The following is a 56,735-nucleotide window of genomic DNA, read 5'->3' as shown; positions in this document are numbered from 1 at the left end:
AAGAAAAAAAGAAAAAGGCACAGCCCCTGCCATCAGTTTGCTCATAGTCCAATGCACAGACAGATAATTTCGAGGAAATAATTCATTTTGGGGGGGTTCAGAAGGAGCACAGAGTATAGGATGATTAATTACGTGAGAACATCAAGGATGACTTCTCAGAGGAGGTGAAACCTGAAGAAATTCTATATTGTAAGATGTTATTTATTTATTTTAGAGTGGGAGGGTAGTGGAGAGAGGAGCAGAGGGAGAGGGACAAGCAGACTGGATCCCATTACCCAGAGATCGCGACCAGAGCTAAAATCAAGAATCGGATGTCCAACCTACTGAGCCACTCAGATGCCCCATCTGAGGAGGTTTTAAAAGGATGGAAAAAGATGGACAATTTATCAGGCAGAGAAAAAGAGGGACAGAGTGCTTGGCAGACACTGACACACAAAGTGAAATGGTAAATTTGGGAAATTAACCAGACTATAGGAGCAAAAGAAACACAAACTGGGGCTCGTGGTGGGAAACCATATAACCTCTCTGAGCTTGGTTTCTCCATCTGTAAAGTGGAAATATTAATATTGCACACAGTTATATGAGTCAACTACAACAATGGAGGAAGAATGTTTAGGGCAAAGCACTCCAATCTTACTTCAAATAAACTCATCATAATCCCTTACATTCCAAATTCTACTCACCTCCCCCCAACTACCACCTGCAATCTTCATTTGGCATGGGCATCCATTAAATCAGGTCAGGCTTGATTTTTTTTTTAAAGATTTTATTTATTTATTTATTTATTTATTTATTTATTATTGGAGAGAGAGAGAGAGAGAGAGAGAGAGAATGAGGGTGGGAGAGAGCGGCAAGGGGAGAGGGAGAAGCAAGTTCCAGCTGAGCAGGGAGCCTGACATGAAGGTTGGTCCCAGGACCCTGAGATCATGACCTGAGCTGAAAGCAGGTGCCTGACTGAACCACCCTGGCGCCCAGGCCTGATTTTTTTTAAACAAAAAAATTTACTAAAAATTTAGAATAGATTTAGATTTACAGAAAAGTTGAAAAGACTGTACAGAGAGTTTCCATACACCCCCACCCAGTTTCCCCTGTTGTCCACATTTTACATTAATATGATACACTTGGTACCATGAAAGAACCAATACTGATACATTATTATTAACTGATGTCCATAGTTTATTCAGATTTCCTTAGTTTTTACCTAATGTCCTTCTGTTCCAGACTTCCAGTCCAAGAGACCACATTACATGTAGTCGTCATGTCTCGTTAGGCTCCCCTTGCCTGTGACAGTTCTGGCCTGATTCCTTTATTCCACACATATAATATTTGCTAAGAAAAGTACCAACGCACAGAAGTAGGGAGTGGGAGAAGGAGTTGGAGAGTTTTCTGAGAAAAAAAAAAAAAAGTCCTCTTTTTCAGTATTGTATCATTTGGTTTATCAGCAACAGACATTGGTTACAAATGAGACCTCTCTGTTCACTGAAGGAGCCCTAAGGAGCCCGTCTGCTGTATTCTCAGGTCATTTTATCCTTTGTGCCAACATATAATAAATAATTTATATTAGTAAATGCACACTTTTAGAATTCTCCCCCAGTGGCAGCCTGAGTCTTCTCCGCCTTCCCAGTAGCGCTTCTGTGATCCAGGTGTCCTGTGATCCTCAGACCACCTGAGCCCCTGGCCAGCACCTGATGGAGAGGCAAAGAGCTACCTCCCCTCCTGAGGCCCCAGTAGGCTGGAGGGACGGATGACAAGGGCCTTCCATGCATGCCCCATGGCATCTGTTCTCTCTGAGGACCTTCACTGTAGCCCCCCAGGGTGCACATCCAATGCCACATTGAATGAGATGCTTCCACCCTCAACCTACCCAAATGGCCTCCAGGGTGGAGTGGGCTGGGGTGGAACCGTTACTGGCTATTCCTCAGAAACAGGGTGGAGGACTGTCACTGCGAGTGAGGGTTTGCTACAAGAAGCGAGTCCCCAGACTGCCTACCAGAACGAAGATCAAAGGAAAGTGCCTCACTGGCTTGCCAGAACAGCCTCTCTGTCCAGAACACTAGGTGCTAGGACTCTGTCCATTCATCGGTCTCACATCAAGGCCCCATCACAATGACGAGGAACCAGAGAAGAACTTGCTGTAGAGGCAAAATTTTTGAGGCTGGAGCGTCAGAGAACACCAAACCCCACCTCCCGCCCCACTTGCACCAGGCTGGCTGCAAGGCCACCAGTAATCACATCATGCTCTCAGCTGGGGGCATTTTGTTTCATCTTGGTTGTTGTTGAAATTTAAAAAAAATTTTTTAAATGGCCTGAATTATTGTAAAAAGATTCAAACAAGCAGATGAAGTGAAAATGCCTTTTGAACTCTGTTCCATCTCTGTGCCCTCCCAAGGGTGGCTGATGCTATCAGCTGAGCACATGTCCTTACAGATCTTTTTCAAGGGATTTACATGCATGTATGAGTGCATTTAGAAATAGAGTATATTTCTAACATACTATACTAATATACTAGATATGCTATCCTAATATACTATTCCCAAAGTCTAGAAATACAAACTTTTGAATAGGATTTTTTCCCAAAGATTTCTTTATTTTAGAATGAGGTGAAAGGCAGAGGGAGAGGGAGAGAGAGAATCTTAAGCAGACTCCACACCCAGTGCAGGGCCTGATGCGGGGCTCCATCCAACAACCCTGATCATGACCTGAGCCGAAACCAAGAGTTGGACGCTTAACCGACTAAACCACCCAGACACACCTGCATAGGATTTCTAAAGTAAAAATGTTGTATGGCTTGTATAACTATTTGCCTATAGAAATTTGGGGGTTTTCCCCTCACTTTTCTTCTATAGAAACCATGCTGTAGTTAAAGTGTCCCTTTTTTTAATTTGTGGGCATGGCCGGTGGGTGTCCCTGTCCCCGCACAGATGACCATGTATCTTTCTTTTCATCCTGGGAACAGCAAGAGACCACCCCTTGCTATGCATATTTACCCAATGTGGCTCATGTAGGTGGCCAACAGCACCCAATGTTCTCCCCAAATTATGTGTACTTCCACTAATACAGCTGATGAATCATTTAAAAGATTGGTATTGTTGAATGGTATTCATAGTCCTAACTACTTAGGCTTCAGACTGTTTAGCCTGAGGATGATCATAGAGATAATATAGATAGACACTGAATTCCTGTGCTGTGACTGTCATAACAAATGATCGCAAACTTGGTGACTTAAACAACAGAAAATTATTCTCTCACAGTTATGAAGATCAGAGTCTGATGTCAAGATTTCTGCAGAGTTGTGCTGTCTTTGAAGGCTCTAGAAAAGAACCCCTCCTAGCTTCTTCCAGCTGCTGGTGGCTCTAGATGTTCCTTGGCTGGTGCCTGTATTACTCCACTTTCTGCTTCTGCCTCCATGTGGCTTTCTTCTCTGTGTGTCCGTGTCTTCTCTTCTGTCTTTAATAAGGACACTTGTCACCAGCTAATCCAGGATGACATCATCTCAAGATCCTTAACCTAAGTACATCTGCAAAGACCTTTTTTCCAAAGGAGGAAATTCATAGGTTCTGGGGGCTAAGACATGGACAGAACTTTTTGGGGCCACCATTCAACCCACCACTGATCATTGGCTCAGTCTTCCACTTCACAGATGAACGCACCCTTTCCTGCCAGAGGATGATAAATGCTCTGGAGAAAAATAAAGCAGAAGAGAGATACAGGGAGGTGCCAGGCTAAGGGTGGGTTTCCTCTTTCAAATAGGGTGGTCAGGGAAGGCCTCTCTGATAACATGACATTGACCAAAGAACTTGCAGAAGTGAGGATGTGAGTCATACAAGTGCCTAGGGGGAAAGCCTTCTAAGCAGACAGAACAGCAAGTGCAGATGTGGCCTGTGTTTTCCCTTAGCATGTTGTCCCTACTGTTATAATAATTTATCACATTACTTTTGCTTTAACCATTTACATATTGGTCTCCAGGATTAGACTGTGGGTTCTTTAAAACTGTATCCTTCTCCTAGTAGCATCCCGGGTACCTAGTGCATAATGCATGATACATGGTCAGTAAATATCTGATGAGAAAGCAAATAAGTGACAGAAAGTATAAAGAGATACGTGGTTTAAATGCCTGAGGTCACACAGCTGGTCAGGGGCAAGGCCAAACTAGAACACCAGAACTCTAGTTCTCATGAGAAAGCAAGGTGGTGCATTTTAATGGAAGCTATTTTTCTAGCTGATTTTCCTTGAAGAATCAATTGTATCAGTATGTATTGAGAGACAGAGTAGATGTGACCATATCATGGGCCAGAACCACAAGCCTCCTCAAGTTATGGGCTTTATTAAGTATCCCCACTGCTCTAATTCCAGGAATCATTTCATAAATGGCTAGGTATGGGGCCAAGAAAGAAGAATGGAAAAAAGTCAATAAATTGTCTCTCGGAAGTCTATCAGATGAATAGGCACCCAAGAAACCAAGTGGCTTTGTGAGGAGGTAGGGGATAGAAATGTGTGCAGTGCTGGGCAGGTGGGTCAGCTGATAATCAGCAGGGACAATGGTAGTTAAGAGTGACCCCTGGACTGGCTTGGAGGCTTGGAGTCAAGATTATCATGGACAGAGTCAGGTGAGCTCAGGTGAGCAGGGCCTAGAAAATAAGGGTAAGTTACACAGGAAAGGTTTTGTGAGGTCCAAAGCCAGGAAAGGGAAGAAGGGCAAGAACACAGGTAGAGAGATGGTTGATTAAACAGAGCACAGGTCAAAGCATTTGCAGGACCTTGGATAGCTCCACAGGAGTTTCTGCGGAGGGGCGTTGGATGACTGGACTTTCAGCCTCTGGAGTCCCAAGGGTGAACATTTGGAGCCTCCTCTCAGAGGGAACTCTGAGATTTAAAAGACCTTGTACAATCATGGTGGATCTAACACATTCATTTTGAAGAACAGAAGGGCTAGTACTCTCTGAACACATTTTCCAAAAGTAGTGGCTTTTTCACCATGGTGAGGATGCTGCATTGACATGACTGAGGATTGTGAAAACTGCAATGAAGCATCAGAGAAATCAGTGGTCAAAGGAGGGGCCTTAGCTAAGTTCCAGATCTCCCAATGGTGCAGACCCCACTGCTGGCCTGGCCTGCCTGGTCCAGTTGTTGGAACCTGGCTATGTCTTGAACAAGGGATAATCTTCACCTATGCAGGAACCCCCAGGCTTCCCTAGGCCATGCTAATACACCTTATAGTATGTCAGAATAAGCACGGACTTTGAAACCATCTCAAAGCAGAGCAAGTTATTTTGCATCTTTGGGCCTCTATTTTGAAACCTATAAAATGGGGTCAATAACATCTTGCAAAAAGAGTAGTAAAGCTATAGAAAGTGCCTGGCATGTAGCAGAGGTTCCACAAGCAATCACTATTAGTAGGATCAAGGCAACTCACCATCCTTCTTAGGGCTACACTAGGAGTCCAGTATGCACCTCTCAGAGGTAGCATGGTTTTTCTCCCCAGTCTTCATCTCTGTCACATCCCACCCAAGTTTGAAACCCAAGTCCAGACAGGATATTAAAACATGATAGAAACAGAGAGCCAGAAGTAGGATTTTCAAAAGCCAGTGGAGAAAGAACTCAGTTGCTTAAGAATTGCTTCTTACATTAATAAAACATAGCATTTGTGGAGAGCAACAGTGGCACAGCCTCTGAGGATGGCTGATGAGGAACTGAGTGACAGGATAGCCTGGCTAGACTTCTGCCTTCAAAGTCAGCCCAGGTCCAGTGGGATGTCTCCTTACCAACATAAAAATGCTGGGAGGGGGGCAGCCCCGGTGGCCTAGCAGTTTAGTGCCACCTTCAGCCCAGGATGTATCCTGGAGACCCGGGATCCAGTCCCACATTGGATTCCCTGCATGGAGCCTGCTCTCCCTCTGCCTGTGTCTTTGCCTCTCTCTCTCTCTCTCTGTGTGTCTGTCATAAATAAATAAATAAATAAATAAATAAATAAATAATAACAAATGCTGGGGGGACCATTTGTGACTAAAAACTTTATCCCCTGTGAGGAAGAGAATCCAGAGTGCTGGAATCAGACAGTTCTGAATCCAAACCCTACCTCTGATTCTTACTAACTCTGTGGACTTGAGCCAATTACATAGCCTCCCTGTGCCTTGGTTTCCCCAGTTGTGAAATGGAGGGCTAACCCGTATTTCAAAGAGCTATGGTGAATACTAAATGAGAGAACATGTGTACAGTTCCTGGCAGATAGTAAGCACTCAGCAGTTGTTAATTCCTTATCTTCCTTCTTTAAAAAAAAAAAAAGGATTTTATTTCTTCTCTTTTATTTAGTTTCAGACCAACTCCACACTGAGTGCAGAGCCCAACACAGGGCTTGATCTCAAGACCCTGAGATCACAACCTGAGCCGAGACCAGAGTCAGATGCCCAACCGACAACTCCACCAGGTACTCCTCAATACATTTATTTTAATGAATAAAATAGTCAGTGGAGTGCTAGAGGTGAGGTGGTCTTCTGTTTTGCAACTCCTTTAGCTGCATATGACCAAAATCCAACTCAGACAAGGTGAAGTAAAAGTGAAATGTTTGGGACATCAGACACTGCTGGACCTCATGTGGGGTTAAGGGGGCAGGGGCAGAGAACATCTCCATCCATTCTGTTTGCCAAGTCACCCAGCCAATTAGTGGGTAAGTGTTCTGGTTCCTCATCCAGTATTTTTTCCCCTCCATCAGCTCAGATTCCTGGACCCATTGATAGACTTTATTTACCCAGTGGTGGAATGATTTATTTCAATCCCTTAGGAGATGTGGGGGCCTGCAGCTCACATTTGAAGGCTAGTCAATGAGAATTCATGGTGAGATCAGCCTGCAGCCGTGGTCAAAATTATAATCTGGAGCTCCTTATTACTCGCCATGACCACCTGGTTAACCTGCGTCTCACATTCAAAGGTGTGCTGGGAGCAATGGTATCAACACTAAGCTATGTCTCCCATCAGAATTCCTGAGCTTCAAAATAGACACACTAAATGGGCACACTATACACTCACACTGTTAGGAAAGGATCCTTATCTGTCTATGAATCCAGCTGTGCCTCTCTAAAAAACATAGCAAAAACATAAGCAGGTTGGTTCTGAAAAGTGTTCATGCATCTGGTGCTATCTTCACAGTTTATGGACCTTCCAGCATGGTCATCCAATCTTCTGCTCCCATTGAAACAGCCAAACAAACCTCAGCACCAGGTAATGTTGACTTATAGCCAATCCACAAGGAGCTCTTGGACCACTGGTGTCATAGAATGTTAGAGTTGGAAGGAGCCATAGAGATTGTCCAGTCTTTCTTCCATCTTACAGATGAGGAAGTTGAGGCACAGAAAGAACCATATTACTTCAGGGGAGAGGTTTTCAACATTTGTACAACAAATATTGAGTCTGGCCATGACCAAGTAAGTGCTGGTCTAGGGGCAGGGTGGCCACCACAAACAGAACACTTGGGCTTTCCATGAACTCCCTCCATGACCATTCAAGTCCTGGAGGATGCCGGACCTGAAGTCCTTCTGTCTCACATGGACCAGCAGTGGGAGAGTTGGCTGGCTTGAATGGAGGCCTGAGCAGAGTCCTGGCATCTGGAGTCCCCAGATCCTCTGAGGCTACCCCCAGCACCCACCCAGAAAAAAGTGTTGCAGCACTTGGGAGACCTGGCTTGGCCAGCTGTTCCTTTTCTATCTGAAGAGTTGAAATTCTAAAGGGATGATTTATGAGTTTCTGAGCGAGGGGAATAGGAGCGGCACTTTCCCCTGACATAGAGCCTGGTCCCGCGGGTGCCGGGATGAGTAATGTTCTCTTGTGGGGCAAAGGGCTCTTGTCTGAGTCAAGAGATGATTTAACTAGTCAGGGAGCCAGAATTCCCTCCAATAACTCACCCTCCTTGAGAAAGGGAGTGGAGTCCCCCTGTGCTGTCGGCGTCTGTGCCCATTCAGGGCAGGAGGCGCCTCATGAGCAATCAGCGAGGAAACCCCATGGTTAGCATCCTTCAGAGCAAAGCCAGCAGGAAGCCGGTCAATGTGCTGACGGCTGGGCCAGTGGCTGATCCAGACCGCTGAAGGCAAATGCCTAGGGGAAGAAGGAGCAGCCTTAGACTGGCTGAGTCTCAGGGCCAGGCTAGGCCAGTTTTAAAGGACACAAGAGGATTTGAACTCTGGATAAAAGACCATTCACTCTGCACCCTAACCCCTCATAAAGAAAAACTGTCTTTTGAGGCAGTTGATGAGGATGTGAATATGCAGGAACCCTATGTGCTACTGGTAGAATGTGAAATCATGCAACCACTATGGAAAACAGTACGATGGTTCCTCAAAAAATTAAACATCAGGTTACCATTTGACCCAGAAACTCTACTTCTAGATATGTGCATAAGACCATTGAAAGCACAGATCTGAAAGGATATTTGTACACTATGTTCGTAGCAGCATTATTCATAATAGCAAAAGGTACAAACAACCCAAGGGTCCATGAACAGACGAATGGATAAACAAAGTGTGGTCTAGCCATACAATGGAATATTATTCAGCCCCAAAAAGGAAGGAAATCGGGCAGCCTGGGTGGCTCAGCGGTTTAGCGCCACCTTCAGCCCAGGGCATGATCCTGGAGCCCCGGGGTTGAGTCCCGCATCAGGCTCCCTGCATGGAGCCTGCATCTCCCTCTGCCTGTGTCTCTACCTCTCTGTCTCTCTGTTTCTCATGAATAAATAAATAAAATCTTAAAAAAAAAAAAAGGAAGGGAATCGTGACACATGCTACAACATGAAGGTTCCCTGTGGAATTTTATGCTGAGTGGCATATCCAGTCAGAAAAGGAAAAATCTTATATGAGTCCACTTATATGAGATACCCAGAGAAGTCAAGCTCAGAGAGGCAGAAAGCAGCATGGGGATTGCCAGGGGCTCTGTGAGAGAGGGAGAGTGGGCAGTTAGTGTTCAGTGGGGACAAAGTATCTGTTTGTGCTGCTGAAGAAGTTCTAGAGATGAACAGAAGTGATGGCTGCACAGTAATGTGAACGTACCTAATGCCACTGAACTGTACTTTAACTAAAACGGTGAGTTTCAGTTATGTATACTTCACTATGGTAAAAAAAAAAAAAAGGGCGGGGGTTCAATAATCACAAGAGAAGGGACTCAGGTTTAAGGACCCAGATGACTTTGTTTTTTTTATGACTTTGAAATTAACAGGTTTTTCGTTTGTTTGTTTGTTTGTTTTATCACTGGGGAGACTTACAGTAAACTTGAAAGAAAAATAGGAAGACAAATTCTGGATCCTACACAGTGCAGGTTCTCTTGCCTGAGATGATGATGCCCAGGGCAAGTGTTGCATGGTCTTTGAAAAACAGATGCAGAATTTATATCAACCCTGACAATCTGCCTCCTAAGTCACTCTCCTGTGAAACGTCACCCCCTAATAACTTTCCTGTAGTAGTAATAGTAATGACCAAAATGCTCATGGCTAATATTTATCTACTATATACTCTGTGCAGTCACTGTGTAAACACACTGTATGCACAGTTTCTTTAAAACCCACAATGAGGGGCACCTGAGTGGCTCAGTGGTTGAGCATCCGCTTTTGGCTCAGGGCATGATCCCAGGATCCTGGGATTGAGTTCTGCACCAGGCTCCCTGCATGGAGCCTGCTTCTCCCTCTGCCTATGTCTCTGCCTCTCTCTGTGTGTCTCTCATGAATAAATAAATAAAATCTTTAAAAAGAAATAAACCCCACAATGAACCTAGGAGAAGGTACTGTTAGTACCTTCCTTTACAGATGAGTAAAACAGAGACTCAGTGCTCTTAAACATCTTGAGCCAGAGAGAGATTTCTCCAGAGCTCACTCTCCCTCCCTGCGTGCTGGTGTGCTGTATAGACCAAGGGGCTTGAGAGTGGGGATGAAGCTGGTATTTGAACTGGGCCTTCGAAGGGAAAGGAGGCTCTAGCCATGACTGCAGGTGATGGACCCATTACCTCACTTCCTTAAACCTCAGCCTCTTGTCTGCAAATTGAGGATGATAATCACACCTGCTGCACGGGTTTGCCAGGAGGAGGAAAGAGGGGACTATGAAGTGCTTAGCAGTGGCTGGCGGCTGGCTGGGGCTGGGCTGGTGTGGAGAACGCTGATAAGCATCAGCTCCCCTTGTTAGCGTCCATCTCTCTCTCCTCGGAACTCTCAGAGCCTCTTGTGTTCACCCCCTCTTGTTGCACTTAGCAATCGCTACCACGCATTAGATAGAGCACTTTAACTCAGTCCAATGACCTCCCTACTCCCCACAAATTATAGGCTGTTTGAGGGCAGAGGTCGTATTTTGCTCATCTCTGGGTCTCCAGCAGCAGCGTAGGAAGTGCACGGTAAATGTCTGAGTGAATGGCGACATAATAAATGGATGCGTGATGCTCTTTGACCAAAAACACCCCCCTCACATGGCTATAATCAGAGCCACAGCCAGCCTGCTAATGAGCAAGGCCAGAGCACCGGCCCGCCCCACCGGCGCAGACAGCCAGACGACCAGCTGGGCAGGGCTGATCTCAAAAGGATAAAAGGGAGCAGGGGGCTTTGCAGAGGGGACAGCCTTGGGTCTACCGGTGCCGACCTCCTGGCAGACGGTCCCTGAGGAAGTGACAGCCCTGGGCTCAGGGGCCTCGGGGTGCAGGGGTTCCCGAGGTGGAAAAGTGGAGCCTGTGAAAAAATGAGAGTGGGAAATGGGAGTCAGGGAGCCAAGGGAAACGGCAGATCTGTTAACAGGCTGTTTTTGCTTTTGTCTCTGGAGAAGGAAGAGGATGGAGAGTAAAGAGAGGAGAGTCACAGGCCGGCTTCCTGCCCTGCCCGGCCAGGGTGGGAGAGCGCCAGATAATGGCTGATAGCGTGGAAACGGGGAGACAAGATAAAGGGGAGGCCGGCCACAGGCAGCAGACCCCCGGAGCCAGGGAGGAGCCCCGGAGGGACAGACGAGGAAGATGGTGCGGAAGCACAGAGGAAGTGCTAGCAGAGAGAGAAAGGCCTCTCTGGGACCCTAAGACAACTGGCTGGGGGTGTCAGCTGTCGCTCAGGCCTGGGGCAAACCCCACACTCTCCAGCAAGTTCTTAACCCACCCAGCGTGTCTGTCTCCTCTGCTGGGGGGGCGGGGAGGGGAATGGGGCTGTGGAGGTGGGTTATTTAGAAACTTAGCTTCCCCTACTTGAGTTTTGGTAAGAGAGCTGAGAGGTGCCAAGGTGAGCAGCTGGTACCCAGTGGGTGCTCAGGTTAAGGGTCTTTCCTCTCCTTCCTTAAAAGTGGCTTCAGGGATGCTCCCTCCTCAGCATCTCTTCTGGCTCCTGAGGAGGAGGCTGTGATATGGAAAGAAACCCGGCTGGCACCTGGCTGTGCAAACCCTCCCTGCTTGAGTTCATGCTCACTGGGTTTCCCCTAACAAAACCTCCTTGGAAATTCCAGACACAGGGGCCCCTAAGTGGCTCAGTGATTGAGCATCTGCCTTTGACTCAGGTTGTGATCTTGGGGTTCTGGGATCAAGTCCTGCACCAGGTCCTGCTTCTCCCTCTGCCTAGGTCTCTGGCCTCTGTGTGTCTCTCATAAATAAAATAAAAATTTTTTAAAATCCAGACACAGTTCATTCTCCCCCAGAATTGTTGGTCTTTGATGAGCACCCCAGTCTTCATCAGCTCAGACATTCATCCAGCCCATATTTGCTGAACACTCTCTGTGTGCCAGCCCTGTGCAAAGACCTGGGGATGGGCATGGACACACAGGTGACCTGTTCCTGCCCTGAGGGGGCTTGTGATCTAGAGGCAGACACAAGACCAAATGATAGTGACAAGCCCAAGAAGTGCTATTAAATGCTCTGTGAAAGTTAAAATTTGGTGTGTGTGGGGGGGTGCGTGATCAAGGAAGAATCCATCATTTCCTCTTCTAGGTTACAGACTTCTTGGGTGAGTGACGATTTCACCTGTAAACCCCCAGACCACAAGGAGAAAGGTGAAAGGTGAAGGACAGGCAGGAGGGAGAAAGGAGAAAGGGGATGAACCTGACTTTGTATGCTAAGCACTATTGGTAAAGCCCTGATAACTCTCTAAACTCCAGTTTATCTGGGAAGGGAGGGACACTTCAATGTATGTAAGAATTTTCAAAGAAACCCAGCTACACCCTCTAACCTCCCAAAAACCACACACTGAGACCATCAAAGCTCAGGAAGCCTAAATGGTGGGTTGAGCACAGGACACCCAGCAAATGCTCCCTTGAACCAAAGGAACTAAAGGAATCCATGTGCCACATGTGGAACAACTCATTAAAAAAAAAGTGACAAGTGGGGAAGAATGTCAAGTGGGTAGCAAGTCTTCTGTTTCTGTACCCCCTTCCTCTTGCGCCCTCTCCCCTCAGTACTTAGGGTCGCTACCTGCACTCTTAGAAGACAGCACGAAAGTTACTCATTCACACTAAGGTGTTCATGACAGTTGTGTGTTGGCCCACACGGAAATATTTGCCCTTAAAATGGGATCGATGGAATTTGGTGGAATTTCACCCAGTCCTTGGAGGACAGATTTGAGACACATAGGAGCCCTTTGAAGCCTCTGGGATGAGAAGACTTGCTTGGCTTAAAGCAGCCCTGGCAAATTTCCCATTCGCACAGCCTATTATTCCTGCCCCCTCTCCTCCTCAGCCTTCAGCCTTTGGAACTACCAAAGGAGAGGCCTGTCAGGAAAGAGAAGGAAGAAACCATGTGGTCTGGAATTGCAGTCAAGGAAGAGCACCCCTACCCTGGACCTCTGGTTCTCTTCATCCTGGTCTCCGGGCCAAGGTCCCCAAGGATGGCTGGCAGTGCATGTGAGAAACCCAGCAAGCTCCTTGCAAGCGAAGATCACACAGTAAACATGCGACAAAGTAGACCCCAATCTCTATGCATCTTTTGATCCCAGGAATATGTACTTAAGAGACAGAGCCACATGCTTTGTCTGCTGTCACTGGATGTTGTGGGAAAAGGCCTAGCTGTGGACTCAAAAGACCTACATTTGACTTCAGACTCTGTGAGCCCAGCTTCCTTAGTAGAACATCAGTATAGAACTCCCCCCTCGTGTACTTCACGGGGTCTGGCGAGAACCAGCCAAGTGGGAAGGTGTTCCCAAGTGGACCTCTTGACCTTTAGGATATTGGCCTGGGGGAGGGGGGAGTGGATGGGAAGGGTTTCAACAGCTGTGTTGGAAGCAGACTGAGGGAGCCGTGGGGAGGTGACTAGACTCTTGGTGGCCTGAGAGCTCTGCTGTGTTCTGGGTGTCATCAGGCAGGCCTTGAGCCCCACGCTTTTGCTTAGAGCAGCACCTGCTTGCAGGGTTTGTGTGTGTGTTCAGTTGGGTTTCTATGTTGAGGCCACTTGGCACAGGTCAAAACTACCTTCACCTGGAGCTTGCCAACCATATTCCAAATTCAATTTTCTCAGCAACACTTCAAGACAGACCCTTTATATATAAATGTTGACTCCACAGAGACTAGTCTCTGAATACTTACAGTATGCATTTAGTTTCTGTTGAAAGCTCAGGCAAGAACTTGAGGCCCTGTGGGCTCATTCTGCTCCTGGTAGCCCAACATGGGCTGAGCTAGCCTGCAGGAGCCACCGCCTCCTCTCTGCCCCGCTCTCCAAGAGAGAACTGGCTCCTCTCCTCTGCCCTGCTCACCAGTTTGTGCAAACCTAGGGCTTTGTGCAAAGCCCACAAATAGCTGTACTAACAGCAGCCACTATTTACTGTGTGCATATGTGTGCCAGGCACCCAGCTAAGCACCTAATGGTTGTAATTCCAGGACAATCCCTTGAGCAGCAACCTTACTGTACTGCTTAATGGATGAGGGGATGGAGTCTTGGAAAAGTTGTTTTTTGTTTTTTTTTTTTAATTTATGATAGTCACAGAGAGAGAGAGAGAGAGGCAGAGACATAGGCAGAGGGAGAAGCAAGCTCCATGCACCGGGAGCCCAATGTGGGATTTGATCCCGGGTCTCCAGGAAAAGTTAAGCAATGTGCCCAAGCATACTGCAGCAAGGGCCCACTCCATCCCAGAGCTCACCACCACTTTCTCTCTTAACCAGATTCTCAGAGGGGCTTTACAATAACCAAACACGCAGCGCGCACACACAAACACACACACACACACACACACGTAGTCTCCTATGTTTGGGCCTCCACAACCAACAAAGAGTATCAGAGAAGCCCTGCGGACAGTAGAGACAGCCCAGATCATATTTTTAAGACTTTCCTTAGGAGTTGGCACAATTTGGGGCAGCAGTTGTTGGAGATGAGGGGAGATGTAGTGGAGATGAAGTCCAGTCTCAGTTTTCCATCTGCTCTCAGACTGGACCTTCCCAGCCCACCGCCTTTTTGGTTTGATCCCCAGGCGGTTACCGAGATCCTACTGAGAACAGGCAGGGTGGGGCCTTTAGAGGCTGCAGGAGATTCCAAGAAGTGAGAGCCATGGCCCCTCCCCACCCAGAGCTCACCAGACGGGGGTCACAGCCCAAAGCAAAGAGGGACAAAAGCGGCCCACAGCATCCTGGCCACCCTCCTCAGCATTTTAACTTCGAGGGAGGCCAGCCGGGTGGAGACGCAGGGATGGAGAGAAAGGCCAGGGATTGTGGCTGGGAACCCACCCCACCGTGGCGCCCTCGGCGGCCCCACTGGAAGGAGGAAAGGGGTGAATTCTCATGAGAATTCTGATAAATGGGCTCCTCCACCCCTCCCCCTCCCCCCAATTAAAGCGAAGCTATCCCAGCGCCGCGATGCAGAAACCACTTCCAAGCCAGGCATGACATCAACATTTCAGTGATAAGGGGTGGACAATGGGGTGTTAGACTAATAGAAAAACACCGCTGGATAAGGCCGGCTCCTGATACCCAGGCTGATGGGAAATACCATTGTCTGTCCGCTGTCAGCTGAGTCCCGGGGCGACAGGGATTCCTGCGGCCGCGGGCAGCGGCGGGGAGGGCGGCCCGTGCGGGGCGGGGCGGGAGGGGAGGGCAGGGCGCCGCGGGAGGGGGCGGGGCCGGGCCGGGGCGGGGCCAGTGAGGGGCGGGGCGGGGCCGGGCGGGGCCAATGAGGGGCGGGGCCGGTCTGGGCGGGGCCAATGAGGGGCGGGGCTGGGGAGCGGGGCGGGACCGGGGGCGGGGCCATGGAGGGGCGGAGCCGGGGCGGGGCGGGGTAATCGGACCCGACTCGGCAGCTCAGCGCAGGTCCGGGACCGCACGCGCCGGGTCTTTGGGACCTCAGAGCAGCTGGCTGGGCACCAAGGGGAGACCGCTTAGCCCCCGCGGGGGTTCAAGCCTCCCCCCCGCCATCTCACGCTCCCGGACGCCTGCAGCCCCGCGGCCGGTCCTGCAGTTCAGCAGCCAAGGGAAGGCGGCCCACTCGTGTCTCCCGGCGGTGGGACTGGGCCGCTTGACTGCTCATTGCTCGCAGGTGTATTTGCTTCTTTGAGTCTCAGGATTTTTTTATCAAAATAATATGCGCACAGAGTTTTTATATTTCAAGCTAATCAGTAATAGAAGAATGTCTCACAACAAGACTGATTTCCCGCGGTCTGCTCTCCACCCTGTCCCTGTGCCCTGTTCTCCCCAAACCACTGTCAATTCTTAGGACTGCTTCTGGCATTTGCCTTTCTAGTTCTGAATAATGCACTTGTGCTGCTCTTAGTATTTATCAGTTTCAGGCATCATCGAACGGCTTTTTTATGTGGCAGATGAGAACGTAGCAACTTTGCCCTGCTCTCCCTTTGACCTTCTCTCATCCTTCAATAATTATATAGTATATTTGAGTCAAATAATAGTGATTATTCTCACAATAGAAATATTACTGTAACCCTGTTCCTAGATCCTGTTTCCTCTACTTTGCTAAGGTACTCCTTTGTCTTGCTGGAGTATCTCCTTCGGTATCTTTATTTGGTGGGGTTTTGAAGTCTAGAATGGAAATCATTTTTTCATAGTACTTTAACAGGATTACTTCCTTGCCAGACTTCTCAAGACATACGTTCCTCTTCCTGAGACTTTGTATGGGGCCTTGTCTTGTTTGCTACTGGAAGCTCTTAGGAAATTCTCCTTATACCTGTTGCTGGAATGTTTCATGGTGATTTTTTTTTAAGATTTTATTTATTTATTTATTTATTTATTTATTTATTTATTTGAGAGAGAGAGAGAACGTGAGCAAGAGAAAAAATGAGCAGGGGTAGGGTAGAGGGAGAAGCAGATTCCCTGCTGAGCAGGGAGCCCGATACAGGGCTCCAGCCCAGGACCCTAGAATCATGAACACAGCTGAAGGCAGATGCTTAACCAACTGAGCCACCCAGGTTCCCCTCATGGTGATATTTCTTAATGTATCTTTTCTTTATGTCTTAATCATTCAATAGGCTCTTTATCTGGAAACTCACCTCCTTTATTCTATGGAAAATTCACCTATTATTTCTTGGCTAATTTCTCCTCTTGACCATCTTCTCTCATTCCTTCTTTCTGGAACTCCTATTAATGGATATTGGATATCCTAAATTGATAGTCTAGGTTTCTCATCTTTTATTTCTTATTTCCCTCTATTTCTTTGTCTCTTCTACTTTTGGAGAGATTCTTTTTTTTTTTTTTTCAACTTTATCTTCATAGCCTCCTATAAAATCTTTTTCTTCTGTATTTTAATTTCTAAGAGATCTTTCTTGGTTTCTGATTGCTCCTTTTTCATAGTTTCTGGTCTAATTAAGGCAACATCTGATTCTCTAAAATATATTCATTATAATTATTTTTTTGAGTTTCCTTCTGTTCTTTACATTGTTTATTACTTTCAGCTTCCTTTTATCTATTTGTCTTGGTCTCTGTTTTTGAAGTAGGAGATGTGTTGTGATCTTTGGTTGTGTCACTAAAGTATCACTGGATGTTCTAAGTGCACAAGGGTCTCATGCCCTGTGGGAATTCGTGCCCTGGTGACTGAGGGAGAGCTTAGTCATTTTCTTGGACTAGTTAGTTTCTCCAGCTTCTGTCATGGGACCTACATGAGGATCTTGCATTCTGGGATTGAGGAAGAGGAAGGCATTTGTGTGGGTCTGATGGTTTAGTTTGCTAACTTCTTATCCTCTTGGTCAGGGCTATTCCTCAGCACAGCCCTCCACTCTGAGTCAGGGGTCTCTCCAGTTCAGGTTCCACCAGAAAACACTTTACTTAGCACCTAAAGCACCATTTAGTATATGGCAAGTCTTAGGATTATGCCTGAGATCTCATGGAACCCCTTCATTAGGCAGAGAAAGAACTCAGAGAAATGGCTTACCTTAGACCTCACAGGGTGGGAGAAGTGCTGGGCCAGGGGGAGCCCAGTCCATGATCTTGACCTTTCCTGCAGAGAACATAGCTGCTGGGCAAAGTGCCCAGTCTCCTTTCCCCTTTCCATCTCTCTATGTATTGCTTTCTATTCCTTCCTCTGTTTCTCTTTTCCCTTGACTGATCTCTTTCCACTGACAGATCACATTAGGGTAAAGACATTTAGTATGAACTGCACAAAGGAGAGCCTTGGATATTCTACTCATTTTTTTTTAAGTAATGAAAAAGAAGAAAATTTTTACAAAAATAAGTCCGTAAATTAAAGTTAAGTGGTTCTCAGTTTTATATATTTGACTCTCATATACCCCATGCTTTCATATACAAATACTTAGGAACTCCTTTTTATGTGCCTATCTTGGACCTTTGTATGGCATTTCTTGAAAGAACTTTGAGTTTCTCATGGTGGTGCTGCCTGGTTGCAGACAACCGCTGTTGGCCATGTCGCCATCTCTGTCCATTTAGCAGTTCACGTTACCACAATTATCTGTATCATATTAGCATATTTTCCTTCATTATGTCACCTAACTAAATGGAAAACAAGAAGAAAAATGCCTATACTAGTGATGAAAAGGGTTAGGTCTCAGGAATGTCCTTCAGTTGAGGCACGACGCTAGCCCATCTTCAGCTTTGAGCTGAAGCATGCTGAATTAACCTGACTGGTGGTGGTCAGTTCTGAGGGAAAACAGCACAATCAGAGAACCAGGTGTAATTGAAGAGTTTGCAATCCTTTTGGATCTCAGGAAAGAGAATCCCTTTAGAATATATAAATCTAGTGCTTTGTTTTACACATTTGAAATGATCCGTACTTTGTTTCTTATTTGGAGAAAGCGGACAAGACAATGGGACTGTCAGAATTTCCACAATCCCTGAAAGTGTCCCTGCCTGTGTCAGCAGCTGGGCTCATATGAACCCCCTGAGAAAGTACTTGTAGGTTTGGAAAGCTCATATGCTCCCCTGGTGCATATGTGCAAGGGTCTGGCCACTCCTCCATGTTCCTGGACGGTTTGCCTCCTTCAAAATATGACTCTTGGTGCTATTTTAGGACAGAGGGCTCCCTGCTGAGACCGCTGCCTGCCTGGATCACCCCCACCCCTGTGACTGACCCAGTATCCCTCATCCTCCATGTATGCACCCCAGGTATCCAGGTGTATTGGAGCCCAACCAGGAAAGTCAGCCTGGCTTTTCCTACCCCCTGCCCTATTCCTACACACTCCATAATGTCCTATGTTTTCCAAGTCACTATGCCAAAAAGGCCTGGGAGCCATCCTCCACTCCTTCCAGCTTCACATCCAAACTTTTTCACATCCTTTCTCAATTTTATACCTAAAGCCTCCCTTGACATCTCCACAGCTACCACCCTGGGACAGGCCACGACTGTGTCTCATCTGGGCTATTTCTATCACCCCCAAGTGGTCTTCAGCCCCAACTACCCCTTCTCCAGTCCATCCTTCACAGTGCTGCCTGAGTGACCTTTGCAGAACACCATTCTGATCACCTCAGGTCCTAATTAAAACCTTTCAGGATGGTTGCCTGGGTGTCTCAGTAGGTTAAACATCTGCCTCTGGCTCAGGTCATAATTTTGGGGTCCTGAGATCCAGCTCTGCATCATGCTCCCTGCTCTGTGGGGAGTCTGCTTCTCCTTCTGCCCTCTGCTTGCTCATGCTCTCTCCTTCTCAAATAAATAAATAAAATCTTAAAAAAAAAAAAGACTTTCAAGACCTTCTTATTGTCAGAGTCCAGACTCCAAAGCATTCACCCCCTACGAGCCTCTTCAACTTTTTCCACCTCCTCCCCACAACGCCCAAGTGAAAGCCACAGGACACCACCCAAGTCTCTAGACTTTTGCCCAGGTATTCCTTGGCTTGGAATGCCTTCAACCCCTTGGTGATGACCACATCTTTAACTGTCATATTCCCCTTGTTGCTATTCTTTATCCCTTCCCCTAGAAGAATTCATTACTCTTTCCTCTGTTTCTACAACTCTTGTATCTATTCTCCCTTTAAACTGTCCCATGTTATAATGATCACATCTCCTCTCCCCCATATTTTCTCAAGGCAACACCAAGTCTTCCATTTGTCTTTAGGGCCTAACTCAGCCTTGGCATATAGCCTTGGCACCTAATTAAATGTCTATTGAGGGATCCCTGGGTGGCGCAGCGGTTTGGTGCCTGCCTTTGGCCCAGGGCGTGATCCTGGAGACCCAGGATAGAATCCCATGTCGGGCTCCCGGAGCATGGAGCCTGCTTCTCCCTCTACCTGTGTCTCTGCCTCTCTCTCTCTCTCTCTCTGTGACTATCATAAACAAATAAAAATTAAAAAAAAATAAAAAAAAAATAAATGTCTATTGAATTTCTTTAATTAAACTGAAAATATGTAGTCCCTGACCACGTATGGTTTATCCAAAAAGTAGTTAGAGAACTGTTGACATAGAATCAAAGATATGTTTTCAAATACCAAGACAAGGATATTTTATTTAAAATAATTTATCAGCACCCAGGATGAGTGGCTGCTCCATGCATGCTCACTTATCTGTAGAACTGAAAAGATCCTCCCAGCCAGACAGAGGACACCCTCTTTTTCACCATCTGATAGTCTGCTTTCCCAACACTTCAATCATTCTCAAGCAGAATATGAGGCAAAATTATTGACATGGAAATGGATGGGAATTGGCATTGCTTCTCTGATTGATCCATAAATTATGGATAGTAAGAACAACTACAACTTAGTGTCTTCTGCGTACCAGGCACATATCTAATAATAGCCCTATGCTGTGGTTATAAACCCATCCTTTTTTTTTTTTTAACCAGAAATAGATTAAAGTATGGTTCCCACATCTAAGCATTTTATATCCACATTAATTTAAATAAATTGAAGAGAGTCTTCCTCAGTGAATCCTTCCCCCAACCCCCTGACTAGGTTAGGTACCTATGCTTCCTGCTTCATACTACTGTGGACTCCCACATAATTACTTTTTAAATATCTGTCTTCTCTACAGGGCATAAACTGTATGAGGGTTGGGACAATGTCATTATGGTCACTAGTATAACCTTGACAGATGATATAGTGCCTGACATATAAAATCGGTGGATGAAGGGTGGGAGAGATAGATGTTATCCTCGTATCTGGCCTAGTTTCTACTGATGGCCAATCTTTACTCATTTTAGCATGATTTACCTGGTTCTGCTGCCCACACTGGCCTGCTTCCCATGTATACTGAGAGTTTATCTTCCCTGCCCATTCAGTCTCATTCTCCCTATCTCTGCCTCAGCTCCCTATGTCAATGGCTGAGGCTGATTTCATCACTATCCTCCAGGCATTTTGCTTATCTATGACTCCAAGCTCCTAAGCATTTTTTGGCTTCCCTCAAGTGCCCAAGCTTTGAGTTAACCTCTGAGAGTATGGAGACCACAGGACTATATCACACCAAATTCCTACTATTCTCTCTAGAATCTGCCTGAAATTCTTTCTACTGCTAAGTGAGGTTCAGAACAGGATACTCTTACTAATGATCCAGCCATAAGCATTAGTCATGACTCTTGGGTTTGAAGAAAAAACCCAATTAAAACCAACCTAACTGGGAAAAGAGGGAAACTATTCACCCTATAATTGGTGAGTCTGAGCTATAATGACTTCAGGCAAGACCAGAATGTCAAATGCCATCAACCTCTGTTTATCTCTCTCTCCATATCCAGCCTTTGCTTGCCTAATACAGTTGTCTTGATTCTTATAAAAAACTCTCAGCATGATAATAAATATGCTATGTGAACCTCTGGGTGTCCTCATGGTCCTCACAGCTCATAATCCAAAAGCAAGAAACATTTTTTTGGAGCCTATGTATCAAATCTCATGAAAGGATTCTGACTGGTTCTGCTGAGGTCGCAAGGCCACAACTGGGCCAATCACTTTGGGGACTAAAGTAAACAATCAGAATCAGACCTAGTGTGCTCCTTTCGGCAGCACATATACTAGAATCAGACCTAGCTCCTATGCCATCCCTTAGGCTTCTGTGTTTGATATCCCATTAGAGCCATATTAGGTTCATATTGTGCTTCCCCAGTGAAAGCTTGCTGGCAGACAAAACCTGTCCCCTAAGGTCATCCATACAATAAACATCTATGAGCACCCTCTCAGAATAAAGCACCATATTAGGCTTTGTGGGGGAAAACAAAGATTAGTCAGACTCATCCTGGCCAAAAGGGGCTTGGAGTCAGTAAGGGTTTAGTTATGCACACAAATATCTATCATAGAATGCAGTTGGGCCCTAAAGGCACAGACTGTGCCCTTAGAGGCCATCGAATGGACATATCCAAGGGGTGACCCAAGAAAGTCACTGCAGAGGAATAAGCCAATAAACATAGTGGTTAATTGGTTGGTGGTTAAGAATGAGGGGGCATCAACCCTGTTTACCCAGAGCTGGCTACTTGCCTGGGCATGACTTTTCAGAGGTCCTTCCAAATATCTGTGATGCTATTTTCTTTCAGATCCAGCCTCCATCTCTTTTATTCACTGTCCTGTCCTGAATCACTCAGCTCATGTCAGGTCCCAATTCTTCCCTTTGTAATCTACCAGGATGGCCACATTATGCTACCATCATCACAGGCATTTCTACTAGTGATTCCTGAGCTCTGCTAAGGGACCTGGGTAGTGACGGTCTTTAGGTCAGGTTGGGCTTTGTTCTAAGGGCCTCTTCTATCAAATGCTTTGGACTTTCATCTCTGGATTTTTGTCAGTCAGCTGACAAGAACTATCTCTCCAATCACAGCCAACCTGCTGCCCATGGAAGCTCGGTTTCCTAAGATATCCCTCCCCTTTCATCCCAGCACGCCTTCCATCCCAGGATTTGATCTAAAGGTAGAACCCTTTGTAAAAGAGGGAAAGTGGAAGTAGCGCATTGGATAAGGACAATGCTGCTTGGCAGCAGGGACATATCTGGTTACAAGGGAAATCTCAGCCTGCTAGCTCAATTGGCCTCTTGGGTTCAATCAGTTCATAATTTCAGCTTATTCAGTACATGTGTTTCACAACTCTGCATGGTCCAGAAAATGCATGTGGGTTTGTTTGTTTTTTTATTCCCCATACTGGCTAAATGTGAAAAGTTTGTAAGAAGCATACAGTAGGTTTAAATACTTTTTTTTTCTCAATGATTCTCTGAGTGAATTAACTCTTTTGTTAGGTGAAATTCACATAGCGTTAAATTAACCATTCTAAGGTGTATATTCAGTAACATTTAGTACGTTCACAATGTTGTGCAGCCACAATGATCACCATCAAATTCCAGAACATTTTCATCATCCTAAAAGAAAACTTCATACCCCTTAAGCAGTCACTCCTCATTCCCCCTTGCCTAAGCCCCTGGCCACTACACACCTGCTTTCTGTCTCTGTAGAATTACTTATTCAGAGATTTCCTATGAATGAAGTCATACAATATGAGATCTTTTGTGCCTGATTTGTTTTACCTGGGATAATGTTTTCAAGGTTCATTCACATGATAGCATGTATCAGTTCTTTGATTCCTTCTTGTGACTCAAGCATATTGTATGGATATATCACTTTTTATTTATTCAATAGCCTGTTCATGGACATTTGGTTTTTTTTTTATTTTTTTATTTTATTTATTTATGATAGCCACACAGTGAGAGAGAGAGAGAGAGAGAGAGAGAGAGAGAGAGGCAGAGACATAGGCAGAGGGAGAAGCAGGCTCCATGCACCGGGAGCCCGACGTGGGATTCGATCCCGGGTCTCCAGGATCACGCCCTGGGCCAAAGGCAGGCACTAAACCGCTGCGCCACCCAGGGATCCCCATTTGGGTTTTTCCTGCCTTCTAGCCATTGTGAATAGTGTGGCCATGGACATGCAAAAGTATTTGTTTTCATACATGTTTTCTATTATTTGGGGCATATACCTAGAAGTGAATTTCTGGATCATGTGGTAATTCTATATTTAATTTTTGGAAGGACCACCATTCTACTTTCCACAGCTGCCAAACCATTTAACAGTCCTGCCAGCAAAGTGCAATGGATCCAATTTCCCTACATCTTCTCCAACACTTGTTATTTTTGGAGTTTGGTTTTTTCATTATAGCCATCCTAGTGGATGTGAAGTGGTATCTCATTATAATTTTGATTTGTATTCCCTTAAGTACTAATGATGTAAAGCATCTTTTCATGTGCTTGTTGGCCATTTGTATAAATTCCTTGGAGAAATGTCTATTCAAGACTTCTGCCCATTTTTAAATTGAGGTTTCTGTCTTTTGGTTGTTGAGGTGTATGAGTTCTCTATATATTCTGGATACTAGATATTTATCAGATTTATGATTTGCAAATATTTTCTACCACCCTGTAAGTTGTCTTTTCACTTTCTTAATGCATAAGTTTTTAATTTTGGTGAGTCCAACTTATTTTTTAAAAAAGATTTTATTTATTTGTTCATGAGAGACACAGAGAAAGAGGCAGAGTGAGAAGCGGGCTCTCTGCAGAGAGCCTAATGCAGGACTTGATGCCCAGACCCAGGATCACACCCTGAGCCAAAAGCAGACGCTCAGCCACTGAGCCACTCAGGTAGTCCAAATGATCTATTTTTTCTTTTGCTCCTCTTGTTTTTGATGTCGTATCTAAGAGAACATTGCCAAATCCAAGTTCATGATGATTCATCCCTATCTTTTCTTTCAAGAGTTTTATAGTTTTAGCGCTTGCATACAGGTTGTTGATCCATTTTAAGTTAAATACCATAAATAGTATGAGGAAAGAGTCCAGCTTCACTCTTTGACATTTAGATAGTCTTCTCAGCACCATTTCTTGAAGATATTATTATTTCCCCACTGAATGGTTTTGGCACACTTGTTGAAAATCAATTGGCCATAGATGTATAAGTTTATATCTGGATTATTTTAGCTCAATTCTATTACATTGGTCTATACATTTATCCTTATGCCAGTACCACACAGTTTGGATTACTGTGAGTCTGGAGTAAAATGAAGAAGTATGAGTTCTCCAGCTTTGTTTTTCTGTTTCAGTATTGTTTTTGTGAATTAACTCACTTCAATGACAGGAAAGGCTCCTTCCTGGGTCACCCATCATCCCATGAGTCAACTTGTTGGGGTGGAAGGATCCTTGGAGAAAGAATCTAGGGACCTGGGTTCTGCTGGCTTTGCCATCAACTCTCTAGGTGTCCCTTATAAACCACATCTCTTCTCCGGTCTAGCCTTATTCTTCTGCAAAATGGTGACAAACTTATATTTCCTGCTTGGTGTGGGACCTGAAGCTCTTTAGTAAGCTCACCCTGAAAAATGCTTTTAATCCTCAAACTGAGGCCCCAGTTATCAGGGAAGTGACTGTCAGACCACTCCCCTCCCACAAACCCCACATCTATAGCTACCAGGCTTCTGTCCATTCCTTCCTAGATCATCAGTAAAGATGTTATTCTAGAAAGTACTAAATCAGCAGAGAGGTGAGAAGTCTGGGCCAGGAAGAAAGTTAGAGATGGAGTCACCTTCAGTTCTTCCTTCAACTGTCATTGAATTATGCTTGATATTTTCTAGCACTTGTCTGATGAATAAAGAATGAAGTCCCATATATTTTATTTAATTTATTTTTAAAGTCTCATATATTTTAGATTGTAGACATTTATTTATTCAAAAACGTTTACAGAGAACTATTATGTGCTAGGCATTGGGTTGGGTACTACGGGTTCCACCCTCTGGTAATCAGTGTCACATTTGAGTAACATGAAGGAAAATTTTAGTTATTTTGGAAGTCCCTACTTTTTTTTATTGATTTGAGTATCGCTTTCTACTGTTTCAATTGCTACTGCATGTATTAACGGCCTTACAGGAAATCAAAGCTCTGAGCATAAAAGGTCAACTACTGATACACCTGGATGCCACCTTCAGTACCAAGCATAGTCTGTGCTACATGCTTGAAATCATGGTGCACTTGCTACCACAGGTTGACTTTTTAACTTGATGTAATTTCATAGAATTGTGTTCTTGTAGATACAGTCCAAATTCTAGAGTGTGTGCTAAATGTCATCATGTCAACATCTGTCTTTCGTCTCCATTTCTACTTTAACTGCTCTGTATCTCATATTCTAATGTGGGAGAATAGTTAAACCATCAGGGTACTATGGAGGAAGTGAAGGTAGGTTGCACAAGTGTGGTGGACCAGATGATAGATTGCATATGGTAAGGGAGAGAGAGAAAGAGGTATCAAGCATGACTCTGAGATTTCTGGCCTGTAATACCGTTTGATTGGTTCTATCCGGTGAGTTCAGGAGCACGAAGCAGATTTGGGGAGAAAATCAGGACACAGCTTTGCTCAATAGTGTCTGGCAGAGTTATACAACACTGGAATCGCAGGGAAGATCACGAGTTAAGTTTGAGGTGTCATTGAGGCATCCACATGACATCAAATGGAGCATAAAGCAAAGGTCAGGGCTGGAGATGTGTGGGTGGTGGTAGAAACAGTGGGTCTGGATGGAATTGGAAAGGGAGAGAGTATAGAGTGGGGAGAGAACGTAAACTTGAGCCTTGAGGAATACCAGCTTAATAAGCACTAGAGTGAGGATTTCCTGCAGTCGAGACAGAGACGTGACCAAAGTAGTCAGAGGAAGCAAGGCTTCTGTGGAAGCACAGAAGCAAAGGAAGAGAATACTTCAAACTGAAAGAGGGGATTGTATCAACAATGTCAAATGCTGCTGAGAGGTTAAGAGGAAGAGAGAAAATGTCCATCAAGTTTAGTGACATTGAGGTCATTGGTCACCTTAAGGGCTGTTTCCGTGGCATGACTGGAGGAGACAGGACTGAAGGGGACTGCAGAACAAGTGACAAAATGGAGAAAGTCGAGGCAACTCCTCTGGCAAATTTGGCTTCCAAGGACAGCCCATTTCTAGTCCTTCTCCACCTGCACTGAACGCGGCGCAACTCGGTAAATCTCATCCCCTCTCGGGATCTGTTACTCCCTAAGGAAGCTGGGGAAGCAGGGAGATACAGTATCTCTAAGTGCATGGATAATTTGCAAACCAAAGGCAGCATGTGTAATTGGAAAAAGGGAACTAGGCACCTACGAGGACGATGGATCAAAAGAGAGTTGGGTGGTATCATTTCTTTAGGGACTCCCCCAATTTCTTTGCGTTAAGAGGGTCATCGAGGACGTTAGGGAATAGAAGGTCCTGAACCACCTCCAGGGATCAAGTGGGCAGTGGGTCTGCATAAGGAAGAATGAGGAAATGGGGAGGGGGCACCAGAGGGACAGAGAGAGAGCTAGAGCTGATGTAACAAGCCCTGAGAGCCAGCTAGTGCTGGGGGAAGGAGGGGGTGCTGGTCTTGCCAGTTTATTCTTTCCAGAAACTGCAGGGGAGGAGGGAAGTCAAGTAGAATTGCTCCCCTGCATCTACTGCAGGCCTGAAGGAAGGCACAGCTGGGCTGGGAAGGGATGAGGAAGGTGAAGAGGAAGCACAGCAGGAATAATTACTTGAGCTGGCAGCCAGCCCCAACTAGAGGGTGACCCCTGGGACCCCAGGCTAGAAAAGAGTGAACGTTCCTTTAATGGCCACAGGTGTTAGAGTAGAAAATTTTCCATGAAAAGGGGGCTGTTCCACATGATTAAAATAACCACTTGGGCCCTCCTGGCAAGCTCAGGCCTCGTTTTTTTCACACTTTGCAGCGTGTCCTTCAACTCCTTTTGGAGGCTGCTCCAAGGATAAATGGCAAAAGAAATTCCTTTTCTTCTCACACACACACTAATAAGCAAGGAGTGGAAGAAAGTGGGGCCCCCAAGGGCAGGCTGGGGAGGCAGAGGCAGGGCACTGGGTGTTTTCTGCAGAGGGAGGCTGGGGGCAGCAGGATGAGGAGGTGCTGTGCTGGGGGTGAAGCTTGCCCTGGCACTTGGTAACCAGTTAGGGCGGGGTGGGGGTTGGTACTGAGACACTGTCTGGTTGGGGACTGCTCCACAGGAAAAGCTGGATATAGAGTGACAGAGACTGAGGTCCTGTCCAAGAGAGAGAGCTCAGGACCTGGTTCCTGGTGGCCTTAAGGGTTAGTTGACCAGGGCAATGTCCCGGGAAGAAGGCTGAAAAGACAAATTAGTATCTTCTGGGGTGTTCCAAGACTGCCCCATCTGTCGGGAGAGGCCAAGACCAGGCATAGCCTAACAGCAGACTTGCACTCCACTACCTACCACCTGGGCAGGTAAGTGGACAGCTTGCTGTCTTGGCTTCCCCTCTAAAATGCAGTTGCATGATGAATGAGGCATTCCCCGAAAAGCCCATAGCAGATAACGCTAATGATGATGACAATGACCATCTCTCTGTCTTCATTCAGCCCAAGACTTCTAGGGTTCCCAACTGCTCTCATCTCGACCCCAGTCCTAGTTGCACTTGGGTTTCCTTGGTTTCTGTAGTGCTGGATGAGGTATTAAATAACACCTCTTTACCAGGGAAGGTCCACATAGCCCCTAGGAATGAATATAGGAGGTTACCCACTTCCACTGAAGGAGTTGGTGAAACGGTTCTTGTTGCTATTGCGGCATTATTGTTAATGAGCAAAAGCTAACAATGGCCATTTCCTGCCATCTTGCTTCCTATAAAACACCCTTTGCCCCTTCATGGGCGTGCCTCTTGCTATCATGGATAGATGCTGGGATGCTGGGCCTTTGCCCAGGTTACCAGCCCCTGGATTGTTCTCCCCTTGCCATACCACATCTTCCCAGGGTTCCCTAGGCCCTCTCAGGGGATGTCAGAGTGCTTGGCCTTAGCACCCAGGTCTCACTAATCCTCTTCTCTGAACAACACTGTCCAGACAGTTGTTTTTCAGCATGTGATCTGAGGGTTATGTCTATCAGACACCCCTGGGGAACTTGAAAAAGCAGATTCTCTGAGCCCCTCCCCCATTCTGAATTCGAATTTCTGGGACGACCAGGGAATCTGCATTTGTAATGATCCCTACAAGGGAATTTTATGAGACACACAGTTTTATCCCTGATCATCTTCTGTCCCTCATTGTCTATGCTAAATTGGCAAGACTGAAACACATTGCAGTTCCTCTCAGAGTGTCTTATATATGGCAGGGTTTAATAATGCTGATAGATGATGAGATAGATGACAGATGATAGATAGATAATGGATAGACAGATGATAGAGCAAAACCTTATTACAGTTTTGGCCACAGTTCTTCTGGAATGTCATGGAACTGAAGTGTGCGATGCCTGGATCTACAAAGCTACTGAGAGCAAAGGCAGCAGGAAGGTTCCACTTGGATGCAGTAACCTGGCAAGACAGGGCTCAAGTCTACCGCTCACTGGCTGAGTGTCTTTGGGTGAGTTACTGAATGTCTCCAAGCCTGATTTTCCCATTAGTATGACAGTATAGTAACAGTACGTGCTCTCAGGAGTACAGTGAGCATTGACCTAGATGCTGCAGACAGCAAGCGCCCCTGTAAGCCTGGGCTGAGCTCTCCAGTCCTGCCTGTCTCTACATGGCTGCCTCCTCTCTCGAAGCCTGGCTTCCATGGCTCCTCCCTGCTTGTGGCCAACTTCTAGCTAGCTTACAACTCCTCAGAGGGAAATATCTCCAGATGGAGGCCCATCTCTCTCAGTCGCCATAGAAGAGAATCTGGAAGGCCTTTAGGTCCATCACAACCCTAAGCCTCCCCAGTCAGGTATAGGAATCCCTGGGGTTGCAGCTCCACCATGCCTGCCCACCCCAGTTCTCAGAGAGAGGGGAGGAGTGTGGGGACAGGCTGATAGACACCCCCAGGCATCTACTGTGACTCCCCAGAAATAAACATCTTTCCAGCCCTAACCCTACATCTTCCTAGGATTAAATCCTCCAGCTTCTGAGCTACTCCCCTCTCCCCCTGCTCCATCCCCTTAGTCCCACAAGCCTCCCTACCCAGTGTGATCCTCCCAAAACTAACAGTGTGCCTTCCACTTGTAGGATGGTGGAAGAAGTCCCAAAGTATGAGCCTTACCCTCACCTCAGGGTGCTGACAGAGTAGCTGGTAATGTCAAACCAGAGTACCCAAACTGACTGGAGATGTGTCTGGTACTAAGCCATGAGCAAGGGCTCTGAGGGCACTAGGAATCCAGAGGAAGGAGAGTCCCATATAGGCTGGACTGATCAGGGAAATCTTCCTGGAAGAGGAGGAACGAGCTTGAAGGCTGTGGGGGTTGGGAAGAACATTCTAGGCAAGCACTGGAGGAATGGAGAAAGCCCTACTGATAAGCTGCCCAGGTGGGAAGGATTGCAGGGGGAAGGGGTGGCAGGACACAGAGGGAGAGAAGCCAGCTCAGCAGGTGCTGTGATTATGGAGGGCCTCTTTGGCCAAGCATGAGCCTCCAGACTGCGTGCTGGAGGTCCGGGGAGCCATGGCCTCCCTCCCACCCTGCTCGGGCAAGCTGGCTCTCAGGCTTCCCACAAGTCCGGGTAACACCGAGGCTGCCCCATTGATTGGCCTGTGAAAGGCCACTTGGTGGGCCCGTTGCCGAGAGACGGCCCCAGAGGCCAGGGCTGGGATTAGCGAGTGGCCCTGTTTGCTCTCCTTGCTGGAAGGAAAGAGGACTTTGGTCTCAGCTTATCAAACTGCCCCGGGTTTGAAAGCCTAGGAATGCAGCCTTGGGCAAATGTGCAGGTTCACAGGACACCCATTAATCAAACAGTCCCCTTCCCTCCACCCCTAATAACCTGACTCCCACTGTACACACACACACACACACACACACACACACTCCCACTGCACTTTTATATGGTCTTTTGGAGATCTAAGCCCAGTTGGCAGCTGTGCCAGGTCCCCTGCTATTTCAAGAGAGCAGGTTGGCTCGGATACTGTGTCTTTTCCCTGGTTTGCCTGGTGGGCCTCCCGGGGGCAGCCCCAAGTCCAGCCGTGGGCTTCCACAAAGGTGTGTGGGGCTGGTCAGCCACCCCACTGCTTCTTTGATTCATACAAGTAGCAACATGTTGTCCCCCTAAGATGGAAAGAAAAGCATTCTAGGCAGGAACTTCTGGAGAAAACTTTTAAAAATCATAAAATTCTTTTTTCAAGCCTTATGAAAAAGGACATTATTTGTTCTTTTATGCAGCAGACGTAACCGTAGTAGAAAGTCACGTATCAATCCGGAGGTCAAATCTCATGGCTCCTAACCCAAGGGCTCCTGTCTCTTAAGGGCAAGGAGGTGGAGATGGGAGCACTGAATCTAAGCGAATTGAATTCCTTAGGAATAGGGACGCCTGGGTGGTTCAGTGGTTGAGCGGCTGCCTTCGGCTCAGGGCATGATCCCCGACCGGGGATCAAGTCCTGCATCGGGCTCCCTGCAAGGAGCCTGTTTCTCACTTCTCCCACTGTCTATCTCTCTGCCTCTCTCTGTGTGTCTGTCATGAATAAATAAATAAACAACCAAATAAATAAAATCTTCTTTTAAAAAAGGAATAAATATAAAGAAAAATTAGAAATGTGAGTTTCTATTAATTAGAAACCACATGCCCAAACCCCAGATGGGAGCATGTAGCTTTGTAATACCCAGCTGGAGAAGGTTCATGGCTGTGAGAAGATGGTTTGAGTTGACTATGGACCAACTGTGGGCAGTGGCTACCAGGTCACTGATGTCAGCCTCCGTGGCAGAAAGGATAGAGACAAGAAGAGAAGAGAGAAAGGGCCAAGATACCCTACACCGTTCAGACGTTGTCTAAAATACTGTGTTCCGTTCTGGACAGCACACTTGAAGTTGCCCTATATCGTAAAGGGGAGCGCAACCCAAGAGGGTGAGTGGCCAGCGAGGAGCTTCAGAGCTATGTCTGGTGAGGAGTGTGTGCAGACTCTGGAGATGCATGTCCAGAGAAGAAGTTCACTAGCTTCCCTGGGGATGCATTCATTACGTCTCTGAGCTCTGCCCACTGCCCTCCACATCGTGGCTGCTGCTCAGCACAGACACCCAGCACCTCTGGCCCAGACTTCTCCAGCAGCCCCTCCTGGACACTCGGCCCGAGTGAGTGGATGGCCTGGGAATCGGCTCCTTTATCCACAGCCAGGGTGGCCTCATTAAAATCTACACCTGGGGACGCCTGGGTGGCTCAGTGGTTGAGTGTCTCCCTTTGCCTCAGGGCATGTCCCAGGGTCCTGGGATAGAGTTCTGCATTGGGCTCCCCTTGGGGAGCCTGCTTCTCTCTCTGCCTCTGCCTCTGCCTCTCTCTCTGTGTGTCTCTCATGAATAAATAAATAAAATATTTAAAAAATAAAATAAAATAAAATCCACACCTGATCCTGCCTTTCCCTGCTTAGAACTCTGCAGTATGCTCTCCCACCCACTCACCTTGCCATGGCCCCAGGATAAGATCCAAATGATGCCCTGCAGATCCTGCAGCTGCTCTGTAGCTCCATGCTCTAAGTCACCTGAAGTTTGGGGATGTTCTGCTGCACCCCCAGACTTTGCATACCCTGTTGGGAGGGCTTAGAGCCCCGGCACTGCCATCCAAGTACCCACTGAATGAGCTCCAGCACATGGCTTGCTGCCGTCTCCTCTGGGCAGTGCAGCCCCCCATGTGCTCCCCTAATCCTGCAGGTTCCTGACCCTGTGAGGCCTGCTCGGCTTTCCTGTCTGCCCTCTCCAGCTGCTCATGGTCAATTCCATGTCTGCTCCCAACTCCCAGCACTGGGCCCAGTACCTAGTAGGTATCCTATCAAGTATTTGCCAAATGTATGAATGCCAGCTGTTTTCCAATATTTGAAAGGCTGTCATGTGGAAGAAGGGTTGGTCCTCACCTGAGTAGCTCCAGGGGCCCCGTCAAGACCAGTGAGTGGAAGTGACTGAGAGGCAGGACATCAGTGGACTCTGCCTACCACATAGCTGCTCCCAAGGGAGGGAGCTCCCTGTCACCTGTGGTCAGGACAGGATGGCCCCTTGAAGTGGGGGCAGTAGAACAGATTTGTTTCAATGAGATCACCTCTGTGCCTTCAAGCTCCAGGGCACTAAGGGTTAGTTTCTAATTTGGGGCCCCCTCCACATACACGCCACTCATGGTACAGAGTTGAGCTCTCCCAGCTGAGAAGCCTCAGGGCTGTCAAGGAGCAGGATGCAGCCCCAGCTAGGATGGAAAATCTGTCACCATTCTGGAGAGGCATGCTTTGTGTCTTTAGGAAGGCAATGAGATTGATGTTTGGCCACTAGACCGTGGGCCCCTAGGAAACAGATGGACTCATGTCCACCCCAAACCTGCAGGGCCAGCACTTGGCTCTCAACCTCTCCTAGAGAATCAAGCATTGTGTTCCTGCCCAAAGCTGGGACCGAGGTCTTTGACATTAGATCCAACCCAGGTGCAGCAGGGGAGGGGAAGTGACCTCAGCTCAGCCAGCACGGCTCCTTGGCCTCAGCTGGGCTGTCCTCCCTCACCAGCAAGGTCACTGTTATCTGCTCTGTGAATGCGCTCGCAGGGCCTGGACGCCCTCCAAATATGTAGAGGGAGTTTTAACCTAACCCAAGACTAGAAGGCCTCCCACGCCTGACATTTTCCAAGTGCTGTAAACTCCAGGCAAGGACAAGAAAGAAAGGCGCTTGAAAGCACTTCTACAGCCAGAGGCAGTCCATGTTACCTGCCATGTGTTGTGTGTGTCACAGTGTGTGTCTATGTGTCAGCGTGCATGCCGATGCCAGCATGCATGCATGTGTGTGCACACGGCAATGTGTCTTGTGTGTGTGTGAACATGCACGCATGAGTGTGTGCATGGGTGTGTGCGTGTGTCTTGGGAAGGCGTAGAGAAGCCATTTGCCTTGATTGCAATGCTGGAGTTATAGAAGCATTTTGTCCAGAACCCTCTCCAAGGCTGGGAGGACAGAGTAAAATGGCCCCAATTCTCAATCTCTAACTGCTTGTTGGATGTGGTCACCAGCCCTCTGTCCCTTTGAAACCTTGAACTGAACCTTCTTCAACCTCCACAGTAATTTCTGCTTCTCCTTTGTTGCCAGAGGTGCCATCACTTCATAAGGGTCTAATCCTCTAAGCCCCGGGGAAAGAGTAAAACAATATGGGACAGCCCTGAATCCGTACCATCCCATTGCCAGTTATGTGACTCAGGTGAGCCAGCCTCTCTGTGCCTCAGTCTCCCTAACTGTCCAATTTGGAAATGGTCTGATGAGCTGATACATGGCAGCTGATACATGAGCAACACTATTACTTGTGGCTTCCCAAACCCAAGTGTGTGTTTTTGTGGTTCTCTCTGGATTTATTGTGGTTCCCCGCATTGTAGAGCCACTTACCCAAAACAAAAGACAACAGAGCAATTTCCCAACCTCCTTTCCTGCAAGGGCACAGGTGCATAACTTAGGTGACACCGAGCAATGCACCTGCATGAGACTTTGAGTTGTTCGCAAGGAGGCAGGCTGGGTGGGACATCTGCCAGGGGGCATGAAGAGCAACCGAGGCCACTGAGCAACAGTTCCCTGACCAGGCCAGTTCCACATGGCTCTGGGGATGGCTCCCCAAGGAACAACCTAGAACTTAGAGCTCACACACATCTTTAAATTTTTTCCTGCCCTAACTACTGGCTAATACTGATTCTGTGGTCTGCAACTAAGCACCCATCAACCTCTGAGAATTCACTACCACCTTAGGCATCCAAGTGGGAGCAATTAGTAATGTGTTAAATGAGACTAGATGTACAAAGCACCTAACTTTGTGTCTGCTTTTCTCCATAAAAGACCTCTGGCGTCCCTCAGAAAAGAGCCAGGCTCTTTCATGAAGCACATGCCCTTTTCTGAGCTTTGCAACAAAGCCTGATGGATCAAGCCCCAGATGTGTGCAAAGCCTCGTGGTGCCCTGTATCTCATGCTGTTGGTGTCTGGGAGATTTAGCCTCGAGCAGACCCTAATGTTAGCCAGCCTAACCTTATTGTCTCATTTTAAGATTTTCCTCCATAGCTAATGAAGACCCTCCAAGCACTAGGTTCTGAGTTAAATAGTTTAGGGAGCATTAAAAAAAAAAAAAAAAAAGGTAGACGATCCAATACCTAATCCTAAAGAAGTTAGTTGGGTTGAGAAGACATCTCAAATGTGTGGGAGAAAAGAATGACCAATTTATAAAGTAGATTTGATCTTTTATTATTGAGAGGAACAGACTGTACCCCTGCTCCCTGCCAGAGAGGATGAGATGGGTCTTGCTGAAGGAGACAGGGAGGTTTTCCCAAAGGAAGCTAGACAGAGCCTGGCCTTAAAGGGTAGGCAGGAACTGGAGGGAACAAAAGTCGGGGGCAGGGGTCCCAGGATGAGGAACAACATAAGCAGAAGGGCAGGGTGGGGAAAACCTGTCCCTATTCAAGGCTCATCGGCTAGAATGGAGGCTTGTGGGGAAATAGAGAGAAATCTATCTGGAATTCCTGGGACCATCAAAGCCTGGATGAGGAGCTTGGGTTTTTGTCCAGGATGAACATGTGTTTGAGTTGGAACAGACGTGACATTGACTACACCTGTTTGACCCCAATTTTTTTACTCAGAGTATTTTGAACAACCTCGTTTTGATCTCATCAGCTTCTCTCTTAAAGTCAAAATACCCTGGACCCATTTTTGCAAGATTAATCTACTATTTTCTTTCACTCCTTCTACTTCACTAAAACTGCCTTGGCCAAGAACACCCATAATGGCCTTCCTGTTCCCAAATTTAAGGCACATCTTTCAGACTTTGTCTTACTGGACCTCTTGTGTTTAGTGCTATGAGCCTCCCTTTTGTTCTTAGAACTCTCTTCTCATGGCTTCTGTCCAACACACTCCTTGTCTTTCTTTTCTTTTTTCTGACCATTGTGCCACTCCTGGTCCACCACACTTTTCCCTCTGTGACCTGGGTGATATCATTTGTTCTCATGATTCCAACTGCCATCTACCTACTGACCACATGTCGCAGCCCAGATTTCTCCCAGAGCCACAGGCAGACATGCTCAAGTACCTGGATTTGACCAGCTCCTGGTGGGTGGAACAAAATGCAGGCATTCTAGACACCTTCAATTCAACATTTCCAAGAACAAAGTCATGATTCCTCTTCTCCCACCACCCATAGCTCTTCATCAAACTACTTTCCCTCCCTCTGTTAATGGGCACTAACATCCACCTAATGATCCAGGCCAGAAATGAGGGAATCATTCTTTTCTTTCTCCCTTGGCCCCACCCCTTACTAATCATAGTCCCTCCAGACTCCTCCTCATCTCTGCCCTGCTCTCCCATACTGCCCCACCTCAGTCAAGCTTCCCAGCATTTCTCACCAGCTCTGCACTACCCCTGCCTCGATGCTCAGCCCCTGTTTCACTTCTTCCCACCCATGCTCACTCCATTAGCATGAGCTCCTAGACCTACAGATGTGACCACATCACACCCTTCTTGCATTTTTCAGGGAGTCCCCAATGCTCAAGATAAAGTCCAAGCTCATTAGTGAAGCATATCCTGCCCCTCTGTGACACGGCCCTGTCTCCTTCTCCAGCCTTTACCTTTTATTCCTCCAAGGCATAATCCATGCTCGTCATCATGACCTGCTTGTGGTTCCCTGAAACTGTCAAGCTGTTTCCTGCCCCGATGCCCTTTACCTGGGCTGTTTCCTCAGTTTGCGTTATGGACTGACTATTTGTACCCCCTCCCCCACCTTCACCCCCCCAAAAAAAGGTGTATGTTGAAATCCTAACTTCCAATGTGATAGTATGAGGCAACAGGGCCTTTGGAAGATGATTAGGTCATAAAGGTGAAGCCCTCATGAATGCAATTCGTGCCTTTATAGAAGAGACTCCAGAGATCCCTTCCCCTTTCTTTCACGTGAAGACACAATGAGAAGACAGTTGTCTAAAAATCAGGAAGTAGGTCCTCACCAGACACTGAATCTGCAGGACCTTGATCTTGGACTTGCCAGCCTCCAGACTTTGAGAAATAAATTTATGGTTTATAAGCCACCAGTCTATGGTATTCTGGGATGGACTACTGTGTCTGGAGTGCCCTTCTCTCTCTCCTATACCGAGATGATGCGTATCTACTTTGCAGGATGAATCTCAGAAAACTTCTCCAGGAAGCTTCCTTACCCCAGACTGATTTGAGTGCTCTCCTCCTGGCCCCAATGCCCGCCATACAAAAACACTTACAGCAATGTGAATGTTCTAAATACTACTTAACTGTGCACTTTAAAAATGGGTAAGATAATAAGTGTTATGCTACGTACATTTTACCACGACTAAAAATAAAGAACATTTAGGGTATTGTACTGATTTTATCTGATTATAGCCACATCTTCCCCACTAGTCTTTGAGGTTAAAGTCCTGGGACGATGTCTTATCCAGCTTTGTAAAGCCTGTCACCTAGCACCATGCCTGGCACATAGTGGGAGCTCCATTCATTTAGTCAAATGGAACCAAACTAAACTGCAGGATGCTTTGGAAGTGAGGGTGGCCAGGGGGCAAGGAGGACAGAGTGGAGCCTGGAACAGAAGCCAAAGTATAAAGCATCAAATTCAACCATGAGCATTTTCTTTCTTTCTCCGAGGAGATCTTCTGAACCAAGAAGGGTCCCTGAGGTAGGTGACTAGGCAAGTCAAGGGACAGACAGACTTCCCTCAGCTCCCTGGAACTGCTTCTCACAAGGGTTCTCTGCCCTGTAAGGAGATGTTGAGCCACAGGTCAGAACGGCAGGGTCAACAGTGGTGGAGGGGGGAGACATTGGGAGCCCTTGGGCCACAGAACTTTCCACTTAGAGGTTAGGCAGGGGACAGAGCAACAAGCTAGAAGACATCATGTGGGAAGCAAGGAGACAAATCCAGAAGGTGGGAGATTGTGCACATCAACACCACTAGATAAATGAGCATGAAGGGGCAAAATGATCAGGTGCATTGCATGATCATAGATTAGAGTCTTGTTAGGACATCTAGAGAAATTTGAATACAAAAATGGGTATTAGAGGAAACCAAGACAGTAACTTTTTTGTATCATAATGCTATTCCGACTATGTAAGACAATGGTCTTATTTTTTAGAGCTACATTGTGAAATACTTGGAGGTGATACTATGATAGCTGCAATTCACTTTAAAAGGCTTCATCAAAGACAGTGAGTTTGGAAAGGAAAATGCTATTTTCTCAACTTCAAGTTAGAGAGTTAATAGCAATTATCTTGGGGAACCTGAGTGGCTCAGTGGTTGAGTGTCTGCCTTCAGCTCAGGATGTGATCCCAGGTCCTGGGATCAAGTCCTGCATCAGGCTTCCTACAGGAAGCCTGCTCCTCCCTCTGCCTATGTCTCTGCCTCTCTCTGTGTGTCTCAAATAAATAAATAAAATCTTTTTTAAAAATAGCAATTATCTTATGAAAGTAATTACAACTGTTGAGTCCATGCTGATAATAGGTTTATATAATGTTGTCTGTGGTGTATAACAGATCAAATCATTTATAACTTTGCCACACAAAGAGCTGTATAAGATGTGTGTTATGGACCAAATGTTTCTGTCCCCTTCAAATTCTTATGTTGAAAGTCTAATCTCCAATGTGATAGTTATTTGGAGAAAGGGTCTTTGGGAGCTAGTTAGGGTTCCATGAGGTCATGAGGGTGGGATCAGTGCCCTTATAAGAAGAGGAAGGGATAAGATCCTCATGGTCTCCCTCAACTATGTGAGAAACAAGGAATAGAGAGCCCTTACCAGAACCCGACCATGATGGTACCTTGCTCTCGGACTTCCCAGCCTCCAGAACTGAGAAATAATTGTTTGTTGTTTAAGGCACTCAGTCTATGGTATTCCTGTTATAGCAGCCCAAACAAAATAAGACAGTGGGAGTGAAATCAATGAATCCAGTCAAAATTATTTTAATGGCAAAGAGAGACCCTCAGATGTCTAGGACTGTTTATATGCAGTTAATGGGGAGTCTGAGAGCTAGCTGGGAGGGAGATAAATGCCTGAGAAGTGACTCAGGGAATAAATGAAACAATACTTGGCAATGGCCAAGACCATTTAGATCCAAAGAGCAACAGACCTCAGAAGCGCAACTTAAGCAGGGTCTGGGCTGTGCTGAAAATCCCAGAGCCAGAACCAAGGGAAGCTTGAGCAGATGTTGGAGAAGCAAAGACAATGAGCCCAGAGGAAGGACTTTGGGAAGGCAACACACAGAAATTGTTTTGTATATGCTATGGTCCTCCTCTCCTTGTGGCCCTTGTGACATCTGTCTAGTTAGGATCATAAGTCTCAAACCAACCCTACAACTCTCTCATGCTAGAGAGAGTGAGTGTCTGTGCAAGTGTGCATGAATACACATATGTGTTTGTCATGGTGTCTGGCACAAGCAAACATAAGGTGTTCCTTGGACAGCCACACACACTAATATTAGTGAAATCTGGATTGACAATTTAAGAGTGAGTTTAGTAAAACTTAAACCATGGAAAGCAGACCAATATGGTAATTTAGCTTAAGGGAAAATAACTGTACACATCTCAATGGTCTTGGATGACATCACTGTGTTACCGTAAGTACAAGAAATGAGAGATATCATAATATCTCTTTATCATCAAGAAAAAGTTATATGCAGTAGTACCTTTCATTTAGGGAACCAGGGAGCTCTATGCCAGTTTTAGGGTCATCAAACATTATTGACATATATTAAAGTGAAATTTTCAAGGAGTGTCATTTATCAGAATATCAGTGCTACAAATATCTCACAAACAAATGCCACATAACTGAAGGTGACTGTAATAGAATAGCCTGAATGAATTTATTTCCAGGGTAGATCCAAACTTTCAAAAAATATGGTTTCTTTACTTTTATACATGCAAAAAAACTCTGCAATTCTTGGGCCAAAGATAACCAGGAAAGCATGAAGAAATGTTCTTTATCATGATCAGAAATTATTAATGACTACTCAAGTCCTAAGAGAAGTATTTAGTTGGCATCCAAAAGAGCCCACCAAAAGATAACATTTGAAAACGAACTTGTGCGCGTGGACTGAAATACATTGTTCTTGCAAAGAACATATGTGTATATTATCTGTGTTATTAGAATAAGGGGATAAGATAAGATGCCATCTAACCCATTTTTACTAAATGAGCTTTTGTGTCTATGCTGCCCTTCTGAACACCTGATCACTGTGAACACTGTGCCATCCCACAGTGAGGGACTTACCTCTCCCAAAGCAGTCCTTTCCAGATTTGCAATGCTCTTTTTAGCACTTATTCTCTGGTATATGGTGCGATGCATTTCCCCAGACTTCCACCTGTAATCCTAGATGGATTCCTGAGAAATTTAGGACTCTAGGTTGCACATACAAAAATCAGCTGAAGTTAGCTTAAGCTAAGGAGTCTTTAGATTAATCATGCAGAATGTCTCCCAGGATCTTAGGGCAGAAATGCAGAAAGAACAAAGCCAAACATAAGAAAGGCCCTGAGGCTCTCTTCATCTTACTGCCAAAGAAAGGCCAATCTAAGAAGAGAGTCCAACTTCTTTCTCAGCAAAGCACCTTTTCTGTGCTACATTGTCCCAAAAAGGATTGGGTGGTGAGGGAGGTAGCTGTCCATTGTTCTCAAGGTCACAGTTAAAGATATGCAAAAAGATGGATTCTCAATCTTACAGAACTAAAAGATGTCCTCTACAAAGTCTAGCCATCCTTCTTCATAGCAGCCTTTCAAATACCCAAGTCCGAGGTCATGTCTCCTTTGGATCTTCTGCCAAAAATTCTTCAGTCATCTGTCACCTGACCTGCATGTGTGTCCCTTCTCCATCTTGAGTTATCCAACAGAATTGTTATCCAATGCCTCATTTTAGGCATTTATGGATTTTTGAAAAAAAAATCTAATTTATCCAACATATGGACTATTCTATTGTGCCCTTAGCTAGGGAAAATGAGCTGGTGTCTGGATTTCCATACCACCCAAAAGGCACTTCTTACCAAGTGATAGGAGCCCTGAGGGGAAAGAAACACACATGTGATGGGAACCAATACAAATGTTCTCACTGACAGAACAACTGTTCCAATATTCTCATATTATAGGTAGGAAACAAGACAGCTGGAGACTGGAAAAGATTTGCCATATACACAAATCATTTGAGGGATAAAACCAGGGATATTCCCTGATTCCTACTCTTTAGCTCAAGTAATGCCCAGAGGCCAAGGTCTTGCCTTCTCACAGAACTATGTGAGTTTATACAATCAAACTGTGTTCCTCAAGATATTTGTTCCAACTATATCTTCATGGCACAAACAGGCTTCATATGCCTGTTTCCTCATCTGTAATTTTAGGATGATGACAGATTTGACAGGATTGTTGTAAGGGCAAAACTAAATATTGTACATATTCTCACATCAAATATGATCAGTGAATAAATCATCACCATCATCATTATTATCACTGTCATTATGAGACTCAACTTCATAGAGTGGAAGAGGTTCAAGGTCACGGCAACAGGATCATCCACCTCTTTAACAGTAGAGCATCTTCCATGCACAAGTCCCCGTCCACTTACTTTTCTTGAGGCCCTCCAATTATATGTATACTGACATTCCTCATTTTATGGTGCTTCACTTTATTTCCCTTTGCAGATATTGTGTTTTTTACAAATTAACAGTTTGCAGCAACTCTGCCTCCAGCAAGTGTATGGGTACCATTTTTTTCAACGATATTTGCTCATTTTGTGTCTCTGTGTCACATTTTGATAATTCTCATAATATTTCAAAGGTCTCATTATTATTCTATGTGTTACAGTGATCTGTTATCAGTGATCTTTGATGTTACTATTGTCATTATTGGGGGGGACCATGAACCACATCCATGTAAGATGTCAAACATAATCAATAAATAATGTGTGTACTCTGACTATTTTACCAAATAGCCATCACCCCATTTCTCTCTCTCTCCTCAGGCCTTCCTATTTGCTGAGACACAACAATATTGAAATTAGACCAATTGACAACTCTATACGGGCCTCTAAGTGTTCAAGTGAAAGGAAGAGTCTCATATTTTTCACTTTAAATCGAAAGCTAGAAATGATTAAGCTTAGTGAGGAAGGCATGTTGAAAGCAAAGATAGGCTAAAAGCTAGGTCTCTTGCACCAAACAATTAGTCAACTTGTGAATGCAAGGGAAATATTCTTTAAGAAAATTAAAAGTGTTACCCTGGTGAACATATAAATGATAAGAAAGTGAAACAGTCTTATTGCTGATATGGAGAAAGTCTGAGTGGTCTAGTAGAAGATCAAACCGCCATAACATTCCTTCAAGCCAAAGGCTGATCCAGAGCAAGGCCCTAACTCTCTTCAATTCCATGAAGGTGAGGAAGCTGCAAGAGAAGGCTCTGAAGCTAGCAGAAGTTGCTCATGAGGTTTATGGAAAGAAGCCACCTCCATAACATAAAAGTACAAGGTGAAACAGCAAGTGCTAATGTAGAAGCTGCAGCAAGTTATCCAGAAGATCTAGCTCAGAGAATTAATGAAGGTAGAAACACTAAACAATAGATTTTCAATGTAGATGTACAATATACCTGGGTCACCCGAGAGCTATGATGGAGATAGACAACCAAATGAATGTTATCTGTCTGCTAACAGAGCATCCATTCTGTAGCGCATGGATCCAGGAGTAATTCTGACCTTAAATCTTATTATTTAAGTTTTATTATTTAAGAAACACAGTTTGCAAGACTCTAATTGCCGTAGATAGTGAGTCATCTGGTGGATTTAGGCAAAGTAAATTGAAAATCTTCTGGAAAGGATTCTCTACTCCAGATGCCCTTCAGAACATTTGTGATTCATGGGAAGAGATCAAAATATCAACATTAACAAGAGCTTGGAAGAACTTGATCAACCATCATGGAGGACTTTGAGAGGTTCAAGACTTTCATGGGGAAAGTAACTACACATGTGGTAAAAATAGCAAGAGAGGCAGAATTAGAAGTGAAGCCTGAAGATGGGACTGACTTGCTGACTTGCTGAAAGCTGAGATGGTGGTTAACATTTTTTAGCAATAAACTGCTTTTATTTATTTTTTATTTATTTGTTTGTTTTTATTTTTTTAAAGATTTGTTTATTTATTTATTTATGATAGACATAGAGAGAGAGAGAGGCAGAGAGAGAGAGAGGCAGAGACACAGGAGGAGGGAGAAGCAGGCTCCATGCCGGGAGCCCGATGTGGGACTTGATCCAGGGTCTCCAAGATCGCGCCCCGAGCCAAAGGCAGGCACCAAACTGCTGAGCCACCCAGGGAATCCCTATTTGTTTTTTGTTTGTTTGTTTGTTTGTTTGTTTGTTTGTTTTTAACGATTTATTTCTTTATTGGGGGGGTGGGGGCAGAGACACAGACAGAGGGAGAAGCAGGCTCCATGCAGGAAGCCTGACGTGGGACTAGATCCCAGGTCTCCAGGATCATGCCTTAGGCTGCAGGCGGCGCTAAACCGCTGCGCCACCGGGGCTGCCCTATTTTTTTGTTTTTAGAGAGAAAGCACAAGCAAGGGCAGGTGGTAGGGAGGAAGAAGAGAGAGAATCTCAAGCAGGCGCAGTGCTCAGCACAGAGCCCAATGTGGGGCTTGATCTAGTGACCCTGAGATCATGACCTGAGCCAAAGTCAAACACTTAACTGACTGAGCTACCCAGGTACTCCTGTACATTGCTTTATTAGACATAATGTTATTGTACACTTAATATACCATAGTATAGTGTAAACAGAAATTTTATGGGGGAAAAAAAACTTCATTTGACTTACTTTATTGAAATATTTGCTTTTTATAGTGGCCTGCAACTGAACCAGCAGTATCTCCAAGCTGTGCATGTATTAAGCCTCTTGAAGTTGTCCCACGGCTCACTGGGATCCTACAGATATCCCCAATTCTTTTCTCTGTGTTTCATATTGAATAGTTTTCATTGTTATTTCTTCAAGTTCACTAATCTTTTCTGCTGGATATTGAGTCTACTGTTAATCCACCCTGTCTGGTTTTTATCTCAGACATTCTTTCTCATCTCTAAAAGTTTCATATATTCCATACCACACTTATGTTTTCCTCTGTCATCTTAAATAGATAGAAAATACTTATAATAACTATTTTAGGGGCACCTGGATGGCTCAGTCTGTTATGCATCTGCCTTTAGCTCAGGTTATGATCCTGGGATCCTAGGATAGAACCCCATGTCTGGCTCTCTGCTAAGTGGGGAGCCTGCTTCTCCCTCTCCTGCAGCTCCCCCTGCTTGTGTGCTGTTAAATAAATAAATAAAAATATTTTTAAAAATAACTATTTTAGTGTGCTTGTCTACTATTTCTATCATCTATCTCATTTCTGAGTCTGTTTCTATTGATTGATATTTCTCTTCATTATGGGTCTTATTTTCCTGCTTCTTTGCATGCTTGATAATTTTTTTGAAGATCTTATTTATTCATGAGAGACACAGAGAGTGAGACACACAGAGAGAGGCAGAGACATAGGCAGAGGGAGAAGCAGCCTCCCTGTAGAGAGCCCAATGTGGAACTTGATCCCAGGACCCCAGGATCACGACCTGAGCCAAAGGCAGACACTCAAAGGCTGAGCCACCAAGGTGCCCCGCATGCTTGGTAATTCTAATTGCCTCAAAGACATGTTGAATTTTATCTGCTCAGGTCCTGAATATTTTTGTATTCCTTTCAATGTTCTTAAGTTTTGTTCTGGGATTCAGTTAAGTTGCTGGGAAATAACTTGTTCCTTTACAGGTGTGTGTGTGTGTACAATTTACTCATCACAATCAGTGCAGTGCTATGTCTTAGGCTAATCAGACTTACTGCCACCATTGAGGCCCTAACCCCCTGAGTCCTCTACCCAGTGCTCCAAGTATTACCAGGCATTCTGTTCTGTCTTGTGGAACATGAACTGTCACTAATCTGTGTGAACTCTGGGGATGGTTATGCCTATTCCTTGAAGGAGTTCTTTTCCTGGTTTTCCCAGTAGTTTCCGTGCATGAATGCATCTATCAGTGCTCTTCTAACTACTTAAGGGGATCCTGTGAAGGTCTCCAAAGCCAGCTCTCTGAGCAGCTCTGTTCTCTCCACCACTCTGGTCTGTGAGCTCTGGCCTTCCCAGGGAGACTGTCAGACTCCACCTGGATCTCTCCTTTCATGCTACAGCCTAGAAACTTTCTCCTGTTTCCTTCTCTCAGAGATCCCTGTCATGCACTGCCTATTATTAATTGTCTAAAAATCGTTGTTTCATATATTGTGTTCTGTTTCTTGATTGTTCAAGGAGAACTGAATCTGGTGTCTGTAGCTCCAACTTGGCTGGACATGGAGGTCCTGCTTCAACTTTTAGAGGCATGGTTCTTCTTCCTCGCTGAGCAAGAACCCTGGATGATGCAGGGATTGGTACCTGCTGCTGTCATTTTACCACTTCAAGGAGCCAGAGCCCAAAGCTCACACAGCAGAAAACAGAGCCAAGAGATGGAGAGAAATGGTCTCCTGGTGTTATTGTCTGAGCTCTCAATCAAACTGGTTTGTCAGACATCTAAGCTAGATGAGTTGGAAGGGGTGGGTAGGGGGAGAGGTGGAGAGGGTAGGAAATCCGTTTGTTCAGGCCAGTTGGGGCCAGCGTTTCCTAGCATTTGAAGTGAATTCGTCTTAAATGATTCGCTTTTCTATTTAAAAATACATATGAATACTAGCACGTGTCTTTTAGAACTGGGGCAAAGGTTAAAGAAAATATCCTGTATAGAAGTGCCCTAGTTGTGTACACAGCAGGTGCTCAGTAAATGCTATCCCTCTCTCTTGTCCTTGGGTCGTTACTTCTTCCTTCACATTATTGATCTGGCCTTAAAAACAGATCCAATTCTCTCTCCTGCCACCTCTCAAACTCCCTTTCTTTCCAGTTAGTAGCAGGTCTGTTCCTCGGTTTCCCTCTGCGGAGAGGGAGGGCTTTACAGTTAATATCCTGCCGCCTCTGATTGCAGCTTTAAGAGGTGTAACATTTGATAAGCTCCATTTAGCTTGGCTGTGCTGCATTGTTTAAATTATTCAAAGACAGATTGCTCCCCTGCCCTTCCCACCCCCTCCCCCAAGGATTTCTGCTCTACTGAGCCTGCCGCCTGCAAGTTACCAGGAAATAAGGAAAGGGAATCAGCAGGGCAGTTTCTCACTGTAAGGCTGAAAATCAGTTCCAGCCGTTGTTCTACACCCATCACACCCCATTATTCCTTGCTAATTGCAAGCCTGGTATGCAGTTAACTCTTTGAGAACAATGCTGGCTTTGATTGCTAAAGAGGCTCAGTGCTGCCCCTTCATCCCTCCCCTGGCCCTCCCCCAGGCACTCCCCCAATCCTCAGCTGACTCTGCCTGTCTGGGATTCCAAGGGTCTCACTTTGGGGAAAAGGAAATCTGTCTCCTAGGCGTTCCGTGGGCAGGCCCGAGTAGAGCCTTAGCAGCCTCAGACCCAAATGATGGAGGAGACAGACAACCGGCCCTTAACATCTTCCCCACTGCCTTGGCTGTCAGACTCAGAAAACACTCACTCTTCCTGGCCCAAACCTAGGACGGGGAGCACTCAGCCACAGCCTGGAGACACATCTCCCATCCATCACTCATCAGAGCAGTTTGCTTAGAATACACTGAATAAATGCAGATGGTTGTCAGGCACTTTGAGCAGGGAAGTATTTGGAGGACCATGTATTTTATTGGCCTAGATTTGACAGCTATTCACTTAGAGCAAAAAATAATGATAATAATTTTAAGAGAGGCCGTACAGGCTGCAAAGCCTAAAATATTTACTATCTGGTTCTTTACAGAAAAAGTTTGCTGACCCTTGACCTAGAACTCAGATTAAGAGACTAAGGTGACATGGCCACTAAATACAATATGTAAGCCTGTCCTGAATTGGACCTTGGGCCAGAAAAAGGGTGTGAGCAGAATTTGAGTAAGACCTGCAGATTAGATCACAAAGAGCATCAACGTCAATTTTTCATTTTGATCATCGTACTGTGCTTCTGTAAGATGTTAACATTCGGCACGCCTGGGGTGGCTCAGTCGGTTAAGCGTCTGCCTGCGGCTCAGGTAAGGACTCTGGAATCAAGCCCCATGTCCAGCTCCTTGCTCAGCGGGGAGCCTGCTTCTCCCTCTCCCTCTGCCTGCCACTCTGCCAGCTTTTGTTCTGTGTGTGTGTGTGTGTGTGTGTGTGTGTCAAATGAATAAATAAAATCTTAAAAAAGAATGATGTTAACATTTGGGAAATCTGGGTATGTAGGAATTCTTCATACTCTTTTGGCAACTCTCTTGTGAGTTTGGAATTGTTTGGAAAAAAAAAAAGTAAGAAAGAAAGATTTACAAGAAGTTGTAGGAAGATGGAGAGTCTTCCTCCCCCAGAATGCCAGGGACCTGGGGAAGGCAGCTTTAGGGGAGGGAGGCACACTGACCACCTTGGAGGTCATACTCCCTGGGGGACCTGAGTGTGAGCTGGGAGACCCAGATACTGCAGAAAACTTAGGTTTTTGGAAAGATGTGGAGCCAGGAGGGAGGGGGAAACAAGATGGTAGAAGGATGTCCATGTGGTGATCCCTACACATAAAACCTAAAGCTTCAGTAAACTTAGTAGCCTGACGAAGTACACATGTGTTGAGACTTCTTGTTTCCAAGGAGGTGCTAGCTGGCAAGGGGGCGAACCAACCTGGCACATCTGGATGTAGCAGCAGAGAGGAGGACCCCAAGGACGTAAGGCTGGCCCTTCACACAAATCTCAGGAGGCCTCCGGGCTGACCCAGGCTGGAAACAAGATTGGAGCCCAACTCACCTAAACTGCCAAGGGGTAGAGCAGTCTCAAATGCTGGGTGACTCTCTCGTGCTTTGTGCTCTGGAACCCAAAATGTGCTTTACTTCCCTGCCTGGGAGGGGACCCTGATCTGCTCCTTGAGAACACATGGCCCAGATTGGCATCAGGACCCTAAGTGAGGCACTGGTGAAGTCACCCCATCCAAGCTCTATGGTGCCCTGGTCCCACACAGCCACCCCCTGTGCTGTTTGCTTTCTCCACCTACCAGAACCTGCTAACCAAACCCTGGAGGAGCTCCATTTGCTGTGTTGCAAGCAGCACAGAGGATGTGCATGCGGGTCACCCGCAGTTATTATTGGTTAGTAAGTAATGACAAAACAGAAAGGCCCTGCCCACTGCAAAAAGCTCTTTAGGAAGAGAGGGTGTGTAGAGGGCAGATTTCTATCAGGTAGGCACAAAATTCCTGGGATACCCGGGACAACCGCACCCACCCACCCATGGCCGGTGTGAGCTCATGGACTCCAATACTGCTTTCCCAAACTGGCCTCTGACTTCATGTTAGTCTAGAAACTTCCATCCAACTTCTCTCCCTCTCCTTCCCTCCAGTTACACTTGCTTCACAGACTGACAGCTCTCCCCGCTTTTCTGATTCCCTCCTCATTTTCTCTCCTCAGACATTAAACCCATGTTGGCACCTGGTTTTCGGAGGATCAGGGCTAACTCAGGAGACTCTGAGGTGCCAACCCCCACCCAATACGGAAGGAAGGGAGGGGCAGGGCACAAAATGACTTTAGGGAGGAAGATATTTTAATACTGTTTCGTTAATAGTGTAAAATTCCAGGAATACAATCCTTTTTTTTCCAAGTTTATACAAATTAATCTTTTTTTAATTTTCAGGAATTCAATCTTTACTGGAATTATAAGAAAGGGTGGTACTCACTCTAAAAAAAAATCCATGAACCTACCAATTTCTTTTTTATTTTTTAAGATTGTTTATTTATTTGAGAGACAGAGCAGAGCAAGCGAGAACACAGTGGAGGGGAGAGGCAGAGGGAAAGGGAGAAGCAGGATCTCCACGGAGCAGGGAGCAGGGAGCCCGGTGCAGGACTCGATCCCAGGACCCTGGGATCATGACCTGACCCAAAGGCAGACGCTCAATCACTGAACCACCAGGCATCCTGAACATATTGATTTCTGATTACCAGTATTTGAGATAGTTATCAAATGCTTTTGTACTATTCAGTATGTCTTTAAATGTTTTGTCAGACAGTTACTGAAGGCATTTTAAAAGGAAAAGCATCATCACCCACCTCAAAAGCAATAAGAAACTATTCCAGATGAATAGGCTTCAGATTCACGGGTCAGGAGGAGTCAAAAAGCCCAGTGGAAGAACATCAGGGTGATGTAACCTCTATGTCAACAATTACATAATTTTTACCATGTGCCACTGTCTAAGTGATACAGTTTCACAGATTGGCCTTACTTACACCTCTACAAATGTTTCCTCCAAAATAAAAATAGATCAGCTAAGTCCATTGACAAAGTAGGAAGCCTCAGAGACGGCATGAGTTAGATGGAAAGGGGGACATGAAAAATAAGGGGAAGAGGAGAGAGGAAAATCAGAGGGGAAGACAAGGGGTGGGTGAGGGAAGAGCCCCCTCCCAACGAAGCTCGGCTCTGCCAAGGGGAGTTTAGGTGGCCTGCAGCTGGGAGATGGAAGGCCCATTAACCTTGTGGCCAGAGAGCCCCTGCAGAGGACAAAGCCAGGAAATGTCTGGGTTTGCCAATCCCACTGCTGACAAAAGTCCCAGCCAAAACTATCCCAAATGTCCCTCACATTATCCAAATGGGTGAAAACAGCCTGGAGGGAGAATCTTCTTTCTCTGAGAAGCAGAGGGAACTGTTAAGAAAGCACCTCCATTTCCGCACACTCTAAGGACATTGGAAGTGCTGTCTGGGAACCCTGGAGGAGGAAGTGGTCCCGAAGGTGTGAGAGATAAATGTGGCATTGGATTCAGCTCCTTCTCACACTGAAGAGGCCCAAAGGGTTCCATAACAACAAAGACGTAGTAAGCCCCAAAATGTTAGCACTGCAAAGGCTTTGTCACTCACAGAAGCCAGCCCATTGTGTTGTGGGTTAGGAAATGAGGCTCAGAGAAGCTCAGAGCTACAAAGTTAGGAGCTGGAGTCAGAACCTGCTTGGTGTCACAATACTGGTGTCATGACACCATCCCATGACTCAAATCAAGAAGGCATTTCTGGGCTCCTTGCCTCGGTGACTCTGTCAGCACTCACTTCCTTGGCTGGATTTTGGACTCAAAGCTGCCCCAGTGATGCAATCATATTTGTCTTTGCTTAAAGCAGTGCATTTTTTTTAAAGCACAATTCACAGTAAGAAATCTTTTTTTTTAAGATTTTTTTTTTTAATTATTTATGAGAGACGTAGAGAGAGAGAGAAGCAGAGACAGGCAGAGGGAGAAGCAAGTTCGCCTTGGGGAGCCTGATAAGGGACTCGATTCCAGGACCCCAGGATCACAACCTGAGACAAAGGCAGATGTTCAACCATTGAGTCATCCAGGCATCCCAGGAAATGTATTTTCAATTACAGTGTGACACACAGACACACATGGATGTGTATAAACTATCTGAAACAAAAGTTTCACAAATCAAAACTCAACCTATTTGCAATACATTCTAGTATTTTCTCTTCTCGTCTCTTTTCTCTATCACTGAAAAGAAATGTTTCTTGTAATTGGACAAACATTGGCTGAAGGGAGGACCATGGTGACCTGAAGGTACTTTCTGTCCCCAAAGAGCCCCAGAAGAGATAGCAGGTCACTAGGGAGGTTCTACTCACAGGTTGGCTGGACGTCATCATCAGGCCTTTCTGAGAAGACTAAAATTACAACTCAATGATGTCCCCATGATTGTGAGGTCCATGGGTCATCCCAGTACACTAGGTCCAATAGATATGCCTCAATTCAGATGCCAATACAGCTTTTGACCACAATAACAATAATTTATATTTCCCGTACATGCATTATCTCACTGGAAATCCCTCAGAACAACCTAGTAGAATAGACAATGTTATTCCCTTGTTAAACAGATGAGAAAAGTAAAGGTTAGACTATGTAAGTAACCTTGCCCAAGGTCACCTGTGGCCAGGGCTAAGACCCGGATCTTCTGATATTCTTTTTACCATGACGCCTCCCACACCCCAGCACTTTGCTGATCCTCTGTTAAGAGTAGAAGAATCCTCGGATTCTGGAAACTCGAGGTATTTTCCCCTCTCTCCCTTTGGAAATTCCTTCTGGTTCAAGCTCTCACAGGAGTAGGAAGGTCTTCCAGTAGGAAAAAATTTTGGTAGGCAGCTTACAGCAGTCTATGCAACTGACAGCCCCGCCAGCAGGGGCTTCCACCAAAGTCAGCTTCCACAAAGTGCCTGAGCAAATGTTTAGGAATAATGGAGACAGTGGATGACTCAAGAAGAAATATGAAAAAGCCACAGTATTTCCAGCTCTGCCTGGGAATTCTTTTAAGCTGCTGAGGTCAGGAGCAATTTGCAAAGCCCTCCAAGAAACTTGACCGAAAGACACTGTGTGCTGGGGGTTAATGTTTTTATTAATTGATTGTGTTTGCAGCTTCTTAAAAATATTGTATACCCACTGGCATCCACCCCCAGCTCCACTGTGACAACCTCAACCCAGCCTCCATTTATCAACACAACCGCATCAAGGGATCGCCTCCTGGCCTCATCCATCAAACAGGCCACTGTCTGCAGACGTTCCGGGATTTGTTGTATTTGGGATTAAATGCGGAGGTGGGGGGTAAAATTAACGGGGTTTCTATAAATATAACTTCTCTGGCTCTTGTTAAAACTCTAGGGGTCACAGGAAATCTCTGGTTTCAAACAAGGCTATGCAGAGTGATCCTGTTTACTTGAAATGTCTAGCCAAGATCTAACTTTGCCCCATTAATACTAAATAAATAATTTCCACAGAAGCTATTTTTTGGTCACCTTTGCCAAAAATTTTGAGAAGAAGGGCCAGCACAGAAGCCTTACACGCATGTTTCATGTAAAAGCAACAGGATCAGTGGAAACTAGGCTTTCTTGTATTCTTTAAAGCTGTTTCATGACAGATAAAACTCAGCTGGTGAACCAATCCATATAAAAGGATCCATCAGGACTATTGCACTGGTATCAGAAAAGAAAAAAATCAATGATCCTTGTTGAAGATGGTGAGGCCGACTTTATGCAGACCTATCAGGACAATATGGGAACCACTGTAGGGGATTTTATGATGGGAGAGAGAGACTGGGCTCAGCTCTGAATAGAGCATGGGCAAGTGTGGATTTATAGCCAAGGTGGGGGTCAACAGACAGAAAATGAAGAGAAAACATCAGAGGTGAGAAGGTTTCTGGCTAAAAACCAACCTAATGGGACTCCCAGTGAAAGCAGACCAGGGCGGTCAGATATCACAAGGAGGTGGTGGGGCCCCAGGATCTTGATCTGATATAAAAGATGAGGGCGTTTTGTTCAATTGCCTTAGAAGGGTTCTTGCTAAAACTGGATTTTATCAGGAAGTGCACAGAAGGGCCTAGGAGAAGAGTGGGGTGCCTAGCTAAAATTTTGTCAAGCCAATAATCTTTTTTACTGGTTGCCACCAAGAGGTGATTCTATGAGCCTCCTATTCTTTTCCTAACTAAACCTCTCTGGAAAGGGTCTAACAAATGTATTTACCCGATGTCAATGGCCAGTTAGCAAGCTTGTGGATTCAGCATGAAAAAATACAGAATGCCCAGTTAAATTTGAATTTCAGATGAACAATGAATAATTTTTATTGTATATCCCATGCAGTATTTGAAACATATTTCTGCAGAAAGTTATTCATTGTCTATCTGAAATTCAAATTTAATTGAGCATCCTATATTTTATCTCAAAAGTCTACTGGTAAGACTCAATATGTCACTGTTTCAAGGAAATTGGATTTAGACAATGATGTGGTTGGAAGGAGGACCTATGGAGGTGTGCTACTGTGCCAGGTAAGAGGACCTCCTTGCTTTATTTATTTATTTATTTTTTTTTTACTTCCTTGCTTTATATAGAAAATTTGCTTTGTATAGAAAAGGCAGTTCATGGGATGCCTGGGTGGCTCAATTAAGTGTCTGGCTCTTGGTTTCGGCTCAGGTCATGGTCTTATGATTATGGGATTGAGCCCCATGTTGGGCTCTCTGCTCAGTGCGGAATCTGTTTCAGGTTCTCTCTCCCTCTTGCTCTCTCTCAAATAAAATCTTTAAAAAAAAAAAAAAAGGCAATTTATCCAGCCATCTCTTACCTTGTCACTAAATAATAAAGTTTTGTGCCTTGACCTGTAGGACTGCGAGGAGCTGACATTATTGAGCACTTATCCTTGTACACTCACAGTGAGGTAGATATTATGACCCTGGTTTTACAAGAGAGGAAACAGAGTGCAGGGAGATCAGAAAATATGCCCAATTCACCCCTGAGAGAGGTCACCAGAGCAAGCCAGGGTCAACACAGGAAGGAACATGCTCTTCCTCAAGTCACCATGCTGGGCATGGGTGAGACAGAGATGGACAGCAGGCAAGCAGAGGGACACTCAGACACTGGTGGATACATCTGACAAAATGAGGGCAATGCAAGGTGCTCTGAGGACACTGATGCTTACTGGGGTGCTGAAGAAGCTTCAGGGCCAAAGTAATTTTGGAGAAAATCAGTAAAGAAAAAAGAGGGGATTTAAGGTGGAATGGGCACCAATCTGATTTCTGAAAACTGTGGTCCCAACTGCCGTCAGACCCTCTGCTTGGGAAATGTGTATCCTCTCCCATTGAGTTTGCACCCAATTTATAGGAAACTCAAGCCACAATTTTAGAAACTTGGTCTCCTTAACCTTATTACTAGAAAAGGACTCCTGGTCTCCCTGCCATTTTTCATAGGACCCCTGTCAGCACAAAGCTTCCAAAATTGCTGTTTATTTCTGATTCCTACTCTAACAAAATCAACATTGATGTCATGATAGCCTTGGATGTGCCAACAGTGTTGTTCTCAGGAGGTCAGAGATCTCTGCAAGCCTCACAGTGGTTCTTAACTTGGCAATTTTGTCCCCTGGGGACATCTGATATAGTCTGGAGATATTTGAGGGTGTCCAAATTTGAGAAGGGAAGTACTACTGGCCTCTGGCAGGTAGAGGCTCAACATCCTACAAAGCATAAGATAGCCCCCATGATAAGGAATTAGCCAGCCTAAAATCTTGGTCTAAACTATACATTTAACCCCTTCATTTGAGAAGCAGCTATTTCACACCAAGCATGTCAGACATGGGGCAAGATGCTTGGAATGTGAGATAAATAAGGCAAGGTCCTTGATTTCATCAGCTCACACTCCGGGTAGGAGGAAAGACACAGAACCAGAGCATCTCACAACTGCATGTGATAGTGTTTGTACACGGGCCAGGAAGGCAGAGAGAAGAGGGAGGGCTGATCATGATCCTGAAACGTCCAGGAGGGCTTCTGAGAGGGAACATCACACAGGGGCTATAAAGAATGAATAGGAGTTTGACAGCAGGAAAGGTGGAATGTGCTCAGGCGGGGGGCCCAGATCAGAGGCCCAGGGGCATAAGATTAACACAGCACATTCCAGAAACCATAAAGGGGTTCTATGTAGCGAAAGCATAGATCACAGTGAGGGAAAGGGGTTGGGCCAAGCAGGTGGGGAGGTGCTCCGTCATGTGATCACATTTGACCTTGAAAAATTAACTTGGTACCAAGGCTGTCCTGGAGCAGAGGTGAGCAAGAGAGGATGCGGTGACCAATCCTTCTCTCATCTGACCAATCCTTGGTCTCTGCGGAGACCAATCTCTCTTCTCAGACCAATCTTCTCTTCTCAGAGAAGGTGGCCAATGGGTTATGACAGTGACGGAAAAAGCTGGGAGATTTTAGAACTCAGTGAGTGGATTCTCCGGGGGGGAGGGGGGGGCAGGGGAGGAGTCCAGGATTTAGAAGCTGGGAGAAGAGGACAGAGTTTGATGTGGTTGGTGAGGAGCAGGATCTGGAGCGGTTTTTGTTTTTGTTTTTTTTAAATAATAAATGTATTTTTAATTGGTGTTCAATTTGCCAAATACAGAATAACACCCAGTGCTCATCCCTTCCAGTGCCCCCCTCAGTGCCCGCCACCCAGTCACCCCCACCCCCCACCTCCTCCCCTTCCACCACCCCTAGTTCGTTTCCCAGAGTTAGGAGTCTTCATGTTCTATCTCCCTTTCTGATATTTCCTACCCATTTCTTCTCCCTTCCCTTTGCTATAGGAACTTGTATGAGTTTGCTCGGGCTGCCATCACCAAGTACCACACACTGGAAGGCTTAAAGTGCAGAAATGTATTTTCTCATCATTTAGCTGGAAGTCCAAGATCAAGGTGTCAGGAGGGCTGGTTTCTCCTGAGGCCTCTTTCTCTTGCTCTGTAGTCAGCCGTCTTCCCCCAGGTCCTTGCACGGCTTCCCTCTGTACGTGTCTGTGTTCTAATCTCCTCTTCTTATAAAAATACTAGTCCAATTGGATTAGGGCCCACTCCGATTACCTCATTTTAATGCAAGTGCCTCTTCAAGGCCCTGTCTCCAAACACAATCATATTCTGAGATGCTGAGAGTTAGGACTTTGAAACAGGAGTTTGGGGATGGAAGGTCACAAATCGGCCCATAACAGGAAGGGAAAGAGTTCTGTCTCCTTTGGCCCAGGGGCCATCAGCTTCTCACTGGGTAACACACCATCCTGGTGGCAGGAGGACTGCAGCAACTTCCCACAGACCAGGCAGTTGGCTGGTTCTCTAGTCCAGAAAAAAAAAAAAAAGCCCATTTATTGAGCAACTGCTATGTGACGGGCATGTTACATGCAGCATGCCACTTTATCCTCACAGTAACTCTGCAGATAGCTACTGCTCTTCTTGTCATACAGATGGGGAAACTGAGGTTCAGACAGCTTCGAACACTTGTCAAAGTTCTCGTGGCTCATTTGAGCAACATCAGCCTGACTCCACCGCTCTGTCTTCTCCCTCATATCAATGTGCCTGCCCACAAAGCCCAGCTTCCAGTGGAGGACCTGGCACCGGGTTCCTGGAGAGATGCTCAGCCTCCGTGTTGCCTCTCTCTTGGCTGGCACAGCCCAAGCCTGAGGTGTCCCCACTGCACCAGAGATGTGCCCGTGAAAACAACAGGTAGCTCCTGGGACACCAGAGCCTCGGGTCAATATTTACCCAGTAATTCAAGCAGGCAATAAACAGCTTACAGGTAGCCTCCCTCACACACCACACAGCCCTTGGACTAGACTTGCTGGGCTGGGGCCTCCTCTCCTTGGCCCTGAAGGCAGAGGCTCTCTACCTGGCTGTACAGCAAACCTCCCAGGGGAGCTGTGAAAAATCCCGGAGCCCAGGCCATCCCCAGACTAATGAGACCAGGGCCTTGGGACTCTGAGACTCAGGCACCAGTGTTGTAGAAGCCTCCCCTGTGTGCAGGCGAGGCTGGAAAGATGCCGCCATAAGGCCTCCCCATGTCCTTGGTCCCTGAGGGGTGTGCCGTTCCACACAGCGCCCCCTCCCTCCACGTTCACACCTCCGCTGCTGCTTGCACAGACAACGCACTGATGTGTCAATGGCCACAAGTCAAAGGCACAAGCATGCACACGCCTGCACACACCAGGACCGCATGTCACACACCCATAGGGGGAAGGTCCATCAAATACGAGCTTCTCCAGGGCTTCTCCAAATGGGGGGTTGTGAGTCACAAATCCCGACTTACCCCACATCACCCCAGCATTGCCAATCTCAGCAGAGCAGTCTCAGCCCTGGCTGCCAGCAGAATAAAGGGGCCAGAGCTGCCCCTGGATGTCAGTTCCAGGTTCTAGGAGGGTGATTCCAACAGGCAGCTTGCACAGATCATCACATTTAGGGCGATGATCCCAGCTCCTCTTTCCTGTGTGGAGAAACCGAGGCCCAGAATTGTGTAGGGATGTGCCTGAGGTCACCCAGAAAAGGGCTGACCATCCCCGGGCACTGGCCCTTGAAATGACACTAACAAGCATCGCAGCAGTGAGCATTGCTGACCACTCACCCGGGGCTGGCTGCCTCTCTCAGGTGTGAGACATGTTCATACGTTCAACCCTCACATCCTCAGAGGTAGGGGAGAGTTTTTGCCCAATTTTAGAAAGGAAGAAACTGGAACCTAGGAGCTTTTCCCCCTTCTCTTTTTTTAACTACAAAATACACATAACATGAAATTACCATCTTAACCATTTGTCAGTGTGCAGCTCAGAGGCATTAAGTACCTTCACACTGTTGTGCAGCCATCACCCTCATCCAACTCCAGAACAATTTCTTAAAGAGGGACGGGCAGGGAGGGGTCGAGAGAGAGAATCTCAAGCAGACTTCCTGCTGAGCACAGAGCCTGATGTGGGGCTCAATCTCACCACACTGAGATCATGACCTGAGCTGAAAACAAGCATCAGGCATTTAACCGACTGAGCCACCCAGGTGCCCCCAACACATTTTCATCTTCCCAAATTGACATTGAACCATAAGCCCCATCACTACCTCCCCCCAGGCCCTAGCAACTACCTTTCTACTCCCCATCTCTATGAGTCTAACTACTCTAGGTACCTCATCTATGTGGAATCATACAGTCGTTGTCTTTTTGTAACTGGCTGATTTCACTCAGCATAA

At 45.9% G+C, this 56,735-nt stretch overlaps 1 long non-coding RNA gene across 15 annotated transcripts; it reads left to right on the top strand.

Moving 5' to 3' along the window:
* Positions 1 to 677: 677 nt before the first annotated feature.
* On the top strand, positions 678 to 42,288 carry LOC112669649 (uncharacterized). 15 transcript variants are annotated; one of them, XR_007405972.1, is made up of 7 exons: positions 678 to 738; positions 6,310 to 6,424; positions 7,144 to 7,215; positions 28,496 to 28,642; positions 33,282 to 33,390; positions 36,327 to 36,473; positions 41,168 to 42,288. It is a non-coding gene; the product is annotated as an uncharacterized LOC112669649 (long non-coding RNA). The 15 variants fall into 15 exon arrangements; XR_003142411.2 differs by lacking the exons at positions 33,282 to 33,390; positions 36,327 to 36,473 and adding exons at positions 6,779 to 6,925; positions 26,097 to 26,255; XR_003142414.2 differs by lacking the exons at positions 33,282 to 33,390; positions 36,327 to 36,473 and adding exons at positions 6,512 to 6,664; positions 26,097 to 26,255.
* Positions 42,289 to 56,735: the final 14,447 nt, after the last annotated feature.

Source organism: Canis lupus, chromosome 25 (genome assembly GCF_003254725.2).
Source record: "Canis lupus dingo isolate Sandy chromosome 25, ASM325472v2, whole genome shotgun sequence".
NCBI classification, from domain to species: domain Eukaryota; kingdom Metazoa; phylum Chordata; class Mammalia; order Carnivora; family Canidae; genus Canis; species Canis lupus.
Note: the sequence above shows the minus strand (reverse complement) of the source record. Positions and strands in the feature narration are given on the sequence as shown.